We start from the raw sequence: 72,089 nt of genomic DNA, 5'->3' as shown, positions 1-72,089 counted from the left end.
TAACACTGTATTCAGCTGTCTTGCACCCGGCCTTCTCAGTGGGGAGAGAAATCAGAAAACAGTTACCACCATCAAGAGAAAAAAAAAATGTGTCCTGTCTTGCAGCAGTGAAATTTATGGGAATAAATAGAATGATGCTGTTCCAACAGATGGTGTCTCAATAAAGTGAGCCTTACCTGGCCTCAAATCTTTGGTATTTTAATGTATTTCCTGATCCTGTAAATTACAGCTGCCCTGTTGCATATATATGCACATAGCATTTAATGATGCACAGGAGAGACAGAACAGTATCCCCTCATTGCCAATTCCCCCTTTATCTTTGTTTTAAAGGCTTGATTCAGCCCTGAGAAATGTCCTTCCCCTGATCTTGCTACAAGTCAAACTAAAAGCATCCCCTGAAAGAGGAATCCATTCATATTTATTTTAGTTAATTGCTTGTTTGCGTAATTAGTCATTCCTAAATCCAATTTACAATAAAATCTTCCCTCCCATCAATACAGCTATTGTTACAGCTTCCAGCATGCCTGTCCCAACAGCCATTTGCTGGGGCTGGGAAGGCTGCTTTGTAAAGGTGAGCTTTATAGTCTAGCTTTGAAGGTCAGTATGTCTGACCTACAGAAACCAGGTCAGCTATCTTCCCGGTCGGATCAAGACCCAATTTTCTTCCAAGTCCTTCATTGTAATCGACAGTAATAAAGAAAGGGGAAAAGGAATGATGAGGATTTGAGGTTGGTGAATGTAAAACAAGGATGGCTTGTAGAAGTAAGTGTTTGGTTTTTGCCTTTGACATCTCTAGCACAAGTGTATGGCAGTGTGGGCCCCTGCATATTAAAAACAAACCAAAGCAGTACACTGTTGGAGTGTGGGAGAACAGCCACATCAAAGATGTTCTTTACCATACAGCAGAAAGTGCTCAGACAAGACTGGGACCAGGGCAGGTGACGTGTCTTTTTGAATCAGAGTTTTTAAAAAAGGTAGAGGAAAAGAATCCCTTGCACAGCCTCCTTAAACAAGAGTTTATTTTCCCAAGCTAATTTCCCATCATCTTTTTTTTTTTTTTTAAATATGTGTAAACAGGAGAACATCATAAAAACCTGCTCAGATCTGTGGGGCTTTGGAAGCCCTTGGCAATGCTTACAGTGCATCTTAGTGCTTCAAGATGGAGAAGTTTTTTCCTAGCACTGAAGAAACATGAGTCTCTGTTTTGAATGTTCACTCCAAATCAATGATGAGATGTGTCCTGTTAGGTTAAGACAACAGGGAGGGCATGGAGTACAGCCCTTGAAAGTTAAGATGAAAGTGAACAAAAGGTTTTCTAAGCTGCCTTACACATCATGTTAGTCTTTCACCCATTCCAAGCTATTAGGTGTGACCCGGCCTGAACTGGCAGAGTCTGCCAAAGGACCAGGTTCTGACCAAGTTGGTTTTTTTTCTTTGGGTAGCTCTCTACCCAGAGACAGAGCTGGAAGCCCACCCTCACCCCAAGTACCCTTTGGCATACACCCTCCCCGGGCCAAGCTGAGCCAGACTGCTGGGAGACTGTTTATGGATGCATGCACATCGAGAAGACCTAGCTCAGGGACAGCCCAAGTTCTGCTTGTTTTCTAAACATAACCAGAAGGTGTCTTAGAAAGTCAGCAAGGGCCCCAGTTTTAACGAAATGATGGTCAGTGCATGCAGGACATGGTCAAGTTACTGACCTGCTGGAGCTGGCCTTCAGATGAGGATGTGGAACTTATAGAAGGATCTGAGATTTTAAATTGGTAATAGCTGTAGCTGCTCAGGTTTTGTGGTCCTCTCCATTTTGCCTGGGGGCTTGTGTCTTTCCTTGTTGGCAATATGCAACACCCTGGTGCCCTCCAGTTTCCCTTCTATCAAAGACATCTGTTTGTGTCAAAGATATTTGAGAAAAAACCTGGATGAAATGACAGGACAGTTTGCTTTGGGATCAGCTCCAACGTGCACCTGAACTGGGAACTGGACAGGGCAAATGCATTGTCCAAACAGAAGAGGAGATGACACTGTCCAGGTGACTAGTTGGATGTCTGTCAGCATGTCCCTGGAGTTTTATAGGATAAGCACAGTGGTTGTCTCTTAACTGGCAGAAATGACTCATATCTCCTAGGTGGTTTCTGCCCCCATGTTTCCCGACATCTCTTCGAAACCTAGAGGTATCCCAAGAAGGAGCCAGCGCCTGCGATAGTTTGGGAGGGGGAGGAGGGAGAGGGGAACAAGACTCATGTCCTTGTAAGCTAATAGTTTAGTCTTTGCTCTCAGGGACACAAGCTGGCAGTTGGCTTTGTAGTAACCCACATGACAACAGGAATAACATCAGGCATAATTAGATGAAATGATGGTATAAGTTCAACTCCTTCCCGCCAAAGCACCCAGCCCCCTCAACCCATTTTGAAACAATGCACCTTTTGTGGGCTCCAAGTAGCTTTTAAAAACACAATCGATTTCTTTCTTCCCCATGGCAGAAAAGAGATTGCTGCTTGGATAACGAATGATGAAATGTCTCAGGGAGGATGGAAGCTGGGGCAGGGAGGGGATGAGACATCTCATCCCTCCCCCAGCTTCTTCTGATGTGCTCTGCCAGCCCGCCTCTACCTCCCACCACCCCACAGATAATCATTGCTTCTTGTTACTACAACTTTAAATGCTCTTCCTTGCCACCCCTGCAGCCCACAGCAGTGTCCCCTCTTGTCCTGGCATTGGAGGTATATGTTGTGTAGTCGTGATTCTGCTTTTTCCAAGACCTTGACAGGTTATGGATCATGCTTCATACACCCGATGAAGCCCATCAAAGAATGGCACAAAATTTTCCCCTGCTGCCTCCTTCCCCTAAGTGTGACTTGGCTGAGAGGACTACTGTGCTGCATTTGAATGGAAATTATCTAAGTGTGTGGCTCCAGCTCCCCCCGCTAGCTCCCCTCTCTCTAAAAAAATGAGACTGAAATGTAATCAGATTTACTTTAATGAGGGGGGACCGAGAAAATGAATCCCATGAAAAAAAAAAACCTTTCTGGGCAGTCCAGATCCCACACCATAAACAAAATCAAGTCACTCTATATTAGTGTAGGGAAAGCTTCAACACAGGAGAAACACTGTTTATACCCCCTCCTTATCACAATTCTCTAGCCAGCCCATTAAACTGCTTTGTACCCACTCCTGTGTCCCACCCCCATGTAGATGTATGTGTACGTGACTTTTATCGGGTAGAGATTTGGATGTGGAAAGGCAGCACCAGGTCAAAAATGGACCAGATTCTGAGTGCTATGATTTCAGTTTGAGATGATTTGGGGTTCTTTGCTGAAATATTAATAATTTTAAGAGTACTAAGCTAGGAACTGTGGGGGTTTATATTGGTTTGGCTGTTTGGTTTTGTGCATCTTTAAGGGATTTATACATGAAGTGTAATGCCAACCACTACAGTATTATTAACATAGAAGAAGCATGGCAACTGCAAGTAACTGTGTAATGCTAAGTAATACATCCATATATGTGTGTGCATGTGTGTATTGTCTATACCTTCAAAACTGGTTTATAACTCTATTGAATTTATTCAAACATAGTTTCATTTTAAGGTCCCAGTGAGATTCCCAAGCAATCAAGTTTGAAGACTTGCAGTGCAGTGATATAAACAAAACTTGTGAACAGTGGAGTCTGACAAAGCAGTCCTGAGAACTATTCATCTAGTTAATAGGCACAGGAAAATTTCTTCCAGAAATGACCCAATAGCTGTACATGTAAGAAAAAGAGAATAAAACATTAAATTTTCATCATTTTTTTTTTTCAAAGCCCCCAATTTTGGGATAGCCATGCATGTTCTTTCCTCAAGCAAGACAGTAATTATTTCTGCAAAATACACCTGCCCTGGCAAATTTTACTCCCAAGCTGATGCACATTTATTTTAGCACTAGCTTGGAGATATTGAAGCTGAATTTTTGGGAAGCTGTACTCTTCCCCCTGCTCATGTAAGATTTGATTTTGTCACCCTAAAATTTTTGGGAAGTTTCAGGCCAACAAGTGAATGTTCCAGAACTTACAAGTTTGTGGCAACAGGGGATTGATCACAAATCTTTTCCAAACATAACTGCTAGGTTAACTGTTGACCAGCTCCTACCCAGAGAGTATACTTTATTGGTTGTGAATTCATTAATAGTTAACTGCTGTGCAGATACTGAAACAATGTGCTGATTCTCCATATTGAATAATATCTCAGACAAACCCAATAAGATGTCATGGTCTGTCGCTTTCTCAGCTCAACATTGCTTAGTGTTGATGTCAGGGAAGAGTCTTACTCAGTTGACAGCATTCCTAGAGCACTCTGTGGAACTGAAGGAGCTACAGAAAGCTCAGAGGCTTCCTTGAGATGCAAAAGCTGAACCTTCAAAACAGTACAGGACTAAACAAAAAAAGAAGAAAAAAAAAAAAGAAAAAAAGAAGAAGAAAAAAAAAAGAAAAAAAGAAAAAGAAAAAAAAGAAAAAGATGATGGATCTCTGGAATTAAAAAATGTCAGTAGGGTTCCCAAGTCATGCTAGGAAAGACACAGGCAGACAAAGGATCAAACCTGCCTGCTGTGCTCCAGCACTAAGCAAGGGTTTCCTGCTATGAAATATTACCTCTGCCAGAAAGGTTCCTTGGATGCCTTTTAAATGGTTACCTGTTTATATGTTTGGTTACCTGTTTATGTGACTAGGTTTTTCTCCTGCAACCTGGAGCTTTTCATTTCTCAGCTTTCTTCCCCAGAAGTGTGGACAGTCATTTGTAAACTTTATTGCCTTGCAAGACAGAGAGAGCATGAATTCATGTGTCTGCAGAGATTTGAAAATGCTGAGTGCTGGATGTGACTGCTGCTCATAAAGGAGTTTGGTTTCTGAATGCTGATGTACCCAGAAACACATGAAAAAGTGTTTATGATTTAAAGCCCTATTGAACACCAGGAGGACAAACACTCTGTATCTGTTGAAGGCCAGGATCATTGCTGTAAGATTAACTAGAAAGGAAAAACACATGGCAGCCATCCAGGAAACACAGCTATCGGAAGGTAAACAGGCATAATCAACCAGGGACTCCAAAAAGTTGCCCTACTAACAAAATGAAAGATATGACCCCCTCTGAAATCCCTGTTTCCTCAAAGCATGTATCTAAATAGAAAACAAATGGAAATATTTAGGGATAAGGAATAACTTTAAGGCCATGGATGAGGCCAAGAAATAGAACCAGCCACAGCTGAAGTTTGAGGGTGGTGGCACACTGAGCATGGCACTTTTGAAAGGCCAGACAGTGCATTTCTGCTCATGCCAACCCCTCAAAAGAGGGACACTGACTGTCCCTGTCCTTTTCTGCAAGAAGTAATTTTTTTCTGGCAAGATGTATACAATACTGAGGACAGTAGGACTTTTCCACCCCTGTTTCTGAGATTGTCTTTTCTGGCTTTATTGTGTTCCTATGCCAACCATACCCCACTGGCTGGACTACCTGGGCAGAAATGTATCTGTGTGGTTTTGATAGATTTTGTCCTAGGGTTCATCAAATTGCTTTATCGCATGTACCTGTTAGCATCCCCAATGACTACAACTGAAAAGACTTGACTTCATTCTCTTGCACAATGCATATTTATCTCCTATCCATTTTGAGCCTGACATCCACAAACAGCAAGGAAATATTTCCATTTTATGGACTTCTATTGTTTTACCTCCTCAGTCATAGCCAGCAAGTTGCACTTCATCGTGCATGCTTTTTGGGTAGCCTTGAAAATGAAGCAGGAGTATGAAAGTCAATGAGAAACCATCTTTTGCCTACAAAAATGTAAACCTCTGTCCTTGTTTTAATGTACTTGCTCTTTCTACAAAAGACCAAGTGCATTTTTTCTTTCGTAATGAGGAGCCTTCCTTAACAGTAAAATGCAACAAGTTAAAAAAAAAAGAAAAGTGATTTTATAAGAATGACTGTACTGTAAACAAAGGAGATTTTTGCCCCGAGCCACTCTGAAAAAAATGCCTAAGGAATTGTAATGTCATCTTTTACTAAAGCATAAAAACCTTTAGGCATTATCAAACTTCTCTTATGATGGCCCTTAAGGCTATAAACTGACGCCCCTGCCCCAAACAAAAGGTGGGGTGAGCGTGAGGAACAACCTTTTTCCTTGTGTCTTTCTTTGGCTTAGAAGGGGAAAAGGCAAAAGAAGAGTTCAGCCCGTTGGATCAATCATACAAGCAAGGTGGCTTAATGTCACAAATCACAACATTTAGGAAAGCCAAAGAACCCAGATGCTAGTGGATTGCATGTGATCTCATGCCTGTTTTGCAGCTGTGTGTACTGGGTAGTTGTCGATGGCAAGGAACTGGCTCTTGATTTACAAGCACGTTAGCAGAGAGCTGACTTGCTTTATGTGGATAGGGACCTGCAGTTTCACTACACACATTTAATAACCATGGGACACCTCAATAACAGTTTTAAGGACAAAATACCACAAGGTTTTGGTGCTGTGTCTACTCTGTTCATTCATCTGTCCCCTTTCCATTGACAGTCTCCCAAATTTGCACTAATGAACAAAGGAAGGATTTGTGAAGAATCTGCAGCTGTATCAAGCTGATTTACTCTTCCAAACAAGTTTGTCTCTGGATAATTTGTGGAGCAGTTAAGCTCTCAGTTCTTCTCAGTCTTTTCTCTTCTTTGGAACAGGTTATAGATAGACTGATCTGATGTTATCAGTAGACCTTATTCAGCATATTGGGATGGCTGTGTTGAACTGAGGTGCTGTGATCTAATTCTGTGAATGTTCACATGCTGTGGGCTTAGCTATTAGGTTGGGCACAATGCAATATTGCAGACATAATTATAAAAAATCACGCCTCTTGTCGGCTGCATTATTGAAATTAATAACCTGTATCAATCACACAATGCATTTTACCTGCAACTAATAAAAACATGATTCATTAAGCCACTGTGCTTTTCTGATTTTCTGGCTTTGAGAGAAAAGCAAGGTCTTTATCTACAGCTGTTGTGGAGTCATTGCTATGGTATCTATACCCTGGTGTAGGACTTTGGGTTGTAAGAAACTATGCCTGCTACATCTTTGACTTTAAATACCAGATGCTTTGGACTGTTTGAAAATGTTGGGTTTGGTTTTAGTACTGCATTGGGTCTGGCTGAGCCCTGTATTGGTTGTTATAGTGTCATTGGTGTATTGATATAGTGTATTGGTGTCATAGTGCTGTGCTTGTATTGGTTGTTAGAAAGGTGGTGATAACACAGCAGTGTTTTGACTACTGCTGAGCAGTGCTCATACAACATCAAGGCTGTCTCTCCAACCTACTTTGCCCACACCCCCATACCAGTAGGCTAGGGGTGGGCAAGATCTTGGGAGGGGACATAGCCAGGACAGCTGGCCGAGAGTGACCAATGGGATTTTCCATACCATATGATATCTGCTCAGATATAAAGGCTAAAAGAAAAGAGGAGGAACAGAGGACATCCGTTATTTACAACGTTTGTCTTCTGAGGTGACGGCTAAGCATGCTGAAGCCCTGCTTCCCAGGAAGTGGCCAAACATTGCTGATGGGAAGTAGAGAATGACATCTTCTGTTTTCCATTGCTTCTATGTGTGGGACTTTTGTTATTTCTTCATTAAACTGCCTTTATTGTGACCCACAAATTTTTTTGCCATCTTATTTTCTCCCTCTCTGTTCTGTTGAGGAAGGCAGTGATAGAGTGGCTTGGTGGGCACCTGGCATCCAGCCAGGGTCAACCCACTACAAGTACTTACTTTGATATTTCCCAGACAGAGTGAGACCTGTGTGCAAGATGAATGATGTTTTACTTCAAAAAACAGTGTGACTGCATGATGTTTATATTCTGTGTACAAAGGCCAACCAATGTGATAAACATAATGGAAGTTCTTTGTGGAGCTCAAGGTTTTACACATCTAGTTCTGGAAATCAGACCAGTGGTGCAGGCCTGGGGAAAGCTGCAGCTCTAGACCACATCCTTCTGCCTACCTAGCTCCAGATCAGTAGTCTGATTTTTTTGCCATTGACTCTGTCCAAACATCCTTTTGGAAGTGACACATCCTGATACTGAAGGACCTTCCCCGGGAAGTTTCAGCAGGGAGGAAATGGGAGAATTTAACATCCCATAAACTCCCTATGACTCCAGAACGAGGCCCAAAGGCTATCATTACTGAGACGCATACTGTTAGCGTCATTTCCAAAAGAAGATCTCAATGTATTGTGTGTTGGGAGTGTCTAGGGTCAGCTCCATCCTGCTATGTGGTATAACAATGCATCAGTTGCACAATAGAAGCAACCTCATAGTATTCATATGTCACTTCACCAAGAGAGCAGAAAAAAGTACTCTTGTAGTTACAGGGTGGTTTGGGTTTTCTGATATTTAATTCTTACATGGCAGGCATCAGTGCTTTAATGGGAAAGATTTCTGGAGTGAAAACAAAATAATTAATAGAAACCAATTATGAGTCTGTGTTTCCTATCCTTGACAAACTTCCTTGTTTCTTTCTTTTATTCCCTTTCATTGTCATGTCATGTCAGAACTGATTATAATGGATTTGCCTCATAGAAGGCAGCACTACATGGGTGGTCTCCTGGACCACTGAGCTTCAGTTCTGTTCTGAAAATCACAAACCTCAGTTTCAGCGTTTGCCCTCCTCCCCCTAACACAGTGAAAACCCTGATGTGAAAACTCAGTGGTAAATTTGAAACAAAAAGTTCAATTCTATTGTGGTGGAAAACCAAATGGCCAAATCTTGCTACTTCCATATATGGCAAAAGTGACTCTTGCATCACCAATACCCAATATGTCACTGTGGCTGACCGCTAAAGACAGGTCAGATAGGTCTTCATTCACCATCTGATGCAGATCAGTGAAACAGGCAGTTCTATCAGGTGGCTGCCATCCTGTTACTGAGATCTTCGAAGCAGAAATGGTGAGATACAGGCAATATCAGAAGCGACACAACAGGGAACACTCCCGGCGGAGGACAAGAGACAGAGGCAGGAGGCAAAGAAGGAGACAGGGGCTAAGGAGGAGAAGGACAAGAGGTACTGACTTCCAGGCTGAATGGTGGAAAGGTTGTCAAGGGATGAGACTTTCTGAAAAATCAATGCTTCAAGGACTGCCTTACAACCAGAAATGGAAACCTCTTTCTGGCTCAAAGATGATGCATTTTTGAGGGTAAATGGGTTTAAGATCTTGGCTGTGGAGCCAATATGAAACTTGGAATGGTCACATTGGCTGCAACCATAAGGACATCCATGCCATTTGAGGTGGCTGCAGACTCGCAGGCTGTTATATATAAATACCTTATGATAACTACTCAATGTAGGTTAGGGAATTTGGGGAAATCAGAAATAGTACAGCAAAATCACAGCCCCTAGTCACTAGCTGCCAACATGTACCAGGTAGTTAGCATAAAAAACCCTCTGACTGCACAGGAGCAATCAGGAGACATTTGTGTGTACTCCTACAATTCAGTATAGCATAACCAGGGGTAAAGCGGAAGTTTATAGGGCTTGATAAATACTTGGCTTACCAAGATAGATCAAATGGAACATTTTCTGAAAAGACACGTGTCTCTGTTGCCTAAAGAGGCAACCTTGATTACCCAGTTAAACTATTAGATTATCATATTTAGGCAAACATAAACCCACAGTGATGCTTTCCCCTACGCCCTGCAAAATTTTTAGTTCCAGAGGTACTTGGGGACATTATGTGAACTGAAATTAAACCCCATCAAATTAACAGGTGCCATGAGCAGACTGGACAATTAACTCTTGCCATTAATGCCCTTAGTAGCTTTTTGACTAAGGAGGGTGTTTCTCAGCCTTGCTTTCCTACCTTCCCTTGTACAGGGGGCAAAAAGTACCATTACAGGAGGTGAGTGTTGTATTGAGACCCTGACTGCCTTCTCTGCCATGTCTTGTATAAACAACCTACCACAACAACTGCACCATGAACAACTCCACTTTCTGGGAAGAGTCTGGCATAAGAGCAGCCTGACATAACAACTGACTTGCAATAAACAGGGCTGGATGCATTTTGTTCCTTGTTTTTTGTGGTATCCCTATGTGAACTGAGAGACCTTTTTGCTGGTGCACATGAAGATTTTCTGGATTGTCCAGGACTGGGAGGATTTATCAAAACAGGGGAAGCAAATAGTTAAAGCTTGTCTTAGAGTATCAATTCCACCTTAGTCTGAGAACAAAACTCCCTCCTAAGTTGCTGGAAATCTTTAGCTGTTAACCTGTTGCTCAGCTGATCATTGTACATAGTATAAACGCCTGAGACTCGTTGCTGCTTTAATTGTCCTTATCCAGGAAAGACCATCTTTTGCTGCCTAGAGAATGGCTCTCAAGTTCATGCAACAACATATGATTGGAGCAGGCTAATGGTAGATTGCAGCAGACTAGACAGATTGGAGCAAGCTAGTGATTTACCTTCTGGGTAAACTGAAACCACGGCTGGGGCAGACAGGGTGCCAGAAGAGGTGTGGGTGGAACTGATCACTCAAAATAAATCAGAATCTAAATTTCTTCCTCTACTCATGCCTTTCCCATGTAGAGCAAGGGATACCTGAGCAGCTGTTGTCCTCTCTGCTTCACAGGAACCATCGCTAGAAATTCCTTAGCTTTCTGAGGAATACAATTTGTGGCCTTGTGAATCATGAGGCCACTGCAATAGGATAGTCAAAGCAGGCATTTCCAAATCCTTCTGATCACAAAGAGTTGACCTAATAAAACACTAGTTTAAATAACAGAGAACAGCAACTGAGTAGTTTTGAGCAAATAAGTTCCCTGTCACTTCCCGTTGTCACCTGTGATCTATCAGCCTCAAGACGTTCAGAAGTTCATTCATAATCTGCAGGAGGGCAGGACTGTGGGCTCAGATGCACGGGACTGAGCACGGCTCTGAGCTGTTTCTCTGCATCTGTGAGGCTCCATACGCCAACAAAGGTCTCCAAGGATGTGGCCCAGGTGAGTGAACATGCATGTCTTGTCATGGATCTGCAAGCTGTTGCTTTCAGTTGCTTGTGGGGCTTCTCTGATGAGGCAGGAGAGGGGTGTGCTGGGTGTGTGAGGGAAGTCATTGTGCCCGCAGCAACTCATTCAAGGCACATTTTGTCCAGAAGTGATACTGTGGCCCATATTCTTCCAAACAATTGCAACAGGAAAGCCCTGCCTATCGTCTCTTACTCTATTTCCTCTTCCTTCGCTCTCCCCGGATTGGGGACCACTGCCCCAGAGCAGGAGGACATGCTGGTGTGGATATCCTGTTGGGAGAGTCCATGTTACGCCCCGCTGAGGTCACAGGGAGACCACAATCACTCCACAAACATTTTGCACCACTGGTGGAGCCCTTGAAGGTCAGGTAGGGTCAGAGCACAGATGGCACTCCTATCCCATTCCTAGCTAGTCTTCAGTGTCAGTCTTTTGGCTATTCTGTCCTTGTGAGTGTATATGTGTGTGTGTAGGGAGCAAGTCATACTGGTGTTTTTTGGAACTGCGAAGTTTCTTGCCTTTTTTTTTCCTCACTTTTCATAGCATTATTACTCCATTAATATTCCTGAAAGCCAAGCCTTACTCCAATGGGCTCTCATGATTAAAGACTAAATGTTGCAGAGATGACAGTCCTCACATGTGCCAATGAGTCAGTGAATTCCGTTGTGAAGCTTAAGTCCATCCAGATGTTGACCTCAGCTCTGATGTTATGTTCTTTCCCTATTTTTCTCTAATATTGCTGGGTCTACTTAAGATGGGTATGATGTGACCATCAATGAGGAAAGACATGCTCTCTATGAGGGTAAAACACTTTGTTTCTTCATACAATAGTATTGTGAAGCTCTTTCTGCTGCCATAATTCTTGGTCGTTGCCTTACAAATGCTTGTGTTACAAATATTGCTCACTTGGTACTATTTGCATTACAAAGACGTAGATGTCTAAAGGCAATCTAGGTATGAGACAGTCACTTTGTGTGGGTCTAACTTGGGGTTTCAGGCTTTTTCTACAGAGCCAAAGAGTGACATGGGACTGTGCTGGTAGGCACAAAGAATGCAGAAGCAAGGACCTATCTGCATGTAGCTGCTAGAATGTTCTGTTTGCACAGTCTAAAACCAGTACTTTCACTAAATACAAAGGGAGGAAATAGTATTCCATCTAGCTAGATTCTCCCACTGGTTTTGCTGTTTCTTTACTTTTATTTGCAAGCCATTTCTTAGAAACTGGACTCTGAGTTGGGCTAGATTTTTCTTTGCTGTGAATCAGGGCAGTTCCACCATCTCCCAGTGCAAGCTACACTGCAGCAGGCCAGGAAGGGTGCTGCTCCTGAAAGGCACTCACGACAGAGTACCGGAGGTAGGCACACAGCCCTGCCTGCTGCACAGGTTTTAGTGAGGCTTCAACGGAGGAAAGGAGGATAATGCCAAGTGAATCATGTTCTAGGCTCTTCCTTTGCCTTCCCCACCCCTCTGGGTGACACAAGCCACCTTTTCATGATGCAGATCAGCAGACCTGGATATTTTTCCAGGACTTCACTTTAACCAGATTTCTGGAATCTGACCTTTGGAAACATTTACTCTGCCAAGTCCCCTCCCACATCTGGGACATTTTTTTAAGCGGTCCTTTGCTTTCCTGTGTGGGATTCAGCCTGGGGATGCAGAGACTATAAATGGGGACTCCCTCATCCCAGCCTGTCCAGCTACATCCAGCAAAAAAGGAACTCTCTCAGGAAGTTCCTCGCCAGCTGTCATAACATACCTGCACTGTGCTGACCTGCCACAGTGTTGTTTCCTGCTAAAACTTAACTGGGCAGTTGACGAGGGGGACTTCAGCTATGGGAGCCGAGTGAGCAGAGCAGTGCCGTGCTATACCTTTGGCAATGTTTAGTCCGGATCCCCATATTCCTTTGCTACTGGGATTTGCCTATGGCTAGTTAGGGTGATAGACACATAGTTAAGATGCTTAACACCTGGTTGCCCATGCACACATGAAGCGTATGCCTGCTCTCTACCCTTTAGGCTCCTGACCCCTTTTACAGGTTGTGATAGCCTTCAGGCTCTGCTCCAAACCTTTCCACTTCTGTGTTTGCACCAGGCATTGCCTTCTCAAGCTTCAGCAGCAGAGGCATAGCCTGTTCTGGACATGCAGCTTTCTGGTCTTTGAGGTAGCTCTGGTCCGTTCCCCAAATTGTCCCAAATATTGCCCTTTAAATAGAGGAAAGGTAGGAGAAGTGCCAAGGGCAGAGACAGCTGGAGAGACAGTGGCAAGTCTGAGTCAGATGCAAAACCAGGATTCAAGTCTCTAGAGTCTCTGTGCCGAGCCCCTTCCACCTGGTGGTGCTGAATACATCGGAAGGCAGCTGTCAATAGGCTGGAGCACTACTGACTTGAAATCTATGATACAGTTAACACAAACTGGCATCTCTCTCCTCTGTTTAGTTTCCTCTTAAAACTCTATTCTGCTCTTCTCTCCCTTTCTCTCCTTTTTCTTTTCCTTTTTTTTTTTTTTTCTTTCTTTCTTTTTTTTTGGGGGGGTTTTATGATCTCTGCCAAAAATGTACTGATTTACTCATAACAAATCATGCCAGGATCAGAACAGCTATATCTAAATTTATGGTCTAATTTTCAAACAGACTCATTTCCTGCTATTTTGCCTGTCTCCTGAGTCAGAACAGTATATTTCTACATACTGCCAGACATGGGCAATTCTTATTTAAAGATGAAGCCATTCCAAACCAGAGCCCATATGCCTTTCAAAAGCCAAATCTTTCAGTTCTTACTCAGGGTTTTAACTATAATGATCCAGACACGCGTTTTCTCATGACCTGTACGTTACAGCTCTCATGATGCTCTTGATTGCATTTCAGAGATTCACAAAGAGTGACAGGGACTACTTTGTAGTGCTTTTTTAGAGCTGTTGTTGGGATGAGTTTGAATTATTCATTTGTGAGATTAGTTTATACTGAGCTGCTGCAGAGCTGGTAACAATTTTCATTATGTGCTAGCTAGCTGTAGAGCATCCTGCAAAGGGGATCTGCTCTGTCTCATGGCAAAAAGCAGCACAGGTATGAAAGGAACTCAAAATACTTTGAAAAGCAGCACACAAATAGACTTTGTCCCTCCTCTTCAACATCCCGCCTTGACAGTACTGGTTTGAGACTCAGCAGCTTCTATGTATTAAGCCAGCACCATCTGGCTTAGCAACTCATGAATGCAAGGCAGGAGGGAGGGCTTCTTCTTTCAGCCAACTCTCTGGCTGTTTATTTTTAGTCTCAGAGGGCCATATCACATCTGGAGCTTGCCCAGTCCTTGGTTTTGGTTTTGGATTTGCAGTACATGAGTATAGGGAGTGTTATTTTACCATCCCAAATTTCCAGTAGTGGACTGTGGCATTCAAAATGAAAACAAACGAACAAACAAACAAATACAATTGTCATCCTTCCTGTAAAGGGACATCTCCTCTTAGGGATAGAAGAGAAGAAAAAAAAAAACCAACCATAAAAACTTCACCATTACTATAGGTAAAATTCCAGAGGGGCAGGCAGTATAGCAGCCTGATATTCCAGGTGAGTATGAAGTAAATGTAGCTTTGCAGACACACATATGTAAGATGCTGAGTTCTTAATTCAGTGAGAGCCCTGAAATCCTCTGGGACAGCAAGTCCCAGTTTCCTCACTAGAAGAAAACACACTGAGGGACAGTCACAATTTACTGTGTTCAGTGCAGGTGGCAGATCAAACTGTGGAATCCTGTGTAATCCCTGCTGAATGGCAAAGCGAAAAGCTAACTGGAGGACCTCCAAGGCACTGGATAAGAGGCATCCTCTCAAACAAAGGTCAGCCAGCATTGAGGGAAGGCCACAAATCCATGCTAGGTGGTAAGATAGGAAGGAAGGAAATAGCTTTCTCTTAGAGGTCCTTCTGAAGCAAAAGTAGAATGGGTTAGGATGGGGGAGAAACCCAGCCTGGCTATACTTTTTACTGAAGTAGAGCAAGAATTGAACCCCTCACCTTTTTTTACTTAGGATGTTTTCTGAAGGCTTCCAAGTGTTTCTGTTTCCTTGCTGTTTCCTTTCTAGGAGTGATGATCCACAGGTCTCAGGGAAAGTTTTGCACACTCTTGGGTGTCATCAGCCCCTGACAACAGGCTGCAGGCTGGTGCTCTGCACCTTTGGATTTTCCCACTGACCTCATTTTTCAAGGCTGCACTTTCCACCTCTGATGGTTTCAGGCCTGATCTTCAAATGAGTGCACCTTGCAGTGATCCACACACACCTAAGGGTTGGGTTTCTTGGCCTCTTCTGAGTCAGGGTGTGTTTTGTTGCTCCCCACTGACCACTACTCAGTTTGCCTCAAGGAGGGCCTTTTGGCCATGCTGTGATCAGCTTTTTTCTACCCCAGTCATATTGAAATCTCTTTCACACCTAATATCTGTCATCAAGGGGAGCAAACTAAGGATATCACGGCAGGCTTTGACTTGGAAAGGTTTAGTTGTAGGTGCTTATACATTTTCTGAAACAGGTACAACACTGCATTGCCATGGTGACAAAGCCCTTCTTAATTCTGCTTAGCAACAGAAAATAGGGAACACAGAGGCCGGGGAAGGGCAGTATGAACCCAGGGGCTCTGGAGATGGCGTATGTTTCTTCATGACCTTGGACATCCACCTAGTCCAGGGAGAGAAAACATCATTCAGAAATTGCTAACCACTGACATCCAAAAGCAGGATTTAGATTTACAAAAAATTATGAGTTGTAATCAATAGAATCAACACAATCAATCCTATGTAGTTGATTGGATTTTGTGTGTGTGTGTATTTATTTCTCACCTATGTTCTGGTTTCTAAGCAAGAAAGGAAGACCTGCCTCCTCTTTACCACCCGTGTATGTATAGAACAAGGTTAAAATGTATTAATCAGTGAATTTTAACTGATAGAAAATTTCTACCTGCTCAGACAATGAGCCTATTTTACTTCTTCCTAAACCCTGACATTGACTGGCTTCAAACACCTTGTCTAGCATTGTGCAGTTACAGGATGCAATGGCACCAGGTATCATGAATTTATATATTGGTGAGATACAGAGGGTCTATGTCTTTCTTTTGGTGAATTCACCAGGATTCCTGCCAGCTCATCATCTCCCTAATGTTGTCAAGTAATAAGTGATTAATTGCCATGAGGCAGACCAGCAAAAATCACATGATTTGACAGAAAAAGAAACACAGTTTTTTAAATGAGCCTATTCAAGATATGTTTGCCTGCACTTTGAAATTTGAATCATCTTTGCTTACATTATCTGGCTTTTGACAAAAATCCTGATGTCTGTGTGCGTGCCCAATTTATAAAAAAAATAAAACAGAGACTGTCTGTTAATATTGAGGAGTCCAAGAGCTGAGATTTTAAGGAAAACACCATCTATAACAGAAATTGACAACCTACTGGTCCTTTAAAGCAGTAATGCCTAAACTGTGGGCTGCTGTCAAAGGCCATATCACCTGGTTCATCTTTTCAGCTGAGATTGAGATCAGAAGGTGGGATGGCCTTTCATGAGGAAATTTTAGGAGCTGACACTGGCTAGTGGTCCGAAATCACTTGTTGTTACCTAGTTAGGAGCATGATGTGGGACGAGATGGTTCATTACCATGACTTTGGCATGACGCCTCCCTTCCTCCAGGGACATAGCCTATGTTCATTGTAAGCAAGGAGAACATAGAGAAGAGATGGATGGGCAGGAGGGCTTGTCTGGTCCTGCATAATGCTATGTTATCTCCTTTTTAAAAGTATTCCTCAGAAGACAGTTTATCTGCCAAGTTTCAGCCTGGGGTGAAATATGTACAGCCACATAACCCTCTGCCCTGTTCCCAAAAATGGAGAGGTGCTAGGAAAAGGCCAATTCAGGTTTAGCTATCACATCACAGAGGTTCTGAACGTTGGCTGGGGCAGCCTGTGAATTTACCATTACATTGCAGCTGCAAAGGTCCCTCTTGTGCCAAGACCTGAGAAGGAGGTAGGTGGGAAGGGAAAAGAAAGGACAAGACAGCTAAAGCAGAAGGCAAAGAGGAAGGAAGCATGGGAGAAGGAGGGCACTGGCAAAGGTTGGGGATAAGTGAAGCCTTTCAGCCCATCACCAACAGTGGCACCTGTCCCAGTCATGGACTTGCTTGTGTTTCAGTGGCTTGTCTTACAGCCACAGCTTTGGGAACAGCAGCTTGTTTACAGGAAACAAGCTGGCTGTGCTTCCCGTAGCCTCACTGGGCTGGGGTGGAGGTGAAAGCTGGCTTTTTCTGCTGCTGAGAAAGCCTCAGCTTGCTTGGGGTGTGTGAGTCCTGCAAATCATTTCTTCCCACCCCTACCTCCTTCCCTTGACGCCAGCCCTTCCCACCCCAGCCTCCACTGCATGGGCGTTTGGGGGGGTTTATGGTTCCCAGAAGGGCTGCAGTATCCCTGGAAGCTGCTGAGGCCATGCTGTGGCTAAATCCCTGGAGACCAACCCCCACCCAATGTTACCCTCCCTTGCATCCTTAGGCTGCACAGAAGATGTTTAATGAACATAAGCAGGCTTCTTGTAATGGATGGTAGCAATGACAAGAAAAATAAGTTGTTGCACCACATCTTGGCAAAAGTGGCTCAAAAGGACAGCTCAGGCAGCCGTCTGTCCCCCCCAGACTTCTTCTTCTGTGTTCCCATGCATGCTTGCCTCTGGGTCATGCTGAGGGATGAAGAAAAACCCGTGCACTGTCTTCTTAATAGCAGACACCAGGGTTATCATTCCAGCCTTGAAAACCAGGGCTACACACAAGGGAAGGGGAGGGGACATATTTTGGGAGAAATGAGTATTTAAAATACATCATATTTGTTCTATTGGCCTCTTCCTTACCTCCCTTGCAGCTTGTAAAACTCCCTCTGCCTCCCTTCCTTTTTAGGCAAATGCTTGGCTCATTATTGCTCCTAGCACATGGCATTCCCGTCACCCTGTCCCTGTGGCTACTAACCCACCTCCTGAAGCTTAAAGAGGAGCTTGTGGGCTAGCTTCTGGCCCCGTCCTCGTCGTGGCTGTTGCTTGACTTGTATGCAGCAGTATGTGTTGGATGGAGCTCCTGCTCTTGATGAACAGAGGGTGCCAAACCGCATGAATCTGGGGTTTGGCAAACCCCAGCTGCTTCCAGCTGGAGAGGCAGGGAACACTGGGGGCAGCAGCCCCAGCACAGCGGGTTCGTCACTGGCAAGGAGGGGCTGGTCCTGGTAAAAGGGACATGTCCCAGTTAGTCATCACCCACCCACTGGTAGCTGGGAGGCACTCTTGTAGCATCTGCTGCTCAACAAGGCACAGCGGAGGTCAAGAGTGGTGAGGGGTATTCCCCAAAGAGCAAAGGGCCACTGCTCAAACCTAGCTAGTCTGTTCTGCCAGTTCTTCACGACCCACGAGCCCATGAGGCAGCTGCCAAGAGTCAGTAGTCAGTAAGCTCAGTGTTGTAATGATGTTTATTTAGTGCATGTCTGAAGACATTGGGGAGGGCGAAAGCACAGGTAATATATGGACCCAGATACACGTTTCAATATGTGGCTGTGCAAAAGGTATGAGACGCTGACAGGAGGCAAAGGGTGTCTGGGGTGGGTGTCCTTAGTTGCGTTTTGCATGCCTTGCCATACCTCCATGTTCCAGTTATTTCCAGGAGTTTCACTTTTAATAATAAACAAAAAACATTGAAAGCACATTGGATTTAATTAATAATACACAAAATGGTGAGCTTCCCCCTTCCCAAAAGTGAAGGACAGCAGAAAGGGATCAAAAGCCTCTCAGGTATTACAGAAGTATATCCCACAGGCGAGAGGTACATAAGGAAGATGTTGTTTTCCACCAGCTGTTGTCATGTTCCTTATCTTTATCTCTCAAATACATTTTGGAAACATCTTTCTGAGGAAATGCAGTATCAAGAATGCTTTGAGGTGAGAGTTCATAGATATGAAGAGAATGAAATCTGTAGGAATTTAGTTTCATTAGGAACTGATCCAAAGTGACTTAAGAAACCAGCCACCTGCCTGGGATTCCTGGGACACTGCTGCTTCAGCTGTCTATAGATGAGCTCTCCAGAGCAGAGGTATCTCTGTGATAACTGCAACGATACTAATAACAGCTAATAATTAGCTAACTGGAAGTTCATACGGCAGCCTAGAGAACAGCTATACAAGTTTTGATCTCATGTCACACATTTACCCTTAATGGGAAAAAAATGTAAACCAAAAGTCACGAGATAAAAAGAGCGAGGAACACATCACTAGAGCCAGGCGCTTGCAACTTGCTTTGGGATTGCATTTGTGCGTTGAACCATACAGGTTGCAGATGCCTGCCAATGTCTGTCTCGCTTTCCCCTCCACCTCCAGTTCACAAAAAAAGGTCTACAGTACCCTCTTTTATTTGAAAGCCTTTTAAAATCACCCAGAATACCATGGCTGCAGACCTAATCCGTCCTTCCCTTGGGAAAGTGCTAGATACGTTGTATGTAACCCTGGCAAGATACATTGTACTACAGTTGCCTAACTTTGACCCTTTCATATATCCTTTTATTGCCCCCAAGAAAAACAGACTCATAAAATGCAACTCATTAAATGCCCAAGCACTGTGGGACACTACTACTAAGCCTCTGCTGTTAAGACTTTCAAATTTCACATGGTATTAAAGTTTACTGGACACTTGGTCCTCTTTAAGTTTGCAAAACAACCTTTTGGGTCCCAGCATTATAAACTAGCAGTGAAAGTGAACTAAAGAAAGTCAGATTTTATTGTAATCCATGTTACTAGGAGTTGTGCTTTAACACTTCAAGACTTGGCCTGAAGGTAAAGAAGCAGTAGCTTTTACAGACTTTTTTTGCAGCTGAGAGAGAGACTGGCAAGGTACAGAATTAAATAATCCAAAGAATTCCACCCCAAAATGCACTGGATCCCATGGAGAATTGGAGGCAGGTTGCTTAGAAACCTCCTGTCATTTTTTTCCCCGAAGTCCAGATCAGGAAAAGTGAGAGAAAGGTCTTGCCAGTTTAGTCTTAAGGGTCCCATTTTGAGGCAGTTTAACAATATCAGAATGGATAGTATTTTCTTCTGCTGTTCCAAAAGTGTGGAGGCAGGCACTACAAATACCTTTTCCACACAGCAGAATCCATCTGGGGTATCACAGATTTCTCCAGAGCTCGTACAATCCATAGCGTTTCTGCAAAGACTGCTCAAAAACCTCATTTGTACAAACAAGAACATCTGATGTCATCGTAGCTGAGAGAACTTCAGAAAAGATGTGATCTATCTGTCATCAGAAAACCTTTAATCTGTTTGTTTCCTTTTATCACCTGGTTTCAATGCCTCACCCAACTGATCTCTGTGGAGAAGAAAATGGTAAAAGCAGTTACAAGCCATTTGTGAGGGACTTGGCCCATGTGAGGGTGAGACTTGGAAAATGTCCTGAAAGCCATCATTAGAAACCTTCAGGGAAGAAGGTACTACCTACCAACTAGTTCTTACATTCAGAGCTTTCTGATCATAGGTAGGTTGAGTCCAGAAAGTTAACCAGAAGTGTTGGGTGGACATGGGGCAAAAAGGGGGCATTGTAAGAACAATAGCTTTTGAATCAGTACCAGGTGCTGAAGATCTGACATCTACGCAAAATGACTGTGTGTGAACTCCTTCATTTGTTCATCCTCCTTACTTGAAAGACATGACTTTACTTGCTGACTTGTGTCAAAACAGGTGTTGAGCAGCTTGATGCATTTAATGCCATAAGATCCTCAGAGAGCAGGTGCACAAAGACTGCTGAGAAATATGTGCCCAAGGCTTTGGAGGAGTCTCAGCTCATCAGATGTTAACTCCTCCTCACGACAGAGGCTTTACAGCAGAAGGTACACATAATGTCATGATTCCTGGACATGGTCCTGGGTTGATTTGGGACCAGCCTAGGTCCCAAAGATGCTGTACATCTGAGCAGGTGGGAGACAGGCAGTAGTGTAAATGATGGTGTACATGCCTCCAGCTGTCCAAGCTTGTGGCATAATAACAGTAAGGCAATACACAATAGAGTAGTATGGAGATGCTATTTATAAGCTTGAGGAACTTGGTGACATAAGTCAACAATCTGTCTGGGTGAATGTACAAGCCATTCATATTCTGTCCTGTGCATACCTCACAAAACTGTAGAAGTCTGAAACAGACAAAACCTTAAACCATTCAATTTAATAATAATAATAAAAAATATTTGGAGAGGTTTAAAAATACTTATTGCATCGTGTTCCTGAACCAAACAGAAAGTGCAGTTTTCTAGTGCCCTTATGCCCAAAGAGATCAGGGCTGCTTAATTAAGTTAGGTTGCTGATTTTTATTAGTATTTGTTAAACACGTGCAGTATGATCTAAAAGACACAATGCTTAAGGCAGTCCCTGACCTCAGTTTCCAGTTCAAAACTTGGACAGCAAATGACAAGGAGCTGAGAGAAGTTCAGAAGAAGTTAAGCTTTTTTTAGGAGTGGAAGGGATTGCATTGTCTGTGGTGGGCTGGGCCGGGAGTTCTTTGTTGCTTTGTTCTGGTTCTAGGAGGTTTGTACCAATGGCACAAAGCTTGTGCTGGTGCCAGAAAGATTTTGATAGGGAAACATATGGGAACTTGCCACCCTGGGATATGGAGGTTGATCCTTGGCTGCAGAGCAAGGAACTGGAGAGGAAAAGGAAAGTGGCAAGTAGTAAATCTTTGCTTAAGGTTGCAGCAATGCCCAAACATGGAACAAATGAGGGTAGCTTTTCCCTAATTTCTACTGTCAGAGGCTTAGAAGGGTTTTGCCTTTTTGGCATGAGGTGTACGACTGAAGCAGAGTCATTATTTCATAGCCCACTTCATTTGCTCACTGCTATCACAAAGCCCAACACTGCGGACAAACTTTTGGGTTGTGGTTTCTTCCTAGAGCGCCCAATATTTTTAACATCTGAAACAGCTGGCCTAACAAAAATGTTTGGACTGTATTTAAGAAATTCTTGTGAGAGGTACTGGCTGGTGATACAAAAGAGACAGGCTTTTGATGATCTGTCAGGGCTAAATCAATGTACCTGTTGGTATTGTCACATGTTACAGGTGGAGGGACAAGATAGTGTGAGATTTCAAAGACTGAAAGCCAGATGTAAAGCAAAAATCAGTACCTTGAAATCTTTAATCCAGGTCCTGCTTTTTAAGCACAAAACTGGCCTTCAGGAAAGGTTCTGAAGATAGAAAGGTTCTGAAGTTTTAGTTATCCTGTCGAAGTACCTGCATGTTAGCACCCTCCCTTTGTGCTTTTAGATATGATGAATACCTCCCATGCTCTATCACAGCCTGAGCCTTATGTGCATTCATCCACATCCCACGGGAGGCCGTGGTTCATACTCCCACATTCAGTGTGTTTCTCTTTGTACTGTAAAAACAGTACAAAAGTGCCCTGAACAAATGCAGTAAATATCAGAGTCATGGTTCAATGGGGTAATTCAGCAACAGCACAGAGAGAAGACAGTTTCAGGTCATCAGGATGTCCATGCAACATGGGTTACCAAACTTGGGAGTACAGGCTTACTTGGGACTGAGCCCTAAAATATCCAGAGGAAAGAGGGGTCACAGCATGGAGGAAGCTTTTCTGCTGGAAAGTGTGAGAACCTTTCCCTGAGGAACCCCTATCCCAGATCCACATGAGGACAAAAGAGAAAAGTCAGGCCTGGAGGTGTTGCCAGAATGGTAACAGACCTCATGTAAAGCACATTACAAAAGCTAATGCTGAACTAGCAACAACCTCGCTCTAGTAGCAGTGGGAACCCCCTCCTGCTTTATTTTGTAAAGTATCTTTCATATCTTCTGCCAAACACTTTAGGCGACAGCAAGTTTTGCAAGGAGGCGAGTAATAATACAGCCAAATCTTGGTTCAGAGACTGCCAATAAAGAGTCACTGTAGCCTGTAACAGTGAAAGGTCATCCATAAAGACATTATGAACACTCATTTTTTGCCCCAAATTCTGGACCAAATGTTCTGAGGAAGAATCCGACTATTGGGCTGGGTCCAAAGCATGGGGAGAACTTGTAATTAATCTTTTTGTAATTCTTTTCCCACCCTAAATCTTTCACATTTCCTGCCTCACTTTAACTCTTTCCAAAGTATCCTGCAATATCACAGCTGCTGAGGCTCGATACAGACCAGAGGCTACTGGCAGGAGTCCTCTGTGTAAGCCAGATGGCCTCCTGAATACCACCCTTAGGCACCTATTATGGGTGACTGGTTTTGGTCTCACAACTGCCACTTTCCAACACTGCTCTGGAGGCTTGGTCTGAAATATTCGTCTTGCCCTTGAGCTTCAATAATTGGCTGATAGTCACTTGATTCACCTTTACTGGGCACCTAGGATACCAACCTCTTACACAGATGCACATTTTTAGAAACAGGTTCAACAAGATGGTGCAATAAGGTTCACCAGTGCACAGCAGTACACATAAACCTGTCTTCAGGGGTATCTAGCAGGCACACGCATCACGGAGTGTTTTGAATTTAAAAAGTGTAAACATATTTCCAAGTTTAAAATTTTATCACCATCTGCTTTTCTTTGCAGAGATGAAGGTTGAGTTTCATTTCATTTCCTCACTTTCTGTATGCCTCTGTTTTCCTCACTCTAGCAGGGACATCAGAAAAGAAGACATCATCAAAAGACAGCATCCCCCACTCTGATCCTCTGCTATAGCTTGGATGCCTGCCCCTTGGTCCTCAGGTTATGGGTTCTGTTAGTGCTTTAAAAGTTCAAGAAAGAAGGAAAGGAAAAAAAAAATAATAAAAAAAAAAGAGCCTGTCCTGGTTTGAACTGCAACCACACCTCTGGCTCCCCCAGAGCAGCAAGCCAAACAGCCAGGGGTGCCGCAAGCTCATCTCTCAGTTTGTCCCTTTCTGTGGTTTTGAAGCAGTTTAAACTGATCTGTTCACAAAGGAAAATGGTTTATGATGCTACTGTGGAGGCTGGAAATGAGACTTTATGGTCTGTCCTGGTCTATATGTAGGACTTTTATGAATGTGATGGTAGCTGTGAAACCAAAGAGACCAAAGGCTGGAAGACTGCTGTGATGAAGCCTAGAAGATGAAGCTGCCCATCTCCCTCTACTTCCTGCATCTTTTTGTTTCAGGAAACTTTTTTCAAGGTCATGGTTCCCTAGTTACAGGTGGGCCCAGGGTGTCCTGTGGATCTGCTGTTCTCAGTAAGCAACTGCCCAAGCCTTTCTCAACACCAGATGCACTTGCAGTACAGGGCCTGGAAAACTCAGAAGACACGGAGTGAGGATGCCATGGCCGTGTTCATCAAGCTCATGAGCCTGTATAGCTCCACAGAGCTGAAGTTTGCTCTGCTCTGGACTGGGCTGCTGAAATGTCCTCTGCATGATCCAGCACACAGGCAAACAGTCTTCTCATTCCCCAAGTATCTGCACTGTGTGCCTCTACAGTATTGTTGGTGTTGGACCAAGACCCAAACAGGAGCCTGAGTTCTTGTCCTCTTTAGACACATGCAGGTCAAAGAGAGGGATGGGGATGGAGTCAGGGCTAGAATATTCTATGTTGGGCCTCTCTTCATGACAAACCCAAAGAAAGTCAAAACCTGCTGATCTTTCGTGATGTTCAGGTTTAAGTCAAAGACTGATCCAAATTCTGCAAAGATGACCTGCCATTGTTGTCTGGAACAAACTCAGGTAGTTCAGACATGTGCAAGACAGGAGCTAACAGATGTTTTTGGAAGATAAAGAAGGGTATGATCTTTCAACAGAGTCAAGAGGTATGAGCTATACAGGTGATATGGCCTCTGCATATTATGGTGATGAGTGTAGCAGCAGATAGAGGTGGATATCTTTATTATAAATTTCTTTTTTAATCCTAACTACTATTCTTGTCCATCCTAAGTTATTGCTCAAAACCACTGAAGACCTTGTTGCAGAATTGTCTTCCTCATAATTTGGTAAATAGACTTTGTACAGGACTGAACAGTTAGACTAGCCTGTTGCCAAGCCCAGCAAATTCCTTTCTCTTAAACATGGCCCATCCCATGATGAATAGCTAAGATGATCTATTCAATGAGTCGTTTGCAAAGTGCAGTCTCCTTTTAAAGCACAAGCTGCTACAGGAATTGTTTCTATTATAACTGTTCTGAGCTATAAATACACAGTAAATTATTAGTCAGGTATTTTCTACATGGCTGCACAGAATTCCTAACTTTGCATATAGACATATTATTTAACCCTTTCTTTTCTGCTTTCTGGCAATTATTCACAAGACAGAAGGGAGGACCTACCATGCTAGTCAAACTCTTCAGGTGAAGTTAGCAGAGCTAGAAGACTGAGGAGAGGCTGACAATGTGATTTGGAAAAGGTGACACTAAAAGAGCCTTCCTCTATTTGTTAGTAAGCATCGGGATCTGTGCATGTTATATATCACCATGATGCTAAGTTTTGGTGAGTTCTCTTAACCCTTTTGACAGCTTTCTGAATAACAACAGATGCAAACACAGTATTTAATCTGATTCTGCTTATCTATATGAGAAATCACGGATTAGAGCTCTCTGCACTGGGCCTGTCTTTGTGATGGGACCGAACAAATCTGCATCAAGGAAAGCAAAAGCATGAATTCAGAGGAAAATCACCATTACAAGGGAAAAATAAAATTCACCAAAATGGCAGAGTGGTTTCTCAGGTTGGGAAATCCCCATGTGACTGTTGATGATAATTTTTAACTGAAAAAAAGAGGACTGATTATTTTTAAAAATAAGTATGAACAAAAAGATACCAAATGCATAACCTCACACTGAATTTTAATCATGCAGAAACAGAATGAAGATTTCCTGGGTTTGTATGTAGGACTCCAAAAAAGAAACAAATCTGCAATAGAAGATGGTGCATCTGGCTGCAAAAATTTGTTTTAGTTGCTTTAATTTTTTATTTCTGCAATCTTCGAGCATTCAGAAAGGAAAACCATCCTGAAACTTTAAAAAGATGTATTTCCAGGACCAGTCACCAAAATCCAGAACTGAACACTGAAATAAAGCTTGCTGACTCTTTTTAGTAATATTTGTTAGAAAGATTGTCACTTTCCAAACAAAACCTGGGCCCCTGTTGAAGTGTTACATCCAATATAGGATAGTCGTTCTTCCAAACCACTTAAAGACTAGTGCAATTACAGAGATGAAGAATGGGAGTGGAGTTGAGCATAGACACATGCATGGAGATCAACAGCACTATGACACTTCAAAAAGTTAAATATATTCAGGACCGGCAGATCTGATCTTGGTACAAATTTGGCAAGAAGACATTCATTGCTTTTGGATTCCAAAGCTCAGAGCTCAAGATTCTGCCTCTACCTCTCAAGAAATATCTGTTCACGTACCCTGCTCGTTACTGGCTGCTGTTTGCTGCTGTGGTGGCTGATAGTCACAGGTGGGTGCAGAACAACTTGGTGTCACCTTTTCCCACCTTCATAGGTGACTGCCATTGCTGAGGACCAGAAAGTAGGTATTATTCTGGGAGGTGCCTTATTGGCCTTTCACCTTAAGAAAACCCTTCTGCACAGAGAAGCTTTTCCACTGCTTTGTTAAGGTGATTTGCTCTAGAGTGTTAAAACGAAACATTCAAAGGGTCATGAATTTGACTGAAAGAACCTACACAGTAGCACAGACCTGATGGAAAGCTGCCAGAATGCATAGACATATGCAAGTGCTGTGCAAATCTGAAGTACAAACCCCCCAACATCTCTAAGCACCACCAATAACTCTTTCACTTTCAGGAGTCTGTATACCCCTCAAAGCATGGCACCTAAATCTCAGTTTGACTGTCAAATTCAACTGGTTGTGGTCCAGAGTTTGAAATTCAAAGCCCCAGGATGTGTATGTGGCAAAAGACTTTCTGCCAACAAGTCTGGAAATCTAAAATTATTTATTTTGAAATATAAGTAGCCTGAGAGTTGAGATACTTAATAACAATCAGAAGAGTCTGAGCATTTCTGGTTTGGAAAAGAACAAGAATAACTTTTTGAACTATATTCAGGAGTGAAATCAACTATAGAAGGTGGTTGCCTCAGTATGAGATTCCAAGTTTAGAGACAAACAATAGCCATTTTACTGTTGGATTTCTTTAGGGCAAGGAGAATACAGTAAGTAGGTCAGGAGGACTTTATTTCTCAACTTCAGATTAAATTAGAGCTGCTCCAAAACCACGTTGCTTTAGAAGCGACAGATACATTTGCTCCTACGGAAAGCCCAGTGTGAGTCTTGGCAAAGAGAGAGGGCTTTTGCTACATCCATGAAAACATCTACACAGGTTTCCTGGATGGACCCTGAACGTGCTAGCAATGGGGATCCAGCTGGTACTGAGGGGAGGGAGTGGAAATTAACATCCTCCTGGGATGGAAGGTAAATCAGGTTGCGTGGCTCACACCAGCTTTGCATTGACAAACAGCACTAACTGGAGTCCCAGAGTCACTAGAGAGTTTGTTTTTCACAAGGTCGTGCAAGGTTCACTCACATCCTTCTTGCCTGTTGGTCCTGAAACTACATGTTAACCCTGTGCTTCTGTCACTGTGTCTGTGCACATTTTCAATTGTTTAGTAAGCAATTGTCAATACTTAACTGGAATTAGTTTTGCAGCTAGAGATTTATTTTCTGCTTGGGTTGTTTTCCTTTAAAAGCTGGCTATATCTAGTGCTGCTCATGTGATTTTTCTACATGGAAGTTATCTACAACAGCTTGTTCAGGCTGCATCACAAATTTTGTCTCAGAAGGCTTCTTCACACCTGAAATAAAATTCACACTTTGTAAATGACGATGTGAGTTTCCAGTACATACTTATGACAATGTGCTTTGGTCCGAAAAGTCTTCTCTTTAGGTTAAAAAAGGAGGGTGGTGTTCTGTCACCCCAACAGAGACATGGACACTGACCATTTGGTATGTTTTGGCTGATGGAGTATTGAGACAACCTGTCAAGTCTTTACAAGGGACAGTAATGCCTACAGCCTGATAGGACCGTGCTATAGACAGTAAATCAAATTTCTGCGATCTGAAGGTGCTAATGACCATTTCACTGCTGTTTTTTCTTGGCCATAGCTGTGGGGGTTAGGAATAACAGAGAAAATACTTTGGGAAGCCAGAGAAAGGAGGAAGAATACCTTGTGGACCAGAACTGGACACATTCTGGTTGAAGTGTTGTTCGACATCCCTTTGGATCCAAGAAATAATGACTTGAGCAATGCAGATGGGACATTGTGAGACTGTATAAAACCTTTCATTCACTGAATCCCAACTAACCACAGCACAGTTTTATCTTCAGTGTTACTTGGAATTGTGTCAAGGAGGCTTTTTTCTCCCTATCCTTTTTCTTTCTTTCTTTTGTCCCCGTCCCCTGCCCTGCCCCCCCCTCTTTTTTTTTTAAACCTCAAGGTCAAACAAAACGTATGTTTAAAAATAAAGCTTATCAAGAGAGATGGAGGACTAAAGGGCTTCCTATTTTTAGTAAGGGCAATCTAATCTAAGCAGAAGTTGTTTTGGGCCTCTCTGTTTTCCATGAAAGGTAGGTGCTCCTAGGATGATTCCCAGGGCTTTCTGTGGCTTCTGTTTTCAGATGCAACCCAAGCCACTGAGTTTTATTGAGCAAGTATCCTGGAAAGTCCTGAGCAAAACGAGAGGCAGCTGATAGTCCTAGAATACCAGTACTTTTAGTAAGGTCCCGCAGCTGTATCTCTGGGTTTTGAATTCTCATAGGCTTTAAGCCAAGCTCTTTTCCCCAATCCTCCCCCAGCTACTGATACGGTCCTTGACAGGGAAGAGCATCTGTCCAACTCAAAGCACAGAAAGTGATTAAGTGCTTTCTTAATCAGGGCCTTGTATCTCTTATATTTGACTCTTGGCTTAGTTGAAGCAAGCGTTTTAAGTAAATTTCATGTGGAATTGGACGGAAATGGTAATGAGACAGGGAACTTTTCACTTCTGAAAAAGTGAAATCATCACTGAACAATTTTTCAGGAAGGAAAACCCTATAAAATTATTGTTTGAAGGCAGTCAAGAGTGTATTTGGAACACTGAAGCACAAATATCTTGGCTGGCCTGACTGTTTTGTATCGCCAGAGCTATGGGAATTAGCTTGTGAGTTTACTGTGCTGAGACAAGACAATTACTTTTGAAACACCCAACAGATGGCTGATATAAAGCCCAAAGATGGAGAAAAAAATAAAACTTAATTCTGCTTTTCAAACCAGGACAAAAAAAAAAAAATCCTTTCCAAATGACCTGAGATTTTAACCTGTGTCCCATATATACTGAAAAATAGCAAAAATGTCACTAAGAAATCTAGCTGATCAGTTTTGACTGGTGGTGCCTGGATCTGTGGGGTCTGCACACTACTTCATGTAGGAGGCTATTGAACAAGACGACAAATTATTTGATTGCCAGAGGATTAAAGTACTGAACAGGAAAAAATATAACAGTTTGAAAAATCTGAAGACCTCTGCTTCAATAAGCAACAAAATTATACCAGAATGTTCAAACTTATAAAGAAAAGAAAAGAAATAAAGCCAGATTTCTGGGTAACTCAATGGTTTTATGCTTTGGGAAAGGACTGATCACTGAGCAGAATGAGATATCTGGGAGTGGGGAGGTAACACAGAGCCAGGGCTGCAAACCATCCTTTTTTTGGATCCTAATACAAGAGCCAATCTCATCTGAGTTTGCAGGAAACATTGCCATGCCTGGGTCATGTGGAAATCTGAAACAGGCTGCTCTCCTTTCCACCTCTCCAGTTCTAAGCAATGATCTGCATCCCTTGAAGTTTGGAGAGGAAATATATATAAAGCCTGTAAGTATTTACGAGAGCTATAAAAAAACTTTGCGGTAGTTGACAAGGGAAGTGATTAAAGTACCTTATAAGCAAAGATTGCAGAAAAGAGGGAGAGAAGTGATGCCAGAAGGGAACCTGGGAGCAATCCTGAGGTACCGATAAGTGACTTCCAGAGGGAGGAGTCGTGGGAGAAAAAGTAAAAAATTTAAACTGAGGCAGATCGCAAGACTTTTGTCTTTGGGGACTAAGCCATGGAGACTGCTCAACACTGAACTCACAGACACAAGAGGAAGGTGATGTCTCACCCTGCTCCTAACTCAGAGTTTACTGATCAAATCCTGCAAAGCATTTCATCCAGATTTGCTTAAATTTGAAAGGACTCCATTTCCCAGGCATCTCAGCTTTCTCCATCTGCATTTACACAAATGGGTCATGGGTCTCTCCAGGGCTTGGGAAAAAGCTACTCTGAACAGAAACACACACATGGGCCATGTTGCCAGAGAGGACCTCTCCAAGTGACTATTTCTTGGTTTCCTATTTAACAGGTGGAGCAAGTGTCCAGACCTGTCCCTAGACAGCAGCTTGTGACATGAACATTCACAGGTGAAAAGACAGCTGAAGAGCACTCAGTTATCATGATCAACCATGAGTGTAAAAGTCCAGCTTGTGAAGTCTCCGTCTGAGAGTCTTGAAAAAATGTTATGGAGAATTGCTCTTCATATCTCAAATGGGACAGAAAAGGTTTCTGACCAGATGCCCTGTAAATGGTACATTCTACAGGAAAGTGGTGTACAGAAAGGGAGTGCAATAGAAAGATATAGACAAATCTCAAATCTCTTTTAGGAAATAGTTGTGAGTAAAGCGTACATTTGCTGAAATTGGACCAACTACAGGAGAAGAAAGTAAAGTCTGAATTCATCAGGACATACTGAATGACACTAGGAGTTGGTTTATGTCCTCCTTAAAGGTTAATGATCTGCTACCTTGCTTTCATCAGGGTTTACTTATGGCATTTTAGTTTATATACAACAGCTGCACCACTGTGAAGTCTGTCTTCTATTGCATTACTGTGTTGCAGAGATGAAGTACAATGACATGGAATAAACTTATTGATCTATGAATATAAAACATATATGTCTTGATAGGCAGTGGTATTGATGGCTTGATCTTTGGCACTTTTGAGCTTCCTTCAGTTCATACCAATGTCAGGAAGAACTTGAGGTGCCAAAGCATGCTGAGACTCAATGTGTAGCTGTAGGTTCATGTTCAAATTCAGATATCAACAAACTGGGTTCCGATCATCATCATCTTGCTGGCACACAGTTGGTAAGACTCTGCAGTGATGTTCTCTGAACCTGTTACCATTCAGGATTTTTATTAATTACCTAGGTAGAATGAATGGAGAATATGTTAATTAAATTAGCAGACAACATAAATTTGAAAAGAGCTGCTTTGGATAGAACTTCGGATTTAACAAATAAAATGTAATAGTAATCCAGGGGGTTGGGAAGGGAAAGGATGAAATTAAACAAAGGCAAATGTAAGATACACAGTTCTATACTTAGGCAAGAACAATCAAATGTACAAATATGGGATTTAAAATTACCAACAGAGAAAGATCTGGGGTAACTGTGAAGCTCAAGCTGAAGAGAAGTCAGAAGAGTTGAGTGCCATGAGAAAAGCAAACACCATACTGGGATATACAAACTGGAGTACCATCTGCATGACTCGGGATGTGATTTTTCTGCTGTACTCTTCTCTCCAATTTTGGGCACCATGGTTCAAGAGGGATGGGACTAGTTGGACAATGTCCAGAAGAGACCAACAAGGATGATCAGAAGTCCAGAGAACATGACTAATGAGGAGAGATTGAAATAGGGGGGTTGTTTAGTCTGGAGAAGATCAGACTGAGAATATCAGGCATATGATAACAGTCTTTAAATACATAAAAGACAGATGAAGAAGAAGAGAACAATTTGTTCTTTGTGTTCAGGGTGCAGAGGAGAAAGTTTAAAGTATAGCAAGGGTCATGTAGGTTAGATATCATGAAAAAAAAACACTTCCTAGTAAGAAAGATAATGAAACCCTGGAATAGCTTGAGATTTGGATTTTACTGGAGAATTGTAAGGACAGGTTGAACACAGCATGCCTCAGGAATGAATGGGGGGGGACAGATTTTGTCTATGAGCAGTCAGGCAGAGTTGATGGCACCGAAGAAAGTAACTTCCAGCTCTATTTTGTAAAATGTTTACAATCAATTGTAGCAAGTTCTTGCTAAGGTATGACAATCACAGTGGTATGTAAGTTCAGAGGAGTAATGGGTAGTTCAGGCTGCTGGGCAACAAAACTTTGCCCTCCTGTACAAACTATCTAATGTCATAATCACAACACCAAACTGATGCACCTCCTCAAGTCCCCAGACTTAGTCCATAAATAAGTAAAGTTAAATAGAAGTACCCAAAGAGCTTCCTTCTGTGCTTGGATAAATGAGACATTGAGCAAAGCAATAATTTTATCTGGACCTTAATCCAAAACTTCGCCTCAACACAACTTGAATTTCTTTTGCTATCTGAAAAAAAATTACTGCATTTTCATGATACTAAGTTCTAGTAGGAAGAAGGAGAACAAAAGAGTGCAAAAAAAATATGTATCTGTTTGTGGCTAGAAACCTATATTTCCTTAATCTTGGGAAGGACCTTCTTCATAGCTTCCTACCCTATGGTAGCTAACATTGGAAGAGTCACCAGACTATGGACAGAATCTTGAAAGGTGCACAGGTTCTCAGCATTGACAACAGTTATGGCAGCCTGTATACCATACCACGTCTGGGCTAAAGACAATATAACGAGTTGGAGAGGAACTACAAAATCTACATCTAGGCTTCCAGCCTAGGTATTTATTTGATTTACTCCATGAAAATAACCTTTGCTGCTATATTGCATGTAATGACATATGTTATGTAAGAACCATTGAAATACATGCTGGAGACTTCTCAGGACTGCTGTGACTTGGAGGCAGGTCCTTGCTGACAGGTGTGGGTTTCATCTATATATTTTTTTCTGAACTGCGGGAACCTCTAGGTCTCCAAGAAGGTTCTTCCCACCCTTTTTGAAGGAGTGTATCCCCTCACACAGACTGTTTACCACAGGCTGCAGTGACTGGCTGCTCCCCACCCCCTGCAACAGCCAGAGGAGAAGAGCAGACCTCCCACCATTCCAGCATGACTTGGGGAGGCGAAATCTCAGCCTGCCACCACAAATAGAAATAATCTAAATTATGCTTCAGGTAAAGAGAGAAAGAAGAATGCTTCAAGTCCTCTGCAGGTAAGCAGAAGTGAGCTATCCCATGGGATAACTTCAGTTTCAGTTTGCCTCTGCTCTGTGGGCAGGGGTCAGCTATGATACACCATTTTGTCACATGAGCCCAGGAAAGCAGTTTTGTCAGTATCAGTGATGAATGTGAGCTCTGTTATAACAGCCCCAGAAGGAGAAAAGACAGACTTGCTGTGCACAGAGAGACCAAATTTTCCATAATTTTTTTCCCCCCCTCCTCTGTGCACCATCCTCCCCTCTGCTGCCAAAGAAAAGAGCCCCTCAGAGGTTACCCTCCGCCTTTCTTGAACTTGCATGACTTTGCCCCTTTGGATCCTTCACCCCCTGCGTTTAACCGAGGTTATGAAAACCAAGCTGTTAGCTCTCTGTTTATTTTCAGTGATCTCCTCTGTGTGTTGCCAGCAGCCGAAGCCATGGCCTTTCCCAATACAGGGCATCACAGTGAGCTCGGAGTGCACCCAGGGTTGATGAGAGAGGTGCACGAGTCAGCAGCCAAGCTGTGCTTATGTAAAATTTAAGATCGAGGTCTCGCCAAGATTTACATGCTTGTGTTCAAGGTACCGGTGATGCAGCTAAGGACATGTTTTTCTTGCTGCTCCAAGGCAGGGACCATCTGCAGGGTACAATGCAGTTCAGGACACAGGGGATTTCAAAGAACATGACCAAGCCAGCTCTGCAGCTGCACCAGTCTGAACCAGGGGCTCGAGGACTAGCAGCAGCTGAGCTTTGCATGAGAGCAATTGCCATAACCCTGGGGCACGCTACAGGTGTGTGACAGTGGTGGTTGAAGAATCCCAGTGGGCCAGCTCTTGAGAGTGGGGTCGGCTGGGTAAACCCCCGGTGTGTTGGAAAGCAGTATTTTCAAAGTGTGCTTAGGTGACTTAGAAACCTAGGTCCCATCTTCAGGCATGATGGGCTCATATCTGCAAAACATTTCAGTTGGGAAACAGGATTCTAAAGCTTTTGATGCTCAGCATTGAGTTAATATAAATCACACTGATTTTAGTGTTAATGAGACATGTTTCCATCTACAGCAGCTTTAAAAGGAGTTCTTGTAAGAAGGAATAGTGGGTGAAAAAGTAAAAAAAAAATCTTAGAGGGGGGCTAGTCTATAGAAGCATTTCAGGGTGAGATCAGAAAAGCATCTTTTTATCTCTGCTGTTTCACTGGTTTCTCTTTTGCTTTTGCTTTTTGTGGAATATATTTAATCACTCTTGAATGTAAAGCACTAATGTGGGTGATGCTGTTCCAGATGGGGGGCATGGGCTTCTCACACAAAGCAGGAGGACATGTGAGAATTCCAGGAGGAGATTATTGAGTTCCAGGAGGGATTTCTGCACTGATCCTATTTCATGACTTCCTTTGAGACCTCCAAGTTGTGCATAAGAGTCCTCATTTGTACTTTTTTGCTCAGCAGTGTCTTGAAAGCTACTAGCACACTTCCAAGGGAAGATCCCCTAACTTGGCTCTGTGATGTAAGATACTAGTCTTCTGTGGCAGGATGGGCTCCTCTGCCAGCGAATCTCTGGAGCTGGAGGTGAATGAGACCATAGGGAGCAATTCACGTCAGCTAGTCCTGAGTGGCAGCAGCTACTCAGTTCTCTCATGCTCTGCATGAAAGACCAAGCTGTGCCTTGCATCTTGACAAACAGTTCAATAAAAGAAACCAAGAAAGCTTGTTTTTCCAGGGCTGGATATCCAGCTTTGATTTGGGGGGAATCTAAAGCTCATAACACAGCTTCTATAGATTTTTAGTGCCTCTGTTCCTCACCAGGCCACAAACCCAGTGGAAAATGGAAGACTTTGCAAAAAGGGATTGAAAGTGGCCAGTACAGAAAGACAGACTGAATACATGCACAAACCAAGATGGAATGCTTGTCCTTGTTTCACTAGGAAAGGAGGCTAAAGCCAGACCTCAGGCTAAGTTTTGAAATACAGGGTCCCATGCAAATGAGCCGCCCTACAGATGAAGCAAGCTTTATTTTCTTCTCTCTTCTTTTCTTCCCTACAGTTTTTTGTTGAAGTCATGGGAGTTGCCCTGGGCAACACAAGGGTAAAGCTATCTATGACTCATCCTGTGTCACTGTAAGAGTCTTGCCCTTCTCCCTTGGGGGAGGTTGGTCACACCAAGCAGATCTCATTTGACTGAAAATAGTTATTAATACCTTTTTTCCCCTTCTGTTTTTTCTTCTGCTGTTTCCATCTTACTTAACTCAGAGAAAAATAGCAGACAGATGAAGTACCTGTGGGTCATTCTTTTTTCTTTCTTTTGCTTTTGACAGAAGTCCGTGGTACTATTACCCCAACTCCCCAGCTAAACATAAGACTGGCACAAAAACTCCGGAGTCAAGTGATTGCCATGTGACCACATCTGTAAATCAATGATCCACACCAGTTTTGTACCCTGAGTCCTTTCTTGCTTCATCATCTAAACCACAGAATCATGTGGCTTCTGCTCAATAACAAATGCAACACCCTCTAATAAGCTCCTTTGTATATGTCAGGCTATCCACCTGCTTTGATTACTGTTATAACCCTTCAAGGGTTAAGAGGCTTTGAAGAAATCAAGGATTGTATTCATGCTCTTTTCCTTTTATTTGTTTTCCTGTCTTTTATGAGTCAAAGCTGAGTTGCTTTGAGGTTTCTTGCACCTTCTCATTGTGAGCTTTGATAGAGAAATGTTGACATACCTGATCCATAATGCCAGTGATCTATAGGGAGATATTTGCCTCTATTGAAAAGCATCACTCCAGGCCAGGAATTTGGATTAGAATGTGGCCAAGCATTAAGGAAGCATCTGGTGGCACATGAACTAGATTAATCTGCCATAGCCTACATAGATGGTACCTGCTTTGGTACAAAGATTATGTTCAAATTTCTGTTTATATTTCATTCAGCATGCTGATGCCAGTGCCAGTATGAGCCTGTAGGTATTACAGGAATGCAGGTCCTAAAAAAAAGTGGGTTTAGCATTCATTCTTAGGATCCTTCATGCTAAAGTTTCATTTTCTGCTGACCAGGAACAGTTCAGACTGTCTTTCTACATTTTCTACACCAAAGAACTTCACCAAGTCTTTCAGTCAAGCTAAATTATCTGTTCTTGAAAGACAGAGGGCTTGAAATGTAAAGAATTCAAGTGACAGATGTTCCAAATTTCCTATCAACTGTTTTGTTCCACTACAGTTATTGTCAGAAAGAGCCATGGATCAGATAGGGAAGGTCTTGGTTTACCTAGAGATCTTGGAATAGATTTTGTGCTTATGCTTTCTAGGGGAGAGGCACTCCTGACTGCTCACCATTCTGTCATCATTGTCATTGCCAGCTTATCATCATCACCAACTCCTCATACACTAGGAAAACCCCAAAACTTTGATTTCTGGACATGCTATTGTATTGCCTGGATATGCCATATAAGCCCATTTTCTCCTCCTGTGGCCAGCCCTGGAGAAGAGAAAGACCTTCTCCAAAAAGATAATAGAGTTGCTGGTTTCGTTCCTAAAAGAAAGGCTTGTGTTTTTTGTCGTCATCGCTGCCACGTTTTGTTCCCATAGCACTGTCTGTGTGTATGTGGATGTGATTCATTACCTACAGACACTAAAGCCTATACCCTGTGCTACAGTTTGTACTTGAGCTGCTTCCCTGTAATAGAACGAATAAATATCTCAGATCTGCCTCTCAGTGGGTTCAAGTTAGTGTCCAAATTGTTTGGCTTTCGCCCATCTCCAAGGACCTATCAATTAATTTAGAAAAACAGTGTTGACAAAAACATGGAATATTCCATTGTGAGCAGCAGTCAATGCATGTTCTATATTTTAACGAAGACTGATGTCTTACATTTCCATGTTATACAAGGAAGCATCCACAAATGTATGGTCTTAGAAGTTATATAGGAAAAGCAGAGGAATAGATCATTCCCATCATGATAAAAGAGCAAAATTTTAAAAATGCCAGCTGTCTGTTGTACAGTTGGAATATGGTTTGCCTGATGTTTTCCTGCAAATCCTGAGTGACTGGAGTGCCACACACAAAATCAAATAACAAAACAGTTAGTAAGCTTATATATTTTCTACATTGTCTATGCAAACAAGGCATGATCATTTCAATTTTTTTGCACATGCAAATCTTACAGCATAATAAAACCCCAAAAGAAATGAATGTAAAATATATTGGCTGCAAGCAGTTGTGTATCAGATTTAGACATTACCTGTGAACAAGATATTTAATGGAAAATTTCTTGTAAATCCACTCTTTTATTATGTAAGTTCATTAATTAGTTCCAGAATCTCTCAGGATTGGTCTCTGTTTCATCAGCTTTCACAAGTATAAAACAGAACCCTCAGTATTCAAATCAAACCCCGTTTTGCCACTAAACCATCCCCACTTGAATTTCCTCGACAATTCTTTTTTTTTTTTTGTCATCTTTTTTTTTCCCTGCTTATCTGTTCTGCTACTGATTCCTTTCTCCTCCCCCTTTTCCCCAATACCCCAAAGAGCAATACTCTCTCAGTGTTTCTGCAGAATCTCACAAACCATGTTAAAACTCTCAGATCTGCCAAGGTTTCTTTTTCTTTTTTTAAAAGGCAAACAACTCCCCTTCCCTTTTTTACCAGTGATGATGAACACTCATTTTACAGAATTAGCCTCTGAAAAAGCCAGAACTCCCCTGACTCTGGCTTTTGAGGGAGACAAACTGTGCCCCTCCATGGAAAGAGCTCCCTTGAATGTACCACTCTAGACAAAGAAATTTGGGAAGATTTGCCATATTTCCTGTGATTGAAGCTGAGTGCTTGTCTTTTCTGGTATTATATGGCAATAAAGTCCATACACTATTGTGGTAACGGAGGACTTTTCAGTCAAGCAGCAACAAGTATGACAAGGTATAATGAGATAGTAAGGAATAATTTAAAAGAGAAGAGAAGATGCAATATTTTTTTTTTTTGCCACAGAAGTAGAACATTTAAAGGCTGAGGACGGTCATTGGGAAAGTTTAATTCAAGGCTGGATGTTTGCCTGAAGAATAAGTATTTCAAACTGGAATTAGATGAGAAGACCCCTACAGGCTGTATTAGGACAGAATAGCCTGTTCCAACACCTCGTGTAGGAAGTATGCTGGTTTTCCCGAACTATATCATGGCTTTCAGCTTTCTTTGGCTGCTATATGGCTAGATGCCAGCACAGCGGAAGAAAGGAAAAATATGTTCTTTTTCTTTCACTCTAGCTAGAAATCTGGTTTTGAGGAAAAGATCTGCTCCGCCTTTCATCAGGCTTGGTGTTGGGCCAGTTGATATGTGAGGGATGGTGGTATTCCATGTAGTGGCCTAGAGCAGAGGCCAACAAGGACATGTGCTCATTTGACTCTCATGGAGCAGATGTCCTCTGTGGGGCCTCATGGGATGATCAACTCTCAGGTGGCCTTTTCAGAAAACAGTGTGTTTTCCTTTGCTGATGCAAAGGTTTGGGTTCTTCTCTGTTCATCTCTTTCAGGTTCCCTCTACAAGGTCAGAGTCCAAGATGCAAGGGTCATTCACAGCTTTGCAGCAAAGTTAACATACAGGACCTGCTCATAAACAGCTCATTATCTGCATGATGATTTTCTGAATCATCACATCCAGCTTGGAATGGGAATCCTGTCTGAACTGGTTGTTTTTGGCAAATTGGAGGATCCCTTGTGACCAGGAGTGACTGGTTTCTTCCCTTTATTGCCCCCCACCCTATTGAACATAATACAAGATACTTTCCACCTTCCATTGTGTGGGGGGGTAAAGACGTGAAACCAAAGGGACTGGGAACTCTAGCCAGCAGCAACCCTGACAGAGCATAGCTCCAAGCAAAGTGATGTGGAGAAAGGACAGAAAATCTGCCGTTTGGGCAGCTCCCTTTCAGAGTGGCAACAACAGCAAAGAAGAAGCCAGATGAAGGGGCTGGGGTGGGAGAGATGGGCAAGAAGCCATGATGTTGGCTGGAGTGCATCCACCAAGTGTTCAAAACAGAGGCAGTTTTCAGATAGATCTTGAAAGGCACTGCAGTCCAGCAAACGTGTGTGTCAGTGGCAAAGGCTCTGGGAAACTGGGGATTTTATTTCCCGGAGGTTCTGAGAAACAGAAAAACAGTACAGGAAAGAAGAAAGAGACCCACCTGACGGTTTCTTTGCAAAATGTGGGAAAACACACTTTGTATCGAAGAAATACTTTATCTGTTCTGCAGTAGGCTAACTTGTGTCATTCTTGAGTTTTAAAAAATAAGAAAAGCTGGAAAATTCAAAATGAAGGGCTCTTTTGAACAGGAGAATCTTAATGTTTCAAATAATACTCATTTTTATCTTCTCAGATTTTTCATTAATACACAATGAGCACAAATGAACAGTGTGGTAAGGCCAAAAAGAAATGTGTAAACTTGCAAAAAAATCCCATGTCAAAAGGAAGGAGTCATTTTCTCTGAGGAAAAAAGAAATACAACATTTCCACAGTTAAAAAATGAAAAAGTTGATAAGGCAGTGTTTTAATCCTTCTTTGTATAACTGAAAAAGGGGGTGTTGGCAACACTATTTTTTCCCTTCTTGGATCCCAATGGGTGCCACAAGAAGCAATTTGCCTAGCCATGCTGAGAGGTGATAAATGAAACAGAGGAATTTCTTCAGATTTTGAGCCAGTGCTCTGTCATAACATGGACAATGCCATGGAGGTGCTGAAGTACTAATAAAAGAAGAGGAGATTCAGGCCTGCAGATGGTTCCCAGGATACAGTGAGCCAAGACGACTCAGTCCCATCAGAGACAAGCAGGAGATCTGAGTCAGTGAGGGTGGTAGAAAAGAATGACTACATCAGAGCCTCCCAATCACATGTGATGAGCCAGTTGGCAATATCAGCACAATTCGTCCTTTCCCTCCAAATACAGACACTTTGTGCATCCCTCACTGTGCAGGGGAGATGGACTGTTCTCCATCAAATACAGAGGAACAACATGAAAGTCCAGCTCTGTCAGAGCTGCTGCTGCCCACCTCCTTCCCATCACTTGCTCATCACCCCATGGGCAGGACTGGAGATGAAATAGCAATGGGAAGCAATAGACAGGGCTGCCTGAATGGAAACTGAGTGGCTGCTGGAGCTTCAGAGTGACCTTGGAGTAAAATCTTGTGTCTGTAATGAAGAGGTGCTTAATTAATACAAGCTCTCCAGAGTCATAGATATGACAGACAGTGGGTCCCTCCATGTTGTGGACATATGGGAACCAACACGTTCAATTAACCCCATGTTTCTGGACCTCATTGTGTGTGTAGAGCAGTTCCAGTGCAGAGGGTGGAAGGCCTTGGAGCAACCACTGCTGTCTTTCAAGGAGTACGTCCAAACCTCTGAAAATATTCACTGTGGAATGTTTGCTTCAGATATTGTCCTCCAACGCAGACTGCCTTACAGCATGGACCTGGAATAGTGGAAGGAAAAAAGAATTCTTTATTATATTGGGCTCAGATTGACGTCCCAGAAGCCAAGCCTATGTTTTGGTGCAGTAGGGAACATCCCCACTCATCATGAGGAAGATCACATGGGCAATGAATGGAATAACTGCCTAATATATGTCCTGCTCTTCTCAAAATTTAGGGAAAAGGTGACTGAGTGAGGAGGCATCATCATGAGGGAAAATTCCTGGCGTGTGGTTGTGTTCAGCCACCACTGGCAGCAGAAGCAGCCACCCACCCCATCAATCTAACTTGGAATGAGTCTGTATCATGTAACTTCCTTTCTCAGTGACAGTTCCAGGGTGAAAATCTGTAAGATTTCTGTGGACTACAGCAGAATCTTCAGCAACACCTAAATACTTTCAACAGGAGCCAAGCAATGCTCCAAGCATCCAAGAGTGTGAAACACCTTTGCAGTGGTACAAGTTTTTTGGGTGTAGAGGAATGAAGTCCATGTGTCTCATCAGCTGACACCCAGCAGGGGACAGGTAGTTTGCTGCAGAATTCTCCTTTGCTGATGATGAACCTGTGTAGCTGTGATACCACCATGTTTCACTGGAGGTGAAACACATCTGACGATGGAAAGAGTTGTAGGAAATACCTAGTGGGGAGAAGGTGGCCTGAACAGCACATTGAACTTCTGTAGGGGAGGAGCAAGAAGCAGCACATCCAAGCAAAACTATAAATTACACTTTGTGTAATAAATTATACTTTTGCTGACTCAAAACAGTCAAATAATTACAGAACTTATAACAATTCCCTCTCAAGGTCATGTTACTTAGCAGCTGGCAAAGTGGAGGCCCATTCTTGAAGCTTTGGTTCCCAGATATGACATCTGCCTTATTAACGCTAACTTCTTTTCTACGTGATACATTGAAAATATTGAGGATCCTCAGCCAGAATGTGCTGATTAAAAACTGAAGGGGCATTTTGCACGGTATGATTCACTATGCTTGGACAGTGACTAATAGTACATGTTGGCAGAACGTATGCAATTTGACAACAAAAAAGAATTTGCACCCATGATATCTTCCTCCAAGAATTCTCAAATTCAGGAAGGTCAGAAGTGGCAGAAATAGAGAATTCTTTTTAAGATGACACATAATCAGAAAAAGTGATTTGGTCCAGCATTACAGTATACTTTCAGCAGGACCAGGTGATCTGCTAGCTCAGGGACCACCGAGCCAGAAAGCCAACATTCTGTATCCCATGAAAAGGGGGTTGTCCCAGCCTGAAGAGAGACGGGTACACTACCCATTTCAGAGATTGCCAAGCTAAATGGACAGGCTGCTGCAATGAAGGCACCAAAGTTAGAAGAAATTATAGGGAGATAGCAATGAAGATGAAAATACACACACAAGAAGAAAAAACTTGTAGCCGAGGCCAAAATCAGGACACCAAGAGTTTTTCAGCTGATGGAGGAGTCAGATACAAGAGATGTTGAATGCTGAGATACCAGAGACCAGGCTGCTATTCAAAAGCATGAAGACAGGAACTGGATGGAAACAAATTCTTCACCTACAGTTACAAAGCAGCCAGCCACTAGAAGATGGTTAAAGAAACCCCCAGGATATTTGAAGCTGAACCATTCACAACAGGACTATTTGACTGGGTTTGTCTCCATCTTCTAGAGCTGGTGCTAGTGACAATGACTCATAAGCCAATACTGGGGCAAAGCACAACTGTAGCAGTTAAAAAGGAAAGATGGAGCAATCTGTGTGAAGCTTTGCAGGTGAAGTGCAGGCTGGAGCACAGTGGAAAAGATACGGGGAAGGTAACAAGAAAGAACACTTGGCTTGAGTGTAGCTTTGCTTGTGGTACCTCCGGGCTGCATTATATTAACAAACCATCACTTTCTTCTTGACATCAGTGGAACACTCTTGTGTTATTTTTCTCAAAATTTGGTGTATAAAGCCCATCCTCTAGCCTTCACAGACAGAAATCCTATACATCAGGGTCAAGAGTTCCAACAAGATATAGGTAGGATACTTCTCTGGGATGAGCTGGTTCTCCAACAGGTTAACACTGAATCCCCAGCTGGTAGGTAAGTCAGTAGATGAAGGTGAGAACATGTCTTTCATTAGACAAATACATTTTTTTCCAGGGACAAGGAAAGACCAGAAGTAATGCCCAGCACCCAGTGAGATCAACGGCAGCTTTGCCATAGACTTCATTGGTGCAAGATTTTCAGTCTTACTGTCCATCTGGACCTTGTTCCAGGCAGTTCCTCCTGGTCTCCAACCCAAAGCCCTTCCATGCAAACCATTCCATCAATCCTTTTTTGATCATTGCAGGCAACTAAGCAGAAGACTAGGCCATGTAATCTATGGCTTCTTTTCTATGGGGACATCTTTGTTATCCTGGCTGAGGTACCTGTGAGTGTCCTATCTCCTCATTCCTTCAGTGATCCCCACTAAACTGATGCCTATTCCTTTCCCATACCTGTCAAAAACTTCTCTGAACTGACTCTTTAGATGTATAGGGCCAGGTTAATCCAAGGCCAGACAAGGAAAGAAACTGGTAGAGCCTCCAGACACAACATGGTGCACTTGGGCAGAGTGGTGTTGGCAGGAGGAGATGAGGAGAACAGTCTTAGTCTTTTCCAGAAAATTCATACCTAAAGTATAGAGACACTTCTTGCTGATAGAGCAGTTTGTGCAGCACCAGACAGAATAAAAGCCTGGTCAAGGCTGGAACATACCCCTCACCTGCAGCTATCTTGGAACTTCTCTTTTCCTTTCTATAGCTTCACACACACTGGCACCAGAGATAATCAGAAGACAATGTCTTTTTGAGATTGATGGTTCCTCCTCCTTTCTGGTTAAAGGCCTAGGCTTATGGCTGGAGGTCAGCTGGGATCCAAGGGCAGCCAAGTAGCTCTTTCAATCCACAATGGGATGCAGCACCCATTTTAATAAAAGGGAGAAAGAACCTTTTCCTCTGTGGCTACAAAAGTTCGTAATTTATCTGACAGAGCACACAAACCCTGGTTTGCATGGGAAATGCTCTTTTCCCTTACACACGTGTTCCTTGTAATACTGCTGGGAGCTGCTATGTGTCTCCCTGAAATATCTATCTCTTATTTAAGTGCGGCAGGCTCTGTCAACACAGTGAGACAGAATGGAAGATGACTGGTAAAGCCCTCACCAAAGACAGCTGAGACAATGCAGCCAAACCTGGAGGAAGATAAAGAAGCTAAAACAGAATCCCACCTCCCCACCCCCCAGCATGATCGACTCAGACTGAGAAATCCCTGGCTACAAATCCCACTCCCCTTTTGCTCCACTTGTGACCTGGAAAATACACGTCTCCCTAGATCAGGCTCCAAAAGTGTCTCATAAAAAGCTCGGATCAAGGTGAATACTACTGCTAGAAGAGGAACTGTTTGCATGACTTTCATGTTATCATCAGCCCTCTGCTATGCTCCCCTCCCATTTGTCCCACAGGCTGCACAGACACAGATTCAAAAAAACGGATCATATCCCAAGAGCAAAGTATAGCAGACAGGTGTATACAGAAATAGAGGGACACAAGGATTACAGCTGGTTTTGTAGCTGTGGTTTTAATGAAATTCAGCTTCAATAAAAAGCTTAAGTGAACTGAAGTGGGGATGGAGGATGGAGCAAAAATTCTCAGTGTGTTTATGGATTACCTGTTAAAGGTACACTAACTGTGCCAACCCAGCATTAGCTGCTCACTCACTCTTCCACGAAGGTGGCTGGCTCAAAGGAGGGGGATCTAAAATGTTTCTTGAATCAGTGTGTTAAAATTCAGTATTAATTATATCCTGGCTTTGCTGACTCTCTTAGTTGTGGGGAGAGGCACCACTGCTTTGCTTCCAAATTCTAGTCAGAAATCTAATTTCCAACCATTTGTTCTTCCTCCTCAGTTATTTTTCTCTGGTGCCACACTTCCTCCTCAGTTCCTCTCTGATTTCCTTTCTCACCATCTGTCCCCAAACAGTACTGTTTGCCTCCTGTAAAAAAGATGCAAGTATTACCAATTTATGCTTAAATATCTTTTCTTCCTCTCTCTTTATAATATACTGAGTCATGGAAAACAGAGTTGGGAGTTGCCTTAAGGCAAGATTGCTTTTGCCTAAATGATTTGTCTAACCTCCTATTAAAACCATGCAGACATGGAGATTCCACAACTTCCCAAGGCAAATTTATTGCCTAAAAATAGACCCCTGTTTATCAAATAGTCTGAAACTATAATCTGTAGCAAAGGATTATATTATGTGCTCTACAGTACCAAGGCTGGGACAAAGAAAGAGGCCAAAATAATCTTCTGTATTCATTCCGGGGTCAGAAGAAGTCCTTAGAGCACAATCTTCTGGGTTTAGTCACAGCAAGTCTCCTGGCAGCTCTGGGTACTGAAGTGAAGCTGCTTGAGTTGGTTCTGATATGTATATGCAAGGCCCCACAGTAAACGAAAAAGTCAGTATCTTAGTTGCTGAGATTACAGCTCTGAGTTGTGGCTACCTCTTTCCACACTCAGACATCTACAACCCACACCTTCCTTGGAAATGAACTTGGGTTTCAGTTCCAGAGGAACAAAATCTGGGACAAGATGAGATAGGTTTTCTTGGAGATGACTGGCTTTGGTGGGCGGTTGGGATTACTTTTGCCTTAGCATAGAGAATTAGAAAACTTCAGATGATTTAGGAGTAAAACCAAAGCATTTTCTCTCTCCAGTGTTACAGTCAACTGAACTTTTCCCAGGTGAACACATTTCTAATGCCTCCTCCCACACCACACTGCTGGTTGAAAGCCCCAGCACTCCATGCACCATGGATCTTTGACCTTCATAGCAGCACTGGGGTTTTTTGTGCCTAGCATGAAGCAAGTCAAGAGTCAACCAAGGAAATGTGTACTCTGGTTGCATGTGCTATGAGGATATCAGCCCTCAGATCTGGTGTTCTGGCTTCTTCTTCTAAAAGAAGTTAAACCCAGATGCATATTTTCATAGAAAATGTAAATTACTCTAGCTCCTTTGTATACAATCCATGCCTTGCTTAGCCCAGGCTTGTGCGGCAGATCTAAAGAGCTTAGAAACATCTCCTCAGTTGGTGCCTGGGTCAAATAGACAACATGATAAAATGAAATCAAGTCCTGTCCTGTTCATTGGTCATAGCTGTGGTTCTGGAACAGAAAGTGTTGCATAGTCAATGGAAGTGAGCTGAGAGTGAAAAGGAAACATAGAGTCCCACCTTGCTTTCCTACCCACTATGTTGCTGCTGAATGGTACAATTTATTTGCTTGCATTACTCTCTTCTCCTCTGACTGCGATCCCCTCTGATCTTCAGACAGAAGACTGATGACTAATCAGGCGCACATGTTCCCCAGAGGAACATGTCACTTCTGTCTCTGGGTAATCTGGAGGTCTACTGAGGACAGAGAAGCTGGAAGCCATTTTGCACTGAACCGCCTAACCTTAGAGGATGTTCAGCAGTGGTGGCTCTAGACAATGGGTGACCAATGAGATCACAACAAGCCTCTAACTTAAAGGGTCTTTGCTGCCATCCAAGTGCTTCAAAAAGCTGTATGGCAGTCTGTACTGTTTATGAACGTATTTCTGTTTAAACAGAAGCTCTATGCTTATTAAAAATAATAGCTTTTGTCCTGTAAGCCATGCTTACCTCTTTGGCAAAGTCACTTAACCCACCCTCAATGAGGTGCAGGATTGCCTTTGGCTAGCTTACTTTATACCTTTTGGCTATGGAATGAGTGTAGGTTTCTAAGATAAAAATGATTAATACTTTCTTTGCACATACCTACCCAGGCTTTATTGCAACAATCAGTGATAGTGGAACCATTGACCTCAGTGGAGCTTTTTCCCATTTACTTCAGCCGTGAATTTGGCTTTCTCTTTCTATGCATGTAGAGTTACAAACCCGAGTTGCCTGAATTCACCTTGACTTTCATTGCTCTTAAATGAGCATCCATAAAGTGAATTTAGAGGAGTCAGTACATTGTTCTATCCAGAATAAATAATTAGGTCCTTTCACACAAAGGATCCGAAGAGATGGCAAGAGCTTAATGCTGCCTGCCTAGTAACAATTGTAACACATGCTGTCAAATGGTAATGATTTTTAGAATCACAAATTGAAGTTTCCATCCAGGAATTTCCTTTTCCAAACAAACACAGGATTCACTAGATAAATACTAGAGAATCAAAATTTTCATTCTTGTAATGATTATCCATCATTCCCAGACCACATCTTGCCATCAGTGCTGCTAAATCTCTAGCCTCCTGTCCCAACATGAAGTTGGATGAGAATATTTATGGCAGCTGTTAAGATAAGGCAAAAGGCGTCCAGCTGTGATTCTGAATGGCTCTTTGCAGCTGTACATGGCAGTGCTGAGATGGCCTTGATATGCTGCTTAGTGTTCCCAAATTAGCTCCCAGCAAAGAATCTAAGCCTGTAAGCTGAATGATGGTGAGTGTCTCAGTGTTCTAACTTTTACTTATCCTGGGAATTGAGGCAAATGTGCCTGGCTGCTTGGACTGTGAAAAAAACAATTTGCCATTGAAATGCGTCTGGCCTAATTATCTTGAGGCCAACATTCCTAGCTCCAGAGCGATGTGATCCTCCTAAGGGTGTGATCTCAGACATATCTCCTTCCCCATGAAAGGGGTACTGAGGATCTGAGCCTTATATAAATAACTGTGTACCACCCTATGCCTAATGCTGCTGGAAGGGGCTCTTTGGTATCTGAGAACCTGAACTCCATGAGGAAAAGCTGGCTGTCTGGCTGATGCCCAGTGCCAATCAAGCTTGCACAGGCTGGGAGGAATCTGGCACAGCTCATGACTGACCCTGAAGAGGAAGATTATTGCCTAGGAAAGGATGCTGTGTTGGGCCAATGATACATGGCCAAGTTTGATGAATTAATAGAATGAACAGGAGTTTATTTGGGTCTCTCTGGAATATTTTCACTCTGCAGACTAAGGTAGTTGCTTTCCATGGTGCTCTCAGCCTGTAAATTCCTTCTGGCTTGAACAATATTTTTATTATTATTATTTTTAATCACGTAGACTAAACACGATCCATACATCTCAGGGCTGCCCAATGAGGCCTTTCCCTTGCATTGGGAAAACAGGGCCCTTTGGACTGTTTATAGCCAGCTCAGTGCTTCAGTTCACTGAAATTAGCAGTGTTATTTTGGATCGGGGCTGCAGAGAATGTAGCTTAAGGTCAAAATCTGAGTGGAACAATCCTCAGAAGCTACAAAGACTAGACGGTATTTATTTGGAACGACAAGGCATATCTGAACATATTCAGACTTGAGCTGTCTGATCTGACACAGCTGAAAAATGTTCTTGTTCTTTAACTCCTGTCTGACAAAAGACTTACAGCTTCTCTGGCTTATCAACAAGGACATTGAGCTGTCTCCCTCCAATGACTCTTCTAATGACTTTCACAGGGTCACTGGGAACGTCTTCTGGTTACAGTAGTGGGACCAGCACAGGACATGTTCAATGATGAATAACTAGAACCTTAGGTAGAGAAACAGGGACTGAACATAGATGAATGAATAAATGGAAGCATGGGAGGTGAAGAGGAATGGAAGGAACAAGAGAGAAGTCAGTCCCCTCCACAATGCCTTCAAAAGGCTCTTTTTCTGCATAAAGCTAATGCCTCTGCCCCTCGCCCCCCACACTCCAAACAGCAACAAACAATGGAGGGAAGGATTTTCTATTCTATGATGCATGATACACATGGGTAAGAAATCATCAACTGAGTTTTACCTTGACATTATTATTCCTTGCCAGGTACTCCTCTGTGTTGTAATAAGGTCCCTGTATTTGATTCGGCACCATTTGTATAACTTCTGGGTATTATTCCAGCTCTGTAGCCAGAACACCTTAACAAGGACACATTAATTTCAGCTGCAGAAAACCTAACTTGGCTTCAAACTCTGTCCCTCTTCTTCACAGTGAATGGTCACAGACTGTTTGAAATAAGTGGAGAAGGTAGTCATTAGAAATACATCATATGTATGCATATGCATTAAATTCATAGTTACATACACCCACACACAATACATACCCTTGATAAGAAGTTAAACTACAGAACACCGATTTGTTCTCAACATCAGTTCAAGCACATCTTCTTCAGCACCAGTGATTCTGCCCTTTAAGTTTAGGATTCCAGAAATCCTACATCAGTCTTAGCTCCACCACAGTTTTACCAGACGACCTCAGAAAAACATTTTAATCTACAAGAATCTGCTTCCCCATCTGTGACACTTATTCCCAGCCTCCTGGGAGGTTTGCCAGGATACTGGATGTGCAAGAGTTGTTTAGTTTTTGTATGGGTACAGGATGCAGAGACCACTGTGACCTGCACCTCTCAGGGCTTTGCAGGTGAAACTTGGCTATGTTCACACCTCGTGGGAACTTCCAAACAGGGTGACGTTAGGTAAATTCTGAGTTCAGAACTGAATGGCAAAGGGGTTTCCTTCTTGTGGTCCATTATACATCCTTCAACGCTCACTCCTACATTTTCCAGAGCTGTTCCCAGACTTTTATGAAAAACTCATGAAGTGGAAAGTGACACAGCAAAGCCGGCTGAATGATTTAATTTAAAAGCCCTTTAAAAACTCTATTACGTTAGAAACAGTCAGCAAGACAAGACTGCAGAAACTTTTTTTAAAGCTTTTCCTCTCCTCCTCTTCATTACCAGGAACCCTTCTTTCTCATATATTAACCCTCTCTGGTCCAGAAAAGCCTGGGCTAGAAACTCACAGGAAAGGAAAAACCAGGTCAGTGGGGAGAGGCAGACATCCTTTCTCAGCAAGTACCTGCCTAGTTCCAAATAAAAAGAATATTTCAGATGTTTTTTAAGTAAAATGGTTTGAATGACCACAAACTACCCTTACATTATTTTTCAAACATTGTTAATAATAATTCATTAGTAAGGAATTTTTTTTCTAGAAAAAAATGCTGACCTTTTTGTTCAAGTTTTGAGTGTAAAACTAACTAAAAAGCCTCCTTTCAAGTAAAAGTCATTCTTTTTCCTGTTCTGCTGGGGAAGTTTGGTTCAGATTCTTATGGTACCACTGCAAATCCCTATTTAGTTAAGCTAATATTTTTTTTCATTGTCTAGGAATATTCTTAATGACATAATAAAAAGAAGTACCAAAAAAGACTTGAATAGAAACAGGCTTCATTTGCACCTAAATATCAGGCCTTTACATTTTGGCTCAGAGGTTCAAAACAAAATGCTTGCAGCTTGATTTCTAGATTCATATCAAACACAACTGGCACATAATTAGTAGATGTTGTATTTTTGTATGTCAGGCAACTTTTGTAGTCATTCAAATATGGACACAAATGCCTATTTGAAACTCACATCTTAGAAACGTGTCTGTATCACTATACTCAAGCTGAAAAACAGTTCCCTAGAATTTATGTAAAAACCAAAATGTTTTCTCTTCCATACCAGTTAGGAAAGTACCAAAGAAATTAAAGCAGAGGGATGATTTACATCAGTTTTGTAAGGGCCAAAAGGTAAAGAGTGAAGTCTAATCTAGACATTTGATATCCATTCTATTTCAAAGGTGAAGATAAAGTTCACTCAGCTTTGCTTAAAAATTATTATTTCTTTTTAATAAAATCCATTCACTCATTGGCCTGTTGGCTTGGCAGCCGCTGCTTAATGCTGTCAGCTGGAACATCTGAGTTTGGGAATAAACTCAAGTTCCCAGGACCTGGGCTGGCAGAGGGTAGGGGCATTTGGAGATGCTGCATTTGAGTCCCTGGAGGAGGGAAAATGCCTATAAAGCTCTTCAGGGATAGGAGATTCATGGGGTCTTGTTAGAGCAGGCTCCCTTATGTCTCATTTATGTGCCTTTCTGGCTGGGGGGAATGGCACGAGTGGATGGAGCCATAAAGGGAAATGAGGGCAAGGAATTAGTTTTTTTTCTGTGCAGCAGAGATCAGGCTTTAGATGCTGGGCTTTTTATGCCAGACTATGGGAAAGAAAGAATAGTTCTTAAAAGAGGGAAATGAGTTAGAGCTACAAATAACTCTGGGATGACTGGTGTCTTAACCCTGTGGGTGCTGTCATCATTGGAAACACCTAGCTGAACTATGGCTCCTGCTCTCTGTTACCACAGGTAGTGGAAAGATTTTAAGAAATTCAGTATTTTGAATGATACTGTGTGATATGAGGTTACCCATCCCTTAGGAACCCAATCAAGGTTCACTGCCTCGTTATGTTGAGGACTCCCTTGAGTCCTTAGGTGGAAATGTGATTGGCTTACATTGAACACAGGACTAAAGTGAAATATTGCATTCAATTTACCCAGATTGCATTGAACCACTCTTCAGTAAGCTGTGAAATTCTTGCTGGATTCTTCTCATGAATGGGACTTTGGTCCAACCACAAGAAACTCTCTGAAAAGAGAGATTTCTCTGCCTTTTTCTAGGTCGTTCAGCTAATTGCATTAATTTTCATCTGCAGTCCTATTTGTAAAGGGGCAGCAAAGACAGGGATTTTTTTTTATTTTTTTTTTTTCCTTTTGCCAGTAAGGTTTCCAAGTGTCTCTTTTGGGAGAGCCATCTGGACTCCGGTTTGTATTTTCAGTGTTATTTTTCCCGGGCGTCTTACCTATACCTACTGTTGGGTTTCTGTCACAGTGAAAATCTCTGGCATGACTCTCATAATGTTAACATTAAACCCATCAATTGTACTTGGGACAACCCACGCATCTTCCTTTCTGATATTGAATTGGTTTCCTCTCTGGAAGTCTGAAGTATCAAAGCCAGTCCTTTGCCTTTCTTCAGAACAGGCTATTCTAAAAAAGGGCTGGACACCATTTCTTTCCACTTTCTAGTGCTGATGTTCTAGGTTACCTATTGTCTCTCTGCCCCCCTTCCCCGCCACCACCCCCTTCCCCCCAATAGACAAATAAAGTCTTTAAAATAGTTGAAAAGAATCCAAATATCCTTGAGGCCAGCTATAAAAAATGAAAGTCTGGTTGAAACCAGGTAACTCCTTTCCTATCACATTCAAGGCCTCCCTTCTGCAAGGATCTGGTCTTGCTCTCTCTGTTTCTATGCTTGTAACCTACAGCTACACCCTCTGACCTCAGGCTCCTTGAGAGAAGTGAAACCAGAAGGGACATCTTGCCTGAAATTCTGTAGCACTGAGGTCAGTGGCTTCAGGCCTTAATGGAATATCTCAAAACCATTTTGGCTATTTAGTGGCAGGAGCCAAGTTTCTGAGGTGGATGGGAGAAGTAAAATAATTTCCTATGAAAGCCAGCCTTTGAGGCAGGAGGCAGGAGAAGGGCTGGGTGTTCTGCAGCATTGAGCTGTGGGATTTGGTTGGGTTACCCAGGAGGAATTGGCCTCAAAATTGGCCCTATGCTTCTTGCTGAAAGATTTCGCCACTAACACTTTGCAGAGTTACATCTACCGATAATTGGCTGGTATTTCCTTGCAGAAGCAATTTGTACTTGTTTTTTCCCCTTTTAAAAAAAGGAAAAACCATTGCCTTTCCAAGGGAACATCAGAGTGCTTAACAAATAAAAAAAATTATTTCCTTCAGGGGAAAAACAGCATCCTTCTATTTCATATAGATTTTACATGCATTGCAACACCCTTTTAACTTTTCCAGGCTTAGATTACAGTGCCTGCAGTCCTGGCATTAAAGCCGATTTACACCCCAGAGTAAAGGAAAATACTGTCAGACTAAGAGCTTTGAAGGCCTTGACTTCATTGGGGTTAATGGAGTACATCCCGTTAATGTCAGCTCAAGGATGGCTCAAGGGAAAATGGAATAATGTCAAAACTAAGCAAATTACAGGAAAAGTGACATTTAGTAGTGTTGTGAGGCTTATTCTTGGGACAAATATCAAAACCTGCCCTTTGCCATATATGCTACGCATTCCTTCAATTTTATTCTGCCATAACAGGAGATTAAGCCTCCATGTAAATCTTCCATTCAAATACCCTTAGTAATTGCAGTTCTGAGAGTTCACTGAGGACTTTGGTCAAGAAAAGACATACCCAAATGAGGAATCAGTTCATTTGATATAAACACAGATTTTGCCCATGCTGAGGAACTGAGATGTGAGGATTTTGCTTAAAAAGCCTTGGAGTGAACACTGCATTATTAGCAGTGGATGGCTCTACTACAGTCAATAAGTTAACCTTCTGAGAAAGGATTCTGTCATGGACACTTCAGATCCTCATCACATTCAGTATTTGCTTCTTGTGTAAACAAAACCATGTTCCTGTCTCCCAGTTTTTCACCACTTTTTTTTAGGTTTTTGGCTCAGAATAGAGCCTGAGAACCAATCCTGGCCAAAAGCTATGTATTTATTTGTCTCTTACCTCCTATAATATGTGCAACCATCTTACAACTGAAGAAATGGCATCACTGGAGAGTGACATCTTCAGATTTGGTGAAAATTTCCATTTGAGTTATTGTTAGAGAAGAGGGAGGAGGGAAAGACTTGGAATTATTGTGACCACAGGACCCCTTCTTTCAACATGGCCTTTCCATGCAAGTAGTTTGAGCTGTTTCAACTGCCAGACAATAAACATGTTACAGTCCTTGGACAAGTTGTACACATTGTGCCAAGTACAGATTCTAAAGTGTAGAAAAGGATGGCTTTCTCCATGTTTATGTCATGTTCTAGCCCTCACTTCTTCCTTCCCCTGCCCCTATAGCTTTGATGTCACTCTCCAGTGATGCCATTTCTTGAATTATAATGTGGCTGACAGCAGAAGGCTGAGAAATGCCCATTTGGATCAAAATTTCCAAGCAAACTGAGCAGTCAAGGTGCTAGCAAGACCAGCTACCTTCTTCCTCCTCACACACTCTAAAGGTTGTCTTAAGAAATTATTAGGTGATTCAGATACTTTTCAGTATCATGGTACACACCTTTGCTGCTTAAATGGGCCTGAAAACAGAGTTTAGGTAGTATCTACATCTCTATCTCCCAGTACATTTATCTTTTATTATTCATGGGCAAGTTTGCAAATGACAAATTCTTTTCAGTACTGCAAGCCAACTGTTTCTAGTGCATCCATGCTGTAGCATCTGCTGCTGTCTCTAGTGTTCTTGAGGTCTTCAACAGTGTGTGAAATCCTTGTTGTCCAGTGGGACTAAAGACTGTCTCATATTGCCTTGTTCTTATTATTTATTCAGCAAGGACACTGAATGGATGATCTGGGCATTGGCAGGTCCTGGTCTTTAAGCACTCTCCACACCACGTTCTTTCGATGCACTTAAGGAGTAGCTATATAAGCAGGAAGGCTGTAAAATTAAGTAGTGTATGGAAGGCGAGTTTCCAACATTTCCCACAAAGCCTCAGCAGATGGTGGGAGTCCGATTGCTCTAGATGGATCAGGAGAAAGATGACTGTAAGATTATTTTCCAGGAAAGTTCTCCAAATTTTCACTTTACAGTGAGCAAGTCTGATTTATCTGGGGCCTCTCTCTCTTGGATGAGTCATACACATGGATTTTTGTGCATACACTTTTGTATTAATCAGCAATTTCACTTTGACTCACTCCCTTTCTGTTTGCTCCTCATTAAACGTTCCAGCAAATGACTTTGTGTTCAGTCCTGTGCTTATCCAATCCCACAAGTTTTGGCATTCTTTTATATGCTGAAAGGATGAAACCCATTTCAGGCTGGAAACAAGTGCATTTAGAGAGAACACTTATAAAGAGTGAATTTAAAATGAACCATGTGGCCAAACTGCCCAATCAGAATGGATAAATCCCAGCAACAAATCGTCCATGAACAGACAACGGAAAAGGACTATTTATTTGAATGACTTCATAGCTGGACTCACACAATATGTACATTTGAAAGCAAAAAATGAAATATAAGTCATCCAAGAAACAACCTGCTATGAATCATAGAATAATTTAGGTTGGAAAAGATCTTTGAGATCATCAAGTCCAACTGTTAACACAGGACTGCCAAGTCCATCACTAAACCATGTCCCTAAGCACCCATCTACATGTTTTTTAAACACCTCCAGGGATGCTAACTCCACCACCACCCTGGATAGCCTGTTCCAGTGCTTGACCACCCTTTTGGTGACAAAGTTTTTCCTAATATCCAACCTAAACCTCCCCTGACTCAACTTGAGGCAGTTTCCTCTTGTCCTGTCAGTTGTTATCTGGGAGAAGAGATTGACATCCACCTCCCTACAACCTCCTTCAGGTAGTTGTAGAGAGTGATAAGGTCCCCCCCTTGAGTCTCCTCTCCTCCAGACTAAACAACCCCAGTTCCCTCAGCTGCTCCTCATAAGACTTGTGCTCCAGACTCTTCACCAGCTTCATTGCCCTTCTCTGGACACGTTGCAGCACCTCTACATCCCTCATTAAGCAAGGGTCTCCAAACTGAACATGGTATTCAAGGTGCTGCCTCACCAGTGCTGAGTTCAGAGGGACAATCATTTCCCTAGTCCTGCTGGCCACACCATTTTGGACACAAATCAGGATGTTATTGGCCTTCTCGGCCACCTGGGCACACTGCTGGCTCATGTTCAGCTGGCTGTCGACCAGCATCCCCAGGTCCTTTTCCATGGGCCAGCTTTCCAGCCGCTCCTCCCCAAGTCTGTAGAGTTATCTGGGGTTGCTGTGACCCAAGTGCAGGATCCGGCACTTCTTGTTAAACCTCATACAACTGGCCTCAGCACATGGGTCCAGCCTGTCCAGATCCTGCTGCAGGGCCTTCCTACCCTCCAGCAGATCAACGTTCTCTCCCAACTTGGTGTTACCTGCAAACTTAATGAGAGTGCACCCAATCTCTTAATCCAGATTATTGATAAAGATATTAAACAGGACCAGCCCTAATACTGAGCCCTGGGGAACACCACTTGTGACCGGCCACCAGAGGGATGTAATTACATTTACTACCACTCATTGGGCTTGGCTGTCCAGTCAGCTTTTAATTCAGAGTAGAGTACACCCCTCCGAGCCATGAGCAGTCATTGACAAAGAAATGCATTTGCAACAAGAAGTCTCAAATAGCAAAGTTCTTGCATGAGGCAGTATGCTTCAGGTCAAGTCTTACATGAGACCAAGGCTTCCAAATAGACCATTAATGTAAAATACAGAAAAAAAACCCTCGTATACCCTTACCTGGTTTATATTTTGGGCAAGACGTGGGTATTAACTCCTTCCTTTCCCTGAACTGTCTGACCATTTTTTTTGGAATGTTGACAGTTTTGCAGAATCAATGTCCTTTTTTCTTCTTGAGGAAGGCCTAGGCAAAGGTGACCAATGCAGCCCAAGCAGTGCAAGCAGAATGGCCCAAATCCTTGTACGTAGCTCTGAACACATAATCTAGGCTAAGTCACAGAGCTGATTTGCCAAAAGGACACGAATGAAAACCAACTTCAGTTCCTGCTGGCGGCAAGCTTGGAGGAAAGATGATCTGTTTAAGTCTAGTCTCTTTCCTTGGGCAGTCCCTTGTTCAAAATGAGAACTAAAATAATATCAGAGTGCCAATATGTTTACTGAAAAGCCCTGCATGGCGTAAGCACTGTGCGGTCCAGGTGACTGTCTGCCAGAGAGTCTGCACAGAGAGGCACGGCAGAGTTTTCCAACACGATGTGTTTCTTGCACACTCTTCTTCTAAAGTCTCTGTACTTCTGCAGTCTATTGTGCTTCAGTAGTAATGGCCCTAAGGACCTGAAAACTTCCAGTTTATATTTCAACCAAACACATTTCTCCCGGAAAAACAAAATGTGGAGCAATTCAAAGCCAATTTGTCCTTTTCAGTTATTTTTTAAGGAGGCAGTCTCTCTGGCAGGGGCAACAGTTCAGCTTGAAAGAAGGATGGGATTGAGGCTGGGTCTCATTTCAGGTCCATTTCTAAAATCTGATGGTCACTGTGAAACCCAGTAAGCTTTTTTCCTGCACTGGGAGAAGGCAATGTTTTTTTTCCCAGCAGCTTAGAGGACTTTTCTGGGAATAAGAGGGCATGGGGTGAAATGTCACAGCTTTAATGGCAAGTTACCCAGGCTTTCTTTGTTAGCGATATGTGATATATTTGCATGTCTACAAAATATTTGCCACACTCTTTCATAAGGCAATGAAGCCAGGCTTTGAAATGCTGAGTAAATCTTTATTCCTTTTTCATGCCCAGTTTAATTTATTCCATCAGCACTGGCTACATAAAGACATAAATCTTCCCATGGAACAGTACAAAACAACCAGCATCAATTTGTAATTTCTAATGATTGAGCTGCAACTGGCAGGTGGCCAGGAATTAGTGCACTTCATCTTTTCCTTAGGTTTCATATAATAAAGTGAATAATTGGAGTAATCAATTGGGGGGGGGGGGGGGGGGGGGGGGGGGGAGGCGGGACATGGACGGACACACACCAAAAAAAAGACCAAACCAAAAAACTGCACCTGTTTTGCTCACAGCAGAATTTGGAGAGTAGAACCTACCAGTTAGAGACTACAGCATCCTGGCTGGTAAGAGGCCTTGATTCAGGCAGAAACAAAGAGAGGTCCTGAAGTTCATGGGGAAAGCAAACACCTTGAATGTTCAGCCATATCTCCAGAGCTGCCCAGTCATTTGTCACTGGATATCTACAGAAGGTCATGAGGTTGCCAGCTCCACTGACTGCGAAGTGTGACAGAAAAGCATGGAAAGAATCAAGTGTCATCCTTCCTAGCCCCAGTCTTCAAACTCTCATAGTGCTATTGACTTCAGCTAGTCTAAACATTTGCTTCAGCAGAGAGTAAGATTTGAAGAATTTAGGGTGTTCAAGGGAAGATATGTTTCTAAAATAAGCATCTTAACAAAAGTGCTCTTGAAGTAGTATGGATTATCTCCTTCCTCCTCGCCTTTCATGTCTTCCTACGAGAAAACACGCTGAAGGGAACAAGCCTGCACTGGGAGTGGCTTCCTCATGGTTTTCAGGCAGTGGCTGTGGGTAACCAGTAGCTTGAAAGAGAGAAGCCCATGGATAAAGTGCTTGAGGAACTAATCCAGGACGGATGTGGGAGCACATTCAGACTCCTCTTCCATAATGGCTGGCAGACTCAACAAGCTACAGTGAACTCTGCAGTAGACTTGGATCTGTAATTACTCTGGTTAGGTGCATGCTAGTGAGGGAGAGGGGAGGAAGAGGTGGCATAAGCCTCATGCACCAGTCAGAGCCCACTACCTTTGAATGCACGTTGCTATCTGAACTGAAGGAGCAACTGGCAGAGGTAGTATGTTGTTACTGTACAAGAACAGATGGTTAAAGGGAGATGAGATACATTTCTGTCTCTGCTAGCCAGCAAAAATACACGGATATTCAAAATCCTGGCTTCTCTTCCTGATTCTGGGAGGAAATGTGGCCTAAGCCAGTACACTCAACACAATCAATCACTTAGTTTTAGTATGCAATCTTTCTAAAAGGCAGATTGTCATAAAAGGGATCTTAGCTCTGTATACATCTCTTGTAAAACCTTTCCACAAACTTATTTTTTAGATGTATAAATGGTCCCTATCTGTTTCCTCAGGCAGTGATACAGGGCTGACTTAAATGGAAAACTGAAAAACTGGGTAGCTGAGACTAATAACCATGACCTTCCATGAGGCTGGTAGCTCACTGCGCTTTTCTGTAGCTCAAAGAACAAATACTGTTGTGACCACTTATACCGCTGGTTTTTTGCAGTTATGCCCTTCAGTTTAGGATTTCAACTTATCTGCCTGCCATGTAAAAACTTATAAACTGGCATTTTTCAGACACAGCATGCAAAGACTTTGGTCGCTGGACCACGTTCAACTCTTACCAGGTGTAAGAACCTCATGTGCATTGCCATGTCCAGGGGTTTAACCCCAACATAAAAGCACCTTCTTTCTCAGTTCATTCCCTTTCAGGTTTTCTCCTGAAAGCCTTAAGATTTCAAACTGGTTCAAGAAAAAACAGTTAGGGAAAAAATGTCTGGTTTAGAAGAGTAATCTATTTTCCTCCATCTCTTTTTCAGAAATGGTCAGACTGTTAAAACATTAATTACAAAAAAAAAACCAAACCACAAAAAAACCAAAAAACCCAACAAAACCTCCACACACACACACACACACACACAAAACAAAACAAACCAGAAACAATAAAAAACCCAAAACAGAAAAAAAGCCAGCCTGAGGCAGAGCATGAACATGGAAAGTTTCAGTCCAAATGATTAAAATTTGACAAAGCTATAAATCCATGAAAAGAAGAACTTACACTGGAGAGTGTTAAGAAAATTTAATACCCACATTGTTATTCTTAACGTTAATTACATAATGCATTAATAAATGGGTAGGGGTTGTTATTCACAGAGGTGCATTTGGCCAGTACAGCACTTACTGCCCCTTAGGAATTCACTCTCTCACAGCAGCTGCTGGAAGAAACGTTATCTGCTGGGCAGGCACTGCTGTGTTGTTTGGAACTGCGAGAAAGGAGTAAGATCCCATGTAAGGTTATGAACCCCTTTTCAACTTGTGCTATGTATCATTAATCTTTAAACATGATGTTCCTGTTCACATTCAAGCAAATACCATACTGCCATAAAAGTTTCTTAAAAAAAATAATCATCGAACTAATTATAAAGGTAGTGAACAGAGAAGCTGATTCATTTTAATAGGCTCAAATAAGAGATAATGATCTAAATACCTCCACATTTTAGGAAAATGTGTACCTGGAACCTACCCAGGGCTTTCACAATGGGCTGAACCAGCTCCTTCAGACTCTGGGAAAGTTCAGACCCACATTCCCACTCTCTGGCTCGGAACCATCTCAGCTTTGATCTTGTGTGTATTTCATCAAGTTGCACACCACTGGTTCCCCATTGCGGCTCAGGTCGATTGCATCATTCAAGAAAAGTGCTACGGAAGGTGTGGGGCAAATAACCATTTTTGGTCCACACTTACAACACACACACGCACACACACAAAGAAAGAAAAAATAAGAAAAGAAAGAAAAGACAGAGAGAGAAGGAGGAGGTGGCACGTGATATTGTAGGAGCCATTTTCACTAAGATGTGTTGCTGCGAGGGTGAAATGCTGCTATCATGAGGTTTATTCACTCTCAGCCAGAAGTTGTGAGCCTGAAAAGGGGATTTCCCAATGAAATTTTGTGGTTTGTGTTACGCAGAAAGTAAGAGCCTATGAGTCTTAATGGCCACTGAAAGCTTTAAAGACATATCAGCATGCTTGATACACAGACAGGCGACTGAGCAGACAACTGCAACTGACTTCCCAGCAGATGGATAATTTCCATGGGCTTCACATTTGCTTAGGAAAAAATCAAGACTTGAGCTCCTGATTCCTGCCTCAGACTGGAACCAGTTTGAGTCTGTGGCGATGTTTCCAACAACATATTTGTTTGGTTCTCTCCATGAGCTCAGCCTGAATCCTACTGATTCGGAAAAATGAGCCAGAGCAAATGGCCCAGCTTGGGAGTGTTTCATAAGTACTGATATGACACATAGAAACCAGAGTTTGCATGCCTGGAGGAGTGCTGGCACCATAAGGGATCTTTAAGCAAATTTGCCTTCTATTTGTTCAGGGCACCAACATAATGTTTCACAAGGCTCTACTCGCAACCTCTAAATTGCTCGGTTAACCTAGACTTAATCCCACCAGAAAAAAAAAAAAAAAAACAAAAAAAAACAGGAAAAGAAAAGAAAAAAATCTCCTTAATCCATTACATTCTTCAACTCAAATATTTTACTGAAGAAGTGGCTTTTAGACCCGGTTACCCAGCTTACGATGAATTTAAGAAACACTTTGTGTCAATGTTTTCAACAGACACCAGAACAGATAGACTGTTCACTGGTGAGCACTGAACAAATGAAACAGCTGCATCTGCCCTGCACCACTGTTCCTGCAAATGAGGCCATAAATGCTTACTAATCTCTAAGGAGCTTGTGCAGCTATTCAGGGAAGGGCCACAGAGAGCAGGAGACCTCCTCTTTCTCATTTCATTTATCTTAATGCCATCATAAAGCAATAAGTGAGGGCAGTAGGCTCCCTGACTTGTGATTTCAAAGGAAGGTAGCCCTATATCCATAGTACAACCTGGTTCTAAATGAATCCTTAGTAAAAAAAGCAACAAGAGATTCTTAGCGGTAAACAGTATTAATCACCATTTCCCATTGGTGAAGCCTAATATGAAGTGATTAAAGACTGTTTACAATGAGGGAGGGAGGGTGTCATGGGGGTGGTATTTGGTTTGACAACCATTCATTTCCCAAAATCCCTGGGAACCATATTCTTGGTTTAACTCATGGAAATACCTGAAGTCAAAGGATTAAGACAAAGTATTATTCCTTTCTCACTCCCTTGTGCCACAGTCTCCTTTCTCTGCCTCTGTCAGCCAGTGTCCAAAAGTATCACTGTCTGCAAAGACCCTTAACCCTCCCCCCGAAGGTGGTTGCTGTCTGCTGCTCAGACCCCACAGCCTGTGAGAAGGTTTTTGGAATCTGGATGAGCAATTGGTTTCTGCAAGACCTGTTTACCAAAGTCCATTTAATTCTTTTGGCTTTGGGCACAATCTTGTGTTACTGCTGTCATTTTTTTCACTGATATTTGGAGGCAGTTTCTTTGCAGAATAAAATGCCTACAAGCACTGCAGGTTGGTTGCCTCATGCCTGGCAAATCTCCAGCAGCTAACCCATGTCCTGCTTATATTCCAGGAACCTTCCTTAAATAAAATTAATTTTTGCTTAGGTGGACTTTTATCATCAAGCCAAAAATATAGGGATCAGAGCCAATTAATTATTAGAGATAAACAGAGCCAAGGTGATTATTAAGTCCACTTTACCATTCTTTGGAATTTTCTGGTTGCTGCAATACTGAATCAAAGGGATTTTCCAGCCTTCCTAGCCCTGAGTAAATTTTCCTTCTTGCAAATATCTAAGCTCTACAGTTTGGGTTTTTTCTGAAAAGGAAAAAGATGTAAAAGTACATGAATGCATTTCTCTTCTCCAAATATGAAATGTAGCAGTTTGGGTGTGGTGATATTTGGCACTTCGACAGGGTTTTGGCAATAGAGGTACTTATCAGTGCTTGCAAGCAACTTGGTATAACCAAGACTCTGTGTGATGGCTATCCCACTGTGGCACTAGGATGTATTCAGAGTACAAAACCATTCACTGTGCAGGAGAAGTTGTCTTACTAGACATGCTGGGGAAACAAAAGGGAAAAGGGAGACAAAAATACTATTTTAATCTCACAAAAGCGCAAACTAGACAGGAATGTGATATAAGATGTCTGAAACAGAGCTTAAATACCACAGTTTAGAACTCATGGAATATAAGAAAAGACATGATCCACACATGCACTCTTCCTCTGGGATCTCCTGCCGACAGCAGGAGCTGAGGATAGTCAGCATGTTATAGGATTTAGCTCAGACTCTCTCTTCCAGCGAAGTAAAAAGGATTAAATTTAAGATTTGTAATACATGTTCTACCACTGCAGGAAAAGCACCGAGGGAAGTGCAGTGCTGTGCTAATTCCAGGTCTTGCAAGAGAGCACCTTGTCTGCAGAAGAAAAAAATGTGACTGTGAATAGGTACAAGAAGCAACATCAGGAACAATTAACTGCAGGGGCACAATTTAATGGCTTTTTAAAGTTTCCATCACTCAGTCATAGGGAGGGGTGGGTTTTTTTGACATAAACCAGTGACAAATTGCTGGTGAGAACAGAGCCAAAGGAATGGTTCTGTTTTAACATCAGGAGTTAATCGACCCAGCATAATCACACACTTTGGTTATATTTATCTAATATAATTCACTGAGAAAAATTCTTGAGTCAAAATAGCAGGTTTCCAGAGTCAGTCAGGGAGCCTGTTAAATAAATACCACGTTTTGAGGGGGAATATATCAAAAGGAAGTTTCACGTTTCTCAAGCAAAAGGTCTGAGCCCTGGCATTTTTCTCTCTGCTGTTCAATTCCACAAACATCTGAAATAAGGCAGTCTGCCTGCTACTGAAAACTCCCAATGAAACCAGAAACTGAGGGAATATCCCAAAAGGAAAAGACTGGATGCTCTGGTGAGGCACTGCACAAGAGCTGTCCCTTGCATGGCCGCCTTCAGAAAATGTCAATGCCAAATTACTGAGTTTAGCAGTTGTCTTCACTCCAGCTAGGCCAAACTAGGGATAAGAAAACATTTTAAAGATAAAATGGCTTAGTCAAGAAAGATTGTCCTTTAGATATTATGCTGGAATGCTAAGTTTTTATTCCCAAACGTTCAGCACTCATCATGTCTGCATCTAAGGCAAACAAGCTATTTCTGAGAAAACCTGACCAGATACTGAGAGAATTATTGCAGGGGCTATAAGAAACTTGGTGTGGTAATTTGCACTCTTGCTCTCAGGCACCTGAGCTAGTATGAATATCTCATTCCTGCACCAGATGATATGTCAGCTTTGAGTCTCCCAGGTAGAGATATATGACCTCTTTTCAACCAGGCATATTTTTAGATAAATTTATCTTCAAAAATAAGATGCCAAAAAGAAAAACTTCTCTGGATATTATTAATGTAGGAGAGCAGTATTTATTATGAGAGTATTTTTGGTGGCTGGTTGCTTTCCACTACTTGGTCCAATGAAGCGGGCTTGTCAAGATTGCCATTTCATTAGTCCCTGTGCTGCCAGTGAATGAAAGGGAACATCCAAAGACAAACACTTCACTGCAGCCTATCTTTCTTTTACTTTTTTAGTGAACCTCAGTTTACGACCAGCTTTAGAGAAGGGACTCAGGGGTCATGGATCTTAAATTTGGCCATTATGTTTTTAGGCATGGTAAGTTCTTGTTAAGGACGGCAGTGAAGGAAAGCACCTTTGCTGGGATTTCTGATCTAAGGCTATATGCAAGGAATGTTTGAAGCTGAGATGTTTTTACGTAGGTATTAATTGAAAGATTTCCCGAAACATCTCTTCCACCTTGAACCCAAGGCAGTGCCTAAAATTAGGGACCATTTTTCTCTGCTGGTAAGGATTCACATCCAGGATAAATATGAACACCTGCACAGAGCCTTTTCTAGGAGCAATGCAAGTGTAAGGTGAGCAGATGATTATTTCCAATGGTGGCTTAGACCCTGCACAAAACAGAATAACACAGCAAAAGGAACTTTGGAGAGATTAGGAAAGAGGTATTGGAAAGGGCTCTGAATAAAGACAAATGGAGTGGGTAAAAGTGCTAATTGGGAGACTGACAAGGATAGCAGAGAGGATGGGAAAAAAGAGAGCTGGCCAAATCAAGTAACAAAGAGAGTATGCAACTGATGATCCAAGGACTTTGTTAAAAGGCAGCCAAGGTCAGGGAGACCTCGAGCAAAGGGACCCGGGGAAGACCCTTCCAAAGTGCTGACAAGAGGGGGAGAGGTCAGGAAATGGAGACACTACTGGAATCCTTGCATTGGACCTTGCAGTGAGGATCCAAACGATGTCTAGTTCTTTGAAGAGATGGAAGAAAACTGTTCTGAGGGGAGAAGAGAACTACACAAAAGGTTTCTTGAAAAAACAAAGGAGAAAAGTAGTTTTGTCAGAGAGGACCCTTGAAAAATTTGCCTTTTAGAAAGATCTGCAAAGAATTTTTTCTCTCTCCTGGACTCTTACATAGTGTGTTCTGCTCAGGAAGCTTTTTGCAAATCAGCCATGTCTCTGTATTTTCACACATTCTGTGGCTTTGTTCCCCAACACACAGCTGAAGCGGAGACTGGAGGATGGAGTGCAGAGACTTTGTAATAGGGGCTTATCCCTCAGCCTCAGGTGGGTATTAATCATTCTGCCTGGCCCAGCTTGATGCCAATGGCAAATAAACACAACGCATTGATCTGTGCTCAGAGGGACTGTTGGATTTGACACTAATCCCTTTTGATTTAAAATTCTTTACACTATGGAGGAGGTGAGTGCATTTTGTCAAAACCAAGAAACACTGCAGGCTGGAGAAAACATTGGAGCATCTTACAACAGGCAATTTTTATTTTGCCAAAACCTCCAGAGAGCTTGAAGTGTTTTCCTGGGCCCTTTCGCAGCATTCTTCTAAATGTTAATCCAATTCCTACTACTTGGATATCTCTGAGCTACTGCCCCTTCCTAATGTCCATGCTTCTGGAGAAAGATTCTCAGGGGTTTTGTACAATTCCTGCAGCAATCAACCTGAAGGAACACCTTCATACCTTTTGCAATAAGGCCTGCATCTTGGTCAATACACATTTCCTTTAGCAGAAAATGGATGTTTTCTCCTCCCTTCTCAGTTATCTTGGTAGGTTTATTACTATGAAGGGACTGAAGCACATGACTTTTCAACCTCTACTTAATTTTGCACTTGCTACGATGCTGTTTGAGAGCTTGTTGCATGAGTAGACATTTGAAAGCCAAGGGGCCTTGACCCAGACTAGGCCCATTGCCCTTTTTGGTATGGTGGAAATCTACATGGTATGCAAAGGGTTACTTAGGTCTTCTGGCTGACACTGCCTCTTCCCTCAATAAAAGCTGCAGAGGGTTAAATACATAATAAACCCAGTGGGGAAGGAGAAGAGAAGAGAGGCTAGCCAAGCTGTTTCTTGTGCAGCAGTGCCAAACTGGTTATTTATAGCACCCGGGACCAGAGGCTGCCATTTTCTCTTTTCTCACTCCCTGTGAGGTGAGAGGCATTTTCACTCTCCCCTGCTCCCTCTCTCATAATTTTGGCAGCTCTTCTCCTTGAACTTGACCAAACGCAGCCAACCTCAACACAGCTGTTTGATAAACAGAAACAGGGGCAGCAGGCCGGGCTTTGAAGAGGCTTTTGCAAAGCAATAACTGAAGGTTTGAATAATGGTGCGCAGTTGGCTGAAAGCTCTTCTCATTTGGAAGGACATCAGGCACAAGCAAGAGTCCGTCGAATAATTAACAAAAATGGAGAGGAAAAAGATGCCAAGACAAACAGGGGCTTTTGAAATTATTACTTCATGGCCTCTCTTCCAAGCATTCAGTTATATACATGCACACATACTAAAGGAATAGCCTTATACGTGTGTTTGAGCAAGCTTGGTACCATGATGAGATGTCGGAGGAAGCTTTTGACACATCCAGGAAGAAGAGAAAATATGACACAGGTGAGACAAATTAGCACTTCACCCAGAAACCAGAACATTTCACCCACCTTTTTGCTTCCACATTTTGCTTCCATGTGCAACTTACAGATGCAAAATGGGGTAACAGTAATAAATAAAAAAAAAATAGATTAATGAACATTCAAAGTTAGAGGAAAGTGATAAAAATAGACAGACTATCTGCTGCCATCTGAACCCCCCTTGGAAATACAAAAGACTGGCAAGAGGCTTTGCTGACCTAACTGTACCTGTGCAAGTTCCCATCCTCTGAGGTGTGAGTGTTCAAGAAAAGGAAACTTCTTCCAAATGGGATGGGCAGAGGGAAGTATCATTGTTTTGTTTTCTTTTTAAAAGATATTCTGCCTGGACTTTTAGGATTGGATCAGGATGTGGAAAAGGTTTAAGAGAAAAGACCGGTGCTCTCAAGATGGGTTAACACCCAAATTCAGAGTCGTGGACATCTACCTCAGAGCTCAGTTCTAATTTGCCTTTTGTGTCAGAGCTGGCCCTGGACATCTGGTGGTAAACAAGTTTCAGTTTATTTAGACATCATGCCTTAAAAGGGAAAAACATCTGATGAAACCCAAAGCTCGTCTTAAGACATATTACCCCCAAATTTTATGTAAGCCATATTGCCCCAGTGAAAGCTTGGTCCTAAATACCCACTCTTGTACATTGCCTAGTCATGTTTTCAGTATCTCAGGAAGTGGGTTTCCATTCTTCCCTTTATAGCATTTCCCACTGACCTGGGAACCCCACACCAGAAGCTTTGGCATGCTGTTTTTTTCCCTGTCCACCTGTAATTTTTTCACTGGGAGGGAGGAATGAAGTAATGAAGGACCATCCCATGACTATATTTTTTCCTTAGCTTCTAGCACAAGCAAGACATTGAGGTTCCACAAGCAGCTAGAACAATTGCCTTCTGTGAACTTGACAGGGGATTAATTTTGCACAAGGTGTTTCTGAAGGCTTGCAAATAGTTCCTGAATTTCAGTGTCAGTGAGTGCCTCTGGCAATAGGTTAACAAGAGTGTTAAAGAGAGAAGGCTTGTCTTTCTTCAACCAGCTGACAGACTATGGTCGTTAGCAGTCCCCGCTTTCCACCTACACAGCCCTGGCCTGGAGATCTGTCTCCATCATGTGATCAGCCCCAGTCCCTCTGAAGGCATTTATTTCTGCACTCACACTGGGCCATGCCAGGTCTGTGGAAGTCTGTTCATGATGCAAACATTTTACTTAGGACCCAGGCTCCCCTCTGTCTCATGCTATGTGCTTCCCTTGCTGAGGAAGCACATGCTAATGCATAGCAGGCCCTGCGATCAGGCTGTGTGGATGACAGCTTCATAGCTAGGCTTCCATTTGCTCCACGCAGTGATATTTAAAGATGTGATCAGACCTTGAAAACATTTGGGACCCGATGTGATTAGTGGAGGCTTGCTCCAGCACTGTTTAGACTGGCAGGGGAAACACAGCATCTACCATCTGCACTGGTGGCATGGAGCCAGGAAAGGGGGTTTTGGGTGGTGCTTAAGAGAAGGACAAAGTTTTACCCCCTTCCAGGCCTCAGCATTGGTTGTGGACACTGGCTGTGCTGACAGAAGGCAGCTTTTACTGGCACAACAGGTTGTGCAGTCCAGGCCTAGCACTGGCAGAAAAGATCTGAATTAATGCCAGCAACAAAGGTGGTTTCTTGGACAGTCATCTCAAAGGAAGGGGACTGGAGACCAGTGATTTGCTGAGCAGCCGCCAGATGCTAACCACTTTAAGCACCTCCAGGAATGAACTGGATTTAGCCTGCTAATTTCTGAAGTAAAGCACTCCAAAAGCCATTACCTCCTTTCTTCACAAAGTCACCCATAAAGGTCAACTGGAGGTGCAACCCCAAATGAGGGACCAAGCTCATGACATGCAAGAAGGGGCTGCTGTTTCAGAGTCATGACAAGTCTGACAGTGCTGCATTCTTGGATTGCCTCCATGAATTTGACAGGGGACTAGGAAAAAGGATATCTAGGTGCTTTCCCTCTTTGCAGGATTTGTCCTGGGGGTAAATTGTTTCATCCACGAGGTCCTTGTCTGTGAAAACAAGTGAAACTAATGTGTCATTTTTCTCTTTTCTCTCTTCTTAATCCATCACTCTCTCTAGTTTGGCAAATGTGTTTTCAGGCATCTGAAAAACCATTGCTGCAATTCTTTGGAACTACTTTTATAAGCAGAGATTCCTTCCAGAGCAGGTGCCCTACAGCACAGAATTTTCAGCATGATTTCTTCTTCCTCTTAGCACAAAGAAAACTAGACTCCCAGGCATCTACAGAGGTGTTGATCTTCTGTCTTTGCAGTGTATAAAATAACAATTCTTTGCAAATTTTCTCTTCAGGGGGTGGTAGATCCAGGCCTAGTGTTTAACCAGAATGGGTTCCAGTGTGGCATACAGTAAATGAACAAGGCAGTTGGGAAATTTGGATGGAGAGAGGGAATTCATGAGCAAAAGCATTGGACAGAGATCTTATGACTTCTGAAATATGCTGGCTTTTGAGCCTCCTCAGCAGAGAAACAAAGGTAGACACCTAGTGTATACTCCTCTAGAAAGGTATGTTGGAGAACCTATAGATGACAGCCAGCCATGGAGGACAAGTGTAAAAACCCCCACCTGTCCATAAGTCATGAGGTGGGTATGTTGTATTCAGCACTGCCAAGAGACCAGTCCAAGTGTGGTTCTCTGTTTATGTACACAAACAAATAGAAATCAGAGTTGTGAAGCTATGAAAATATAATTAAGAGATTTGGTTCTGTCCCCTGTGTGACCTAGTAGCTCTAACGTAGAAGGAAGATCTCTAAGCCTTTCACCCTCAAACTGTTGGAGCCAACATGGTGCAACTTCTGTGAAGTCACAACCATTGACAAACATAATCTGAATCAGACCTGTATTTGTGTCCCCTGCAATGACTGAGGTGGTTGTCCTGAAGGAAGAGATGCTAACATGAATTCACCTGTTTATGGGCAGGTCAGGAACCTGCTAAGGAACACAGCAGGGACACACTATCTTCTTCTGTCTCAATGGCATGACAAGTTCATCTGGAGAGGACAGGCTATAAAATGCTGCTATGTGCATGGGAAACATCCTATTAATAGGCAAGGGACACCAAAAGCTAATGTGCCCCACTACTCCTGGAGCCTTGAACTACAGGATAAAATCCTTTGGCATTTCTCTGCCTCCATGCAGGTTATCTAAACCTGCCAAATGGTGAACTAAGCGTCTGTACAGAACTGGAAATGTTTGCTGAATTCTGACTCATGACTTCAGATGTCTGTTGACAAACAGAGAACTGTGATTCCCTCCGTGTGAAATGATAGGAGCAGAGAGATTTATACTGTGGCTGCTTCTTTGACCAAGTCAACTAAATAATCTAGCATGGCTGTGTTTTCTCCTGTGGATGAGCCTAAATCATATTAATAAACCATTTTTTGGGTAACCAAGACCAGCTAACATCTTCTGCTCCTCGTTGACCTCTGTCTGAACACTGATTGTACATATATGCCCAGATCTCATATAACAAACATGACCAGGAAGTTTCTTGATGTCATTCCTGGTTTATGTAGAGCACAGCACCACAGTAGTCCATTTCTAACCAGTCTGCATCAGATATGTATGCTTTACCCTTATTGCTAATGATTCTTTAAAATGACCATGTGTGTATGCAACAAAAAATCAGGGAACAGTGACAGTAAGATGTTTGTAGTACACCTCCTGCCCCAAAGGATCTGGTAGATGGTTTGGAGGGCTTTTTTAACTGTGATCTAAAAGAAAAAAACCACAAACCTAAAACCCCAACAAATGAAACAAAAAATACCCCATATTATAGGCAACTCCTCCAGTCACCTGGGGACATATGCAGCTATCCATTGAAACTCATGGAGGGGGCGATGGAACAAAATGATTCATTTTTGGGCTTTGACTAGTCTAGCAGAGATAATGTTGTTATTCAAACATGACCAACACTTCTGTCCAGCAGACAAAGGCTGCGGCACTGGAGTCAGAAGGGCTGGGTTGCTCTCCTAGTGCTGGTGTTGGCTTGCTGCTGGATTCTGGGCAAGTCCTTCTCCATTTGGAAAGAAAAAGAAAAAGGAAAATAATAGCATGGGTACGGAGAGCTTGGAAATCACATAAAGTAAGAGGAGCTGAGTGTAACTGCTACGCAGCAGTGTCTATGGAACCACTGTGGTATGTTTGCATGGGCCCAAGCCCATGTGCGTGGGCATGGACATAGGCTGACTGCCAGGGAAGGAACTTGCTTGTTGCCTTAAATTGGGCCCAAGCTCTTGGACACATGAGTCTGCACAAATGGGAATTGTAGATGATGCCTTAGGCTATGATCCATGCCATCAAGAATTATTCCAGGTTTAGCCCCATCCTAAGCCCAAGCACAGGCATTTTAAGCTTGAGATACAGCCAGCAGTGCAATGAAGCTATAAGCTATAGGGTGCTTAATTCTGTTCTCAAACCCCTCTTCACCCTGTGGTGTAGACCTAACTCCTTCTTAGAGACTGCTTTCTCAGAACATCTGCAGGAGACTCCCTGGCACCAATGGGATGAAGAAATTGCAAAACACAAGGGGTGTGTGTGTGATGGGGGAGCAGCAGCGCAGCTCTGGCCAGACTGGCACTTCCTTCAGGTCAGTGTCGAGAATGTGGCTACAATGTGCGTTGGAGACCCACCAGCTGGGCTGTGAGTAGTCATTCTCAGGTGGAACTGTGCATGGTGTTAGTTGCACTGCACAGTGGGGCTGCTGGCCACAGAAAGAGCCAGCCTTAGGCAGGGTCATCCAACTGGCTGTTCAGCAGAGCCAGCTCTTGGAGCAGAGGTTTCCTCAGAGAACAGCCCATGCTGGGGAAATTTATCTGATTTTGCTTGCTCTGGATAAACACTGAACCTGGATTTCAGGTTGGAGAACTTGTTTCCCATTGAATTTGTTCTGTCTTGTGCTTTCCTACAGGAATGACATTGCAAAAGGTACCTCTTTCTCCTTTCTCTTAAATGCCTTTCCAGATTTACACCCTCCCAGCCCTACAGGCAGGCTGCCTACTCATATTTAAAGGCACAGTACACAGAAACCAGAATTACAGCTGTGCAGCCCATGCAGTCATGTCTGCAGGACAAACACGTGCATCAGCAGAGTACGGGAGGCAATGAACAACTTTTTTCCTTCCTTTTTTTTTTTCTTTCTTTCTTTCTTTTCTTTTCTTTCAGGTGCTATATGATGGAATGGAGATATGTAAGAACCACAGGAAGCATTTATTTTAAGTACAGGCTAATGCTGTGAATGCTATTTGCATTACATGACAGCCCTATGAACCACAATATGAATAAGGAAAGGAAAAACTAGTGCTTTCCTGACCAGTAAATCTCTGTGTTCCTTTCTCAGGTTTCCTATCAATGCCAATTTGCATTTCCTTGCAGACTATTAGGGACGTCAATAAGTTACAGAGAGCATCACTGAGGGTTCAGAATTGCGTTAGGGCTTTTGAGTAGATGCTGACATATTTCTGGGGGGCCAGAGGTGGGTGGATGCAGGAGCTAAAAAAAGAGATGTTGGTCTGGCTGATATGTATTTCCCTTGATATACAGCAGGTAATTTAAAGCCATCAAAGTGAAATCAGTTTTGATATCCTGAAAACAATGCTCTCTTTGTTCAGCTGCAGAAGAAAGACAAGCAGGCAGGCAAAAGCAAAATATTCTAGCACAAATATCCTGCTGGTTATCAGGCAGATAGAAGGAATCAGGCAGAGGATAACCTCTGTTTGAAATGGTCAGTGTCCTGGCAAATATCAGCATGAGTAACTGGAGTTCATCAGCCTGTACTTACACTTGGATACAGAACACCATACCCGGACACAGTGTTATCTTGCATTAAACTCTCAACCACCTGAGCACCTCAAGTGAAGTGTGATTAAGTGTCCTGCTGACCAGCTGCTCTGTCCAGCTGAGAGTAGGCTGCTTTTCAGTAGTGGGTAAAATCCCTTCTATACAAGTTGGTGTCCTGCCAGGAGATAGCCATCCCTGCTTTTCCTTGGTGAGTCACAAACCACTCATATGGCTGGGAGGCTCACTTGGTCTTGCTTCTCATCTGAAAGCTGCTGCCTCCCAGCCATGCTTCAGGAATGTCTCCAGCTGATTTGGTCATAAGCTCCTACTCTCTAGGATGTCTGTGAAGGGCTGCCTGATTGTCTGCTCACACTTTGCTCCAGCTTCACTCAGCCAATACCTGCCGAGGGAATGCAGAGATCCCAAGTGGCTGGTGTCTCCATAAGGAGCATGAGGAAAATGAGCCAAGGGCGGCCACCAATTCTGCTAACTAGCCCACAGTGGGAGGCAATTTGGA

General features: G+C 42.7%; 1 long non-coding RNA gene across 1 annotated transcript; it reads right to left on the bottom strand.

Moving 5' to 3' along the window:
• Window positions 1-38,887: 38,887 nt before the first annotated feature.
• Window positions 38,888-48,923, bottom strand: LOC130154132 (uncharacterized). The gene is made up of 2 exons (XR_008823611.1): window positions 48,695-48,923; window positions 38,888-40,604 (listed from the first exon to the last, which is right to left on the bottom strand). It is a non-coding gene; the product is annotated as an uncharacterized LOC130154132 (long non-coding RNA).
• Window positions 48,924-72,089: the final 23,166 nt, after the last annotated feature.

The sequence above is a fragment of the Falco biarmicus genome, chromosome 8 (genome assembly GCF_023638135.1).
Source record: "Falco biarmicus isolate bFalBia1 chromosome 8, bFalBia1.pri, whole genome shotgun sequence".
Classification (NCBI taxonomy): Eukaryota; Metazoa; Chordata; class Aves; order Falconiformes; family Falconidae; genus Falco; species Falco biarmicus.
The sequence above is the reverse complement of the archived record's forward strand: the minus strand, read 5'-3'. Positions and strand labels throughout refer to the sequence as shown.